The sequence below is a fragment of the Salmo salar genome, chromosome 02 (genome assembly GCF_965601325.2).
Source record: "Salmo salar chromosome 02, fSalSal1, whole genome shotgun sequence".
Classification (NCBI taxonomy): domain Eukaryota; kingdom Metazoa; phylum Chordata; class Actinopteri; order Salmoniformes; family Salmonidae; genus Salmo; species Salmo salar.
In genome coordinates this window covers 58,553,318-58,625,406 of record NC_138292.1, presented here as the reverse complement: position 1 = coordinate 58,625,406, position 72,089 = coordinate 58,553,318, and the positions used below count along the sequence as shown (strand labels likewise).

The 72,089-nt window shown below is 43.7% G+C and overlaps 1 protein-coding gene and 2 long non-coding RNA genes across 4 annotated transcripts; all 3 read right to left on the bottom strand.

Annotated features, from left to right (window-relative positions):
* Nucleotides 1–1,351: 1,351 nt before the first annotated feature.
* LOC106587333 (uncharacterized) lies at nucleotides 1,352–3,924 on the bottom strand. Its single transcript, XR_001324424.3, has 2 exons — nucleotides 3,791–3,924; nucleotides 1,352–1,873 (listed from the first exon to the last, which is right to left on the bottom strand). It is a non-coding gene; the product is annotated as an uncharacterized LOC106587333 (long non-coding RNA).
* A 19,455-nt stretch (nucleotides 3,925–23,379) lies between these two features.
* LOC145864334 (uncharacterized) lies at nucleotides 23,380–28,647 on the bottom strand. The gene is made up of 3 exons (XR_014382898.1): nucleotides 28,398–28,647; nucleotides 27,232–27,549; nucleotides 23,380–24,210 (listed from the first exon to the last, which is right to left on the bottom strand). It is a non-coding gene; the product is annotated as an uncharacterized LOC145864334 (long non-coding RNA).
* Nucleotides 28,648–28,962: 315 nt separating this feature from the next.
* On the bottom strand, nucleotides 28,963–70,230 carry LOC106587336 (rab11 family-interacting protein 4A). Of its 2 annotated transcripts, XM_014175665.3 has the most exons (14): nucleotides 69,810–70,230; nucleotides 46,552–46,793; nucleotides 46,078–46,263; nucleotides 44,427–44,561; nucleotides 41,757–41,792; nucleotides 39,027–39,126; nucleotides 38,600–38,703; nucleotides 38,318–38,458; nucleotides 37,586–37,667; nucleotides 36,074–36,211; nucleotides 35,609–35,767; nucleotides 34,278–34,364; nucleotides 33,566–33,709; nucleotides 28,963–33,218 (listed from the first exon to the last, which is right to left on the bottom strand). In XM_014175665.3, exons 1-14 carry the CDS (start codon nucleotides 69,888–69,890, stop codon nucleotides 33,099–33,101), a joined length of 1,755 nt encoding a protein of 584 aa, XP_014031140.1. In that variant the 5' UTR covers nucleotides 69,891–70,230; the 3' UTR covers nucleotides 28,963–33,098. The 2 variants fall into 2 exon arrangements, with proteins under 2 accessions (XP_014031140.1, XP_082821594.1); XM_082965468.1 differs by lacking the exon at nucleotides 34,278–34,364.
* Nucleotides 70,231–72,089: the final 1,859 nt, after the last annotated feature.

Below are 72,089 nucleotides of genomic sequence, written 5' to 3'. Positions count from 1 at the left end.
TCCTGACATTTAATCCTAGTAAAAACTCCCTGTCTTAGGTCAGTTAGGATCACCACATTATTTTAAGAATGTGAAATGTCAGAATAATAGTAGAGAGAATGATTTATTTCAGTTTGTATTTCTTTCATCACATTCCCAGTGGGTCAGAAGTTTACATACACTCAATTAGTATTAGGTAGCATTGCCTTTAAATTGTTTAACTTGGATCAAACGTTTCAGGTAGCGTTCCACAAGCTTCCCACAATAAGTTGGATGAATTTTGGCCCATTCCTCCTGACAGAGCTGGTGTAACTGAGTCAGGTTTCTAGGCCTCCTTGCTCGCACATGCCTTTTCAGTTCTGCCCACAAATTTTCTATGGGATTGAGGTCAGGGCTTTGTGAAGGCCACTCCAAAACCTTGACTTTGTTGTCCTTAAGTTATTTTGCCACAAGTTTGGAAGTATGCTTAGGGTCATTGTCCATTTGGAAGACCCATTTGCGACCAAGCTTTAACTTCCTGAATGATGTCTTGAGATGTTGCTTCAATATATCCACATAATTTTCCTACCTCATGATGCCATCCATTTTGTGAAGTGCACCAGTCCCTCCTGCAGCAAAGCACCCCCACAACATGATGCTGCCATCCCCGTGCTTCACGGTTGGGATGGTGTTCTTCGGCTTGCAAGCCTCCCCCCTTTTCCTCCAAACATAACAATGGTCATTATGGCCAAACTGTTCTATTTTTGTTTCATCAGACCAGAGGACATTTCTCCAAAAAGTACAATTTTTGTCCCCATGTGCAGTTGCAAACCGTAGTCTGGCTTTTTAATGGCGGTTTTGGAGCAGTGGCTTCTTCCTTGCTGAGCGGGGATGAACCAGACTTGGAGGTCTACATTTGTTTCTGAGGTCTTGGCTGATTTCTTTTGATTTTCCAATGATGTCAAGCAAAGAGTCACTGAGTTTGAAGGTAGGCCTTGAAATACATCCACAGGTACACCTCCAATTGACTCAAATGATGTCAATTAGCCTATCAGAAGCTTCTAAAGCCATGACGTCATTTTCTGGAATTTTCCAAGCTGTTTAAAGGCACAGTCAACTTAGTGTATATAAACTTCTGACCCACTGGAATTGTGATACAGTGAATTATAAGTGAAATAATCTTTCTGTAAACAACTGTTGGAAAAATTACTTGTGTCATGCACAAAGTAGATGTCCTAACCAACTTGCCAAAACTATAGTTTGTTAACAAGAAAGTTGTGGAGTGGTTAAAAAACAAGTTTTAATGACTCCAACCTACGTGTATGTGAACTTCCGACTTCAACTGTACATCCAATGACAGTTTGTGAGTAAGTAGACATTTAAACTAGGCCTGTCTAAATAGAATGACAATACAGATGTCTAGTTTAATGACTAAATAGATAGACATAAGTCCTGAAAGATCGACATATAGGAGCCCATACATATGGACTTATTAGTCAATATAAACATATCTGTAACAAAGACATGAGTTGGAGTCTCTGTCCCTCTGACTGTTTCACTGTCCCAATGTGAACGAGGTTTGGGAGTGAGACCGAAAAGTGATATGGGGGAGAAAACAATATGGCCGCCGTCTGGGAGTATTTGATGTTGGTCATCGGTGACTGTGTCATCTATGGTATGAACTATGAAGGGGATCAAAACTAGGTGGGATGCAAAGTGTGAGAGGAGGTATTGGGGTGTGTGTGTGTGTGTGTGTGTGTGTGTGTGAGGGAACGGGCTGAGACGGCTGCAGAACTGCCGTTTGATGAGAGGCTCAGTCGCAGACTTCAAACGAGCTGCTGCTCTCTCCCTCTCTCACACAGGGAGTTCCAGCAGCGGTGTGGCCGTCATATTAAACACCTCCATTCCTGCAGTGCTGCACGTACGTACACAAAGAGAGACAGACAAAACATCACACACACACACACACACACACACACACACACACACACACACACACACACACACACACACACACACACACACACACACACACACACACACACACACACACACACACACACTTAAATGTGTTGTCTTACAAGGTCAGCCATAGTCGTACAGCAGATCTGGAGCAAATTAGGGTTTAAGTGACTTGCTTAAGGGCATAGACAGATTTTTTAACTTTGTCGGCTCAGGTATTCGAACCAGCAACCTTTCAGTTACTGACCCAACTCTCTAACCGCTAGGCTACCTGCTGCAGACACCTGCCCAAACATTAGCACTCTGGCAGACATACACACACAAAAACATACTAGACTAGGACTGTCTTGGCTTGATGTTGTTCTTTCCTCAGTATAGTTGTCAAGATTTATCACTGTTATGCAGGCCATACATACAGTGCATTCAGAAAGTGTTCAGACCAGGGATGCAAACTAGTGAGGACCCCCCAAAAAAAGTTTTTTTTGTTGCACTGAAACATGCAATAAATCCCTGCTCGGGGGAAATGCAGGTTAACTAATTAAACAACAAAGAATATGATCTACCTAGTCAGTCTCTGTGTGTAAAATAAAAAGTGGTTAACGTGAACCTAACTTACAGCAACAAAAAAATGAAGATAGCAATCCAATGTTGTTGCCTAGACTTCACTGCAAATGACACTCAAGTCTGGAGAAAAAGCAATACACTAATATTGCAGTTAGCCATGACAGCCTTTATTATAGAACACCCGTGACCCCCCCTGCCCACACACATCTAAATATTGCACAAAACATTTTGAAGTCGAAAAAGAATGAAACAAAAACAGGCCTTCTATTTTTGCTCTATTATAATAGAAGACGTTGATCAGGTGCATAAGGCTACGTGTGCAAAAATAACGCTCACCGAGTAAACTTGTTACTAATCCCCCTTACTCACACACGTGTTACCGTCAAGTTCAACACAACAAAAACAATATTTTGTCTACACTGCACAGTATTACATTGTACACTTTCTGCCTGTAGACATCTGTTCTACAACGTGCCAGCAGAACATGAGACCTTTTGTTGGCATAGCTGATCTCTTTCAGGCAGAGTACACCCTTTTTATCCACTGTATTGAACAAGTGAGAAAGTGTGTGGTGTTCCTATAGTGGCATCCAGCTTAAGCCAAAACCAGGCCCAGCTCCAGCTCCACTTGATCCCTAAATCCACTTGTTTAACAAGCAACGACTCATGTCACCTAATGCTCTCATTCTGAAAATTAACCACATATAGTACTGTAGAGGGAAAACATTAGTTCACAGATAGTAGTTAGTTAGCATTTCACAGATTGCCAGGGTCAGTAAGCAACAAACTCGTTATAACGGCAAGGAGTCGTATACAAGTTAATACAATTTTTATTTTTTACTTAACCTTTATTTAACTAGGCAAGTCAGTTAAGAACAAATTCTTTTTTTAAATGACGGCCTAGGAACAGTGGGTTAACTGCCTTGTTCAGGGGCAGAACGAAAGATTTTTACCTTGTCAGCTCGGGGATTCAATCTAGCAACATTTCGGTTACTGGCCCAACGCTCTAACCACTGGGCTACCTGCCACCCCTATAGCGAATTGGTTAGGTTACTAACGTTAGTTCATCTGATGTAGCTGTCTGACTTTATTAGCCAGCTAATTTTCACACCATAAACTCAATTATTTCATCAGTTAAGTTGGCTAATGTTGCTCAACATTTCTCTGGCTAGCTAACGGAGAACTCGATCCAGCTAGCAAGATACTTAACGCTAACAATACTCGTTCCACCACACTTTCTTCCTCAACTCAAACTTTCCAAATGCCAGTTGTTTTTCAGTTAAAGCTCATGAAGTACGCTTCATCACCTTCTCACCCCCGTTTCCGTGGTCAGGCTTCTCACCTACCACCTCGTTATTGTCCAGGGGACGCGCAGATGTAGCTGGTAAACTGCCATTCCACTCTCCGCTCTTTCTAGAGGGCGTGCTGATACTGTAACTAGCAAATTGGTTGTCTCGTCTCTCTTCAGTCGCGTGCTGCATTCTGTTATGTGAACGATTGGCCCAAAATTTTCTCATCGGATCTACACGAATCACGTAGGTCACCTATTTTGGATTCAAAACGGCGAATTTCGACAAAAGGTGACAGGTTTGTATCCCTGATTCAGACCCTTTGACTTCTTCCACATTTTGTAAGCCTTATTTTAAAATGGATTCAATTAAAAATGTTCCTCAATCTACACACAATACCCCACAATGACAAAGCGTAAACAGGTTTTTAGAAATATTTGCAAATGTATTAAAAATAGAAAACAGAAATACCTTACTTACATAAGTATTCAGACCCTTTGCTATGAGACTCGAAATTGAGCTCAGGTGCATCCTGTTTTCATTGATTGGAGTCCACCTGTGGTAAATTCAATTGATTGGACATGATTTGGAAAGGCACACACCTGTCTATATAAAGGTCCCACAGTTGACAGTGCATGTCAGAGCAAAAACAAAGCCACGAGGTCGAAGGAATTGTCCGTAGAGCACAGGATTGTGTCGAGGCACAGATCTGGGGAAGGGTACCAAAACATTTCTGCAGCATTGAAGCATTGTTTTTCAGTGCCAGGGACTGGGAGACTAGTCAGGATCAAGGCAAAGATGAACGGAGCAAAGTACAAAGAGATCCTTGATGAAAACCTACTCTAGAGCGCTCAGGACCTCAGACTGGGGCGAAGGTTCACCTTCCAACAGGATAACGACCCGTAGCACAAGACAACACATGAGTGGCTTCGGGACAAGTCTCAATGTCCTTGAGTGGCCCAGACAGAGTATATTTCCTTTTTTTTTATACATTTGAAAATATTTCTAAAAACCTGTTTTTGCTTTGTCATTATGGGGTATTGTGTGTAGATTGAGGGGAAAAAAAAACAATTTAAATCATTTTTAGAATAAGGCTGTAACATACTTTCTGAATGCACTGTAGATATGGCCACTGTGTGTGTTGACACTATTGTTTATAACCATGGGAGGGATATGTGACATGAGGGATGATACCTCGGAACAGAAAACAAAGAGAATGCAATTCCACAAGAACATTGTTGGCCAGCATATTAGGCTTGACGGATCTCAACAAAGCCATCTTAAGGGAGTTAGCCAACTTCTACTACAGCCAATACATTAAACCCCACAGCCAAGAAACTTGACTGTTATCTTCCCATTTAGACCATCTGTGTGGAAGCAGTCGGTTGAGTTATGAGATTTATACCTACATTTGATGGTTCTGTCTAAATTTCTAATGAAAAACAAAAAGGCTTGAGTGTATTCTAAGAAAGAATGGTGCTGGCTTCTTAAAGCAACTCAGAAGAATCCTGAGTAGAGAGCGAGGAAGGGGTGGGTGGGAGACAGAGAAAAATAGGTTTAGAAGGAGAGAAAGTGATCCAGAGAGAGATTCAGAGAGAGCGAGCGAGACATTCAGAGAGAGCGAGCGAGAGATACAGAGAGAGCGAGCGAGAGATACAGACAGAGCGAGCGAGAGCTACAGAGAGAGCGAGCGAGAGCTACAGAGAGAGCGAGCGAGAGCTGCAGAGAGAGAGCGAGAGCTGCAGAGAGAGAGCGAGAGCTGCAGAGAGAGAGCGAGAGCTGCAGAGAGAGAGCGAGAGCTGCAGAGAGAGAGCGAGAGCTGCAGAGAGAGAGAGCTACAGAGAGCGAGGGCTACAGAGCGAGAGCGAGGGCTACAGAGCGAGAGCGAGGGCTACAGAGCGAGAGCTACAGAGAGAGAGCGAGAGCTACAGAGAGAGAGCGAGAGCTACAGAGAGAGAGCGAGAGCTACAGAGAGAGCGAGAGCTACAGAGAGAGAGCGAGAGCTACAGAGAGAGAGCGAGACCTACGGAGAGAGTGAGAGATAAGGAGAGAGCGAGAGATAAGGAGAGATACAGAGAAAGCAAGAGAGAGAGAGCGAGAGCTACAGAGAGAGCGAGAGCTACAGAGAGAGCGAGAGCTACAGCGAGAGATACAGAGAGAGCGAAAGCTACAGAGAGAGCGAAAGCTACAGAGAGAGCGAGAGATACAGAGAGAGCGAGAGATACAGAGAGATACAGAGCGAGAGAGCGAGAGATACAGAGCGAGAGATACAGAGCGAAAGCTACAGGGAGAGCGAGAGCTACAGAGAGAGAGAGAGAGAGAGAGAGAGAGAGAGAGCGAGAGATACAGAGATACAGAGAGAGCGAGAGCTACAGAGAGAGAGAGAGAGAGCGAGAGCTACAGAGAGAGAGAGAGAGAGAGAGAGCGAGAGCTACAGAGAGAGAGAGAGAGAGAGAGAGAGAGCGAGAGCTACAGAGAGAGAGAGAGAGTGAGAGCTACAGAGAGAGAGAGCTACAGAGAGAGAGAGAGAGAGCGAGAGCTACAGAGAGAGAGAGAGCGAGAGCTACAGAGAGAGAGAGAGCGAGAGCTACAGAGAGAGAGCGAGCGAGAGCTACAGAGAGAGAGCGACGAGAGCTACAGAGAGAGAGCGACGAGAGCTACAGAGAGAGAGAGAGAGCGAGAGCTACAGAGAGAGCGAGATACAAATGAATGGGGTGACAGTGTTGTCCATGGAGGCCAGCAGGAGTTGGAGAGGCTATCAAGCCAGAGATGCCAGGGCTAGCACTTTGACGTACTAGTGTAGATCCTTGGTCGTGTTCTGTAGGCTGAAAACGTTTTGAAATGGAGCTGAACTGACAATTTCATTTCTTTCATTTACAAATCGTTTTGCTACGCCGTGCTCAACTGAACACATTGGCATAGTAGTCCAGTGTAGCCCGGTTTGACCATGTAGACAAAAAAAATTGTCCATACAAGACAACCAATCCATTTCTGTATCCTTAATGGAAATGCAACCGCATTGGATTTAAAGTCACCCAACTGGCTCACATCCAAAGTACACAAAACATGGACAGACTCACTTGCCGTACCAAAGCTGCAAAGTAAACCCATTAGGGGGCTTTGAGGCTTCAGTACACCCAGTTACACATTTATGCTATTACTTATCATATCTGGTTATCTGAGAAAGCTTTAGGCCCTATAATCCTAGAAGATTCTACCAAGGAATTCTCCTGTCAAATTCAGTGTGTTTTCATCCTGCACAGTGCTTTGGCAGGCCGGCCTGCCGGGAGCCAAGCACATTTCTCTGAGTCATCAGAGAGAAGGGGAGGAGAGGAGGGGAGGACTGGAGTTCCCCTCTCTCTCTCTCTCTCTCTCCCTTTCTTTCCCTCTCACACACATGCAAACTCAACAAGTGCTACAACACACACACACACACACACACACACAGACACACACACACACACACAGACACACACACACACACACACACAGTTAAGCTAACTAAATAAGAGCTGCAACCGACAACAAAGCTAAGCAAGCCAAACCCTATTGTTCCGGACCTCCCGAAGAAGTAAGACTTCCTGAAATACCACAAACAGTCGTTTGTAGTGAGTAACTAGTGAGTACTCCCAACAGGAGGTTAGTAGGCTACCTCAAAAAGGTCAATGTTGGACCTGTTCATTGTTGGGGGGAATGGGGATACATACTGAAGGGCCTGGTCACATGACAATAAAACAATCAATAACAAAATACATTTGTGAAATGTCAGATACGGAAGTGATGGTATGGGGAAAATTGCATCGTTGTGTCCCAGTTAAAGCATAAGCCAGTAATTATGCAGACATTGAATGCTCTTTATCCTCCTTTTCTGGTGGTTCAAAGTAGTCACAGTTTCCTGGGGTAACACCATCCAGGTTCTTAGTCAGACCATGCTGACAGAACAGTGGTCATATGTTGAAACAGAAATATGGTCAAAGTGTAGGATGTTCTTCTGAAGATTGACGGTTAGTTCCAGGAAGTGCCTGCACAACTTCTTCCTTCTCCAAGAATCCAAAATGAACCCAGCAAATAAGAAAAAGCTGATCAAAAAGGGGGAGCTTTCAAATCCAAATCCTGAGAGCTCCAGCAAAAAGGTTACACTGGTCCCAGATCTGCTGTACCGTCTTGTCAACTCCTATGATCAATGTAACGCAAGAGCAAACAGATCTGGTACCAGGCTAGACTTTTCCTGATTCTCTCCATTGAAACCAATCTGGATGATGGGATCTCCTTCTTGGCATTCGCGTTCTTCTAGTTCAACGTTGAGTGAAGATTTATAGTGGCCGAGCTCTTAATGGTGTATAGCAGGGCATGATGTAAGAGAGAACTTAAGTCACAATGACAGACTTATCTTCTCACTGCATCGGATTGGTTCGGGTATTCCGTCAAAGCAGGGGGAAAAAAGATAACGAGCCAGGTTAAGTGAATCGTGAGACATACTGTAGTAGGAACCTCTCTTTGAAGTAAGTGACACTGTTTGTGGAACATTATTATTTTGACTATTCTTTAATTTTTTTAAATGGGGGGGGGACATTTTTGGACAGGGGACACTTGTCTATTTTCTCCACCTGGCTGGAAGCCGGAGGGAAGGTGGTGGGAGGTGGGGGGGGGGGGGGGGAACTCAAGACTGCGTTTCCTGCTTCCTGGAAACAGTAAAGCAAAGAGGTCCCCCTCCGGCCTGGTCTGTCCATCCATATACAGTCTTATTCTAAAATGTATTAAATTGTTTTCCCCCCTCAATCTACACACAATACCCCATAATGTTAAAGCAAAAACAGGTTGAGAAACTTTTGCAATAAAAATGAAATATCACATTTATGTAAGTATTCAGACCCTTTACTCTGTACTTTGTTGAAGCACCTTTGGCAGTGATTACAGCCTTGAGTCTTCCATTTAAGAATGATGGAGGCCACTGTGTTCTTGGGGATCTTCAATACTGCAGATACTTTTTGGTACCCTTCCCCAGATCTGTGCCATGACACAATTCTGTCTCTGAGCTTTACGGACAATTCCTTCGACATCATGGCTTGGTTTTTGCTCTGACATGCACTGTCAACTGTGGGACCTTATATAGACAGGTGTGTGCCTTTCCAAATCAAATGAATTTACCACAGGTGGACTCCAATCAAGTTGTAGAAACATCTCAAGGATGATCAATGGAAACAGGATGCACCTGAGCTCAATTTCAAGTCTCAAAGCAAAGGGTCTGAATACTTATGTAAATAAAGTTTCTGTTTTTAATACATTTGCATAATAAAAAGCACACCCAGAAAAATGTGTTTGTGTGAAGGTGCTGACGAACGACAGATGTATTTTGATCGTTTTTAATACATTTGCAAACATTTCTAAAAACCTGTTTTCACTTTGTCATTATGGGGTATTGTGTGTAGATTGCTGAGGAAATTGTTTTATTTAATAGATTTTAGAATAAGGCTGTAATGTAAGAAAATTTGGAAAAAGTCAAGGGGTCTGAATACTTTCCGAAGGCACTGTATCTATATCGAGAGAGACATTCAGAAGAGAGCGAGAGTGTGTTAGTGTCAGAAAAGGAGAGCCAGAGCACGAGTCGGTGAGATAGCCATAGCCCATGCCCACGGAGATCAGTTACCAGTGGCCCCGCTGACCTCTCGGATGATGAGGAGGTGTGAAGGCCAAACCTCTCAGGTGAACCTACGTTAAACAGTCACACTGACCACATTCCTCACAGCAACACATGAGACCTGGATTCAAATACTATTCAAAATCTTTGACATACTTCGAGCATTTGTTCTAGCCTGGACTATTCTGGGAAGAATCCAATTGGTCCACTAAGCCAGGCAAGCTCAAACGAGCACAAATAAAGTATTTGAAATGATTTTGAATAGTATTTGAACCCAGGTATGTAATTGATATGTGGGGTCTCAAAGGGCATCGGGAGAGAAAAGCATCCGGTGTGTTTCCCGAATACCCAAGTATCCCATGCTTAATCTCGCTAGTGACTTGATATCTCAGAATTAAGATGGAAGCAGTTATGTAAGGGCGGAGAGAAAGGGCTAGAATGTTCCTCAGATATCCTTACAAGCAGATGGTGTGAAGTAGTGTCAGACTGAACACTAACTCATGTACACTGCCACCAGCACATACACACGCAATGTGTGTAGATAAAACTCCCGGTAACGGAGGCCAGAAGGAGAGGAGTGTGGGAGTTTCACTGGTGGTGCCAGGACCTGATGATACAGGAGAGAGCGAGAGAGAGAGGGGTGGGGGTCAGTTGGTCAAGCAGACAGGGAGAGAGGAGACAGGAAAACATACACAGAGAAAGAGCTACATATAACTTCATCCCTTCCCAGTCAGTGAACATCCTTCCCTCCAACCAGCCTCCCATCTGGCCTTCATTGATGACGCTTCTCTCACACACACACACACACACACACACACACACACACACACACACACACACACACACACACACACACACACACACACACACACACACACACACACACACACACACACACACCACACACACACACACACACACACACACACACACACACAGTGCCTGCCTGGAAAAAGGCAAATACAGTACATTTCAGTGGAAGAAGAAGCCCTGCGATCCCGACTCAGATTTACACGCTGCTACGCACAAGGACTCCAACCAATTTAGGTCTGTCACGACTCCGTTTTATGTCTCAATGCAGTCATTGTGTGGCAGCCAGTTATGTACAAAGGTACTCTAGAGGGCTGAATGGCTGCTTCAAGATGAAATGGAAGTCAGAAATAAACACAGGGTGTTGCTTTCATGCTGGGCAGTGGGGCGATTGTCCACTCTTTTCAGAGGTGGTACAGTACTGGAGAGAAATCTGCCAATCTCTTGAAGTGTCTGACTGGGGTGAGGTAGTGTGTGTGTGTGTAGGCCAACAAAGTGTGTGTGCGTGTGTGAGAGAGAGCTAGTGTGTGTAAGTGTACCAGAGGGAGAGAGAAACTGGGACAGACACCAGTGATTTGAGCTCTTCCCTGCGTCTCCTGCCTTTCCTTTGTTGCAGATCAAGCGAACGAGGTCACCCACTCCTACGAGCACTCAATCAACCACCAGCGACCTTGCTCGTCCCGGATATACAAACACACACTTTACATTTTAGTCACTTAGCAGACGCTTGTATCCAGAGTGACTTACAGGAACAATTAGGGTTAAGTGCCTTGCTCAAAAGCACGCCGGCAGATTTTTCACCTATTCGGCTCAGGGATTCAAACCAGCGACCTTTCGGTTACGCTCTTAGACGCTAGGCTACCTGCCACACACACACGGCTCTATTGTAGCAAACCTATCGCAATGGTAAATTGAAGTGCAGGTGGTAGCGCCATAGGTTCAAGCTATTTTCACTATTACAATCATAGGCACTTACTGGCGTTGGCGCGAAAGGGGAGGGTCTTGATGAATAAACAAGTTGTGGGTGTGTCCAGGCTTGGCCCCTCACTGGCCAATCTGAATGTGTTCCATGGCCAAATATGTGGTTGCTTAAAGTTGTGTATTTATGGTCTGATGTATCGACTTGAAATCAACACCAATTCCAATGTTAGGCTGTTATAGTTGTTAAATGGTTTACAGAAACCAAATAACAAAATGTAGACCCATCTTTGCTAAATACATTCACTTGAACCCATTTGCAGTCCACATTGTTCCAAGTAATTGCGTGGCTTCAACAGCATTCACACTGATATAGGGGCTAGGCCTACTGTAAATTACATTATGGCTGAGCATGGACATGCCAAACATTGTCAATAATCAAGATTCAATTATTGATAAAGCTTAAGAGAACAAATAATTCTAAACAAAACAAAGCAAAAACTTGTTTTAAATAAGCTGTGTCACACTTACAGGCCCTAATTTCTCCCAGTGGGCATATAATATTAAAACACAGGCTATGGAGGGTTTTACGCACATCCAAACTTTTCACAGTAGCTGGACAAAGATCCAATATGAAGAGCAAGGGAGAATGTCCCCTCACCTTTATATTGCTCCCAAATAGACATATGTTTTATGAACAAAAATCCGAACCATCTTACAGATCAAATCGCATTCACACATCTCCAGAGGTTGCATTGCAAGCGTGCCCCAGACACTGCCACTATAAAACCAGGAAGGTGAATCACTCTAATAGGTTTGGTTGTATTAACATTAGCTGAATATAACTGATAAAAGTCACCTTGTCCGAGAGAGATTTACAAAATGTCCCACCAGGGTAAGCCTACACGAAAAACAGCCGTTATTTTAAGTGTTTCTAAAATCCCTTATGGGAAAAATGGTGGAAAAACGATTGGAACCATTTCCCTGTTTGACCACTAGGTTTTATGGGTATTATGACACATCGACTCTGGGACTCAATAACCAGCTGGGTTACCACTAAAACTAGCTTTTGGTTGGTCTTAAATATCCCTATCAGCGCTGCCTGAAATGACCACTTTGGATCATGTTTTTAAGGACACCTCCAATATTTCCACCCTGTCCATCTGAGCACAAGCGATCTGATATAAGACAGGTAAATTGCCGAACCTGGCGTTAGGGCTGGAAAATGCTAATGCGCCAGTTTTTACATAACTAATTTGCAAACGAACGTGCCTTAATGACAGCCAAATATAGAGCCTACAGCGTCAGACACACACTTGTGTGCATGCCAGGCTCGTGCAGTCAGTGTGTGCCAAATCACAACGCTACCGGCAAAGAGGTACCATTCTGCCTGCCTTGTGCCAACTTCGCTTCCAAAATCTGCGACTTCCAAAACCTGCCAAAGGCCAGGATGGAAGATACAGTGACACATGAAACGTCCATGTTTATGTTCGCTAGAGCACTGGTGTTCAATAGACTAGGTGACTTTACTACCAGTTCGCCCATTATTGTACTATACGTAGGGCAAGTCATTTTTCCTGGTCACAGTGTGTCAGAGTAGGAGTGCTGATCAAAAGTAACATTGAAAAATAGTCATCAATATTTAGAAAACACAGAATCCCAAACACCAAACATAACGGTCATAAATCTGAGTGTTGTGTGGTGTGATTTCGTCGTGACCTCCCTGTATGTGTACATTTCCTTCATCGTTTCAGGTCTCATTATTAATGAGAGGGGGCAAAACTGATCCTAGATCAGCAATCAATACGGGCACAGGTCACATAACCAGGCTAGGTAAAATTCCTAGCCCTGATTACAGTGGAATATATCAAAGTGAAAGCTAGGAGTTTTTCCAGACCACATGACCTAAGCAGGAAAAACTCTGGGCCCCGACTGACAACAGTCCATCTGTAAACTTCCGGCGCTGACAGAGATGGCTGCTTCGCATTCTTAGGAAACTACGCAGTATTTTTTTTAGGCATTATTTCTTACACTGTTACCTCAGGAAATCTTAAGTCTCATTACATACAGCCGGGAGGAACTATTGGATATAAAAGCAACGTCAACTTACCAACTTCACGACAGGGAATACGACTTTCCCGAAGCGGATACTCTGTTTGGTCCACCACCCAGAACAATGGATCAGATCCCAGCTGGCGACCCAAAACAACGGCGCTGCAGAAGGGGCAGATGTAGCGGTCTTCTGGTCAGGCTGCGTAGACGGGCACATCGCCCACCGCTCCCAAGTATACTACTAGTCAACGTCCAGTCTCTTGACAACAAGGTAGACGAAATCCAAGCAAGGGTTGCCTTCCAGAGAGACAGAGATTGTAACATTCTCTGTTTCACGGAAACATGGCTCACTCGGGATACGTTAGTCGGTACAGCCACCTGGTTTCTTCACGCATCGCACCGACAGACACAAACATCTCTCTTGTAAGAAGAAGGGCGGGGGTGTATGCCTTATGATTTACGAGACGTGGTGTGATCATAACAACATACAGGAACTCAAGTCCTTTTGTTCACCTGACCTAGAATTCCTTACGATCAAATGCCGACCGCATTATCTACCAAGAGAATTCTCTTTGATCATAATCACAGTCGTGTATATCCCCCCCCAAGCAGACACCTCGACGGCCCTGAAAGAACTTCATTGGACTCTATGTAAACTGGAAACCACATATCCTGAGGCTGCATTTATTGTAGCTGGGGATTTTAACAAGGCTAATCTGAAAACAAGGCTCCCTAAATTTTATCAGCATACTGAATGCGCGAACCAAGCTGGCAAAACTCTGGATCATTGTTACTCTAACTTCCGCGACGCATACAAAGCCCTCCCCCGCCCTCCTTTTGGTAAATCTGACCACGACTCCATTTTGTTGCTCCTAGCCTATAGACAGAAACTAAAACAGGAAACGCCCGTGCTCAGGTCTGTTCAACGCTGGTCCGACCAATCTGATACCACGCTTCAAGACTGCTTCGATCACGTGGACTGGGATATGTTCCGGATAGCGTCGGACAATAACATTGATGAATATGCTGATTTGGTGAGCGAGTTTATTAGCAAGTGCATCGGTGATGTTGTACCCACAGCGTCTATTAAAACATTCCCCAACCAGAAACTGTGGATTGATGGCAGCATTTGGGCAAAACTGAAAGCATGAACCACTGCTTTTAATCAGGGCAAGGTGACCTGAAACATGACCGAATACAAACAGTGTAGCTATTCCCTCTGCAAGGCAATCAAACAAGCTAAGCGTCAGTATAGAGACAAAGTAGAGCCGCAATTCAATGGCTCAGACACGAGAGGAAGGTGGCAGGGTCTACAGTCAATCACTGACTACAAAAAGAAAACCAGCCCCGTCGCAGACCACGATGTCTTGCTCCCAGACAAACTAAACAACTTCTTCGCTCGCTTTGAGGACAATACAGTGCCACCGACACGGCCCGCTACCAAAACCTGTGGACTCTCCTTCACCGCAGCCAATGTGAGTAAAACATTTAAACGTGTTAACCCTCGCAAGGCTGCTGGCCCAGACGGCATCCCTAGCCGCGTCCTCAGAGCATGCGCAGACCAGCTGGCTGGTGTGTTTACGGACATATTCAATCAATCCCTATCCCAGTCTGCTGTTCCCACATGCTTCAAGAGGGCCACCATTGTTCCTGTTCCCAAGAAAGCTAAGGTAACTGAGCTAAACAACTATCGCCCCGTAGCACTCACTTCCGTCATCATGAAGTGCTTTGAGATACTAGTCAAGGATCATATCACCTCCACCCTACCTGACACCCACTCCAATTTGCTTACCGCCCCAATAGGTCCACAGACGACACAATCGCAATCACACAGCACACTGCCCTAACCCATCTGGACAAGAGGAATACCTATGTAAGAATGCTGTTCATCGACTACAGCTCAGCATTTAACACCATAGTACCCTCCAAACTCGTCATTAAGCTTGAGACCCTGGGTCTCGACCCCGCCCTGTGCAACTGGATCCTGGACATTCTGACGGGCCGCTCCCAGGTGTTGAGGGTAGGAATCAACATCTCCACCCCGCTGATCCTCAACACTGGGGCCCCACAAGGGTAGTGAGGTTTGCACAACGCATCACCGGGGGCAAACTACCTGCCCTCCAAGACACCTACACCACTCAATGTCACAGGAAGGCCAAAAAGATCATCAAGGACAACAACCAACCAAGCCACTGCCTGTTCACCCCGCAATCATCCAGAAGGCGAGGTCAGTACAGGTACATCAAAGCTGGGACCAAGAGACTGAAAAACAGCTTCTATCTCAAGGCCATCAGACTGTTATACAGCCATCACTAACATTGAGTGGCTGCTGCCAACATAGTGACTCAACTCTAGCCACTTTAATAATTAAAAATTGGATGTAATAAATGTATCACTAGTCACTTTAAACAATGCCACTTTATATAATGTTTACATACCCTACATTACTCATCTCCTATGTATATACTGTACTCTATACCATCTACTGCATCTTGCCTATGCCGTTTGGCCATCGCTCGTCCATATATTTATATGTACATATTCTTATTCATTCCTTTACACTTTGTGTATAAGGTAGTTGTGAAATTGTTAGTTATTACTGCATGGTCGGAACTAGAAGCACAGGCAGTTCGCAAAACTCGCATTAACATCTGCTAACCATGTGTATGTGACGAATAAAATTTGATTTGGTTTGAGTAGTGATTGAGGAAACAGCAAACAGCCAAGCCTCCGCCTGCCAGTGGCCCAGTGCTGACCTGATGATTAACAAAGACTCGTGGCCACAGACATCTCACTGGGCTATGACATGTAACATACCAGAGTTGTGTGCTGTTTAAATCTCTATGGAGAAGGTCGGCCTAATGAATTCGTAAGCAGCTGTACAGAAGTTAGCTACTCACACATTGTTTCCGCTGACCACAAGAACTGGGCCGTGTTCATGAGGTACCAAACGGAAGTAAACCGACAAACACGGAGGGACAGCCTGGACTTGCCCAATAAGAAATGTGCATTTTCATGTTTTAGAACACTTTCTGTTGCGTGCCCTAATGAACACGACCCCAGCCAACCCAAGGCCAGTGGATGATCAAACAAACTCCAGAACAAGAGAAGAAACGAGGGAGGAAAGTGACAGAGCTACGGGGTTAAGAGAACCGGAGGAAGTTTCTTTAAAAATGGCCTGAGAAACCTTGGTGAGGGTCTATCAGTGCCTGTGATAAAGACGACCATAATTCTTGTAAAAGGCACATTCCTGGTGTTGTGATGTAGAGAGGGTGTGGGAGTCAGGCGGGCCGGCTGGCATGCTTATCACAACTCAGAGTAATGCACAGAATGAGGATGCGTGGTTCTGCATTGCGATCAAAGGTTTAAAGACCATGAGACTTGGAGTATCGAGCTGTACGGCTAACACAGCAGATAACAGGAGTGGAGCAGAGGAGGCTGGTGGGGGGAGCTATAGGAGGACAGGCTCATTGTAATGGCTGGAATGGAGGCAAATGTGTGGTTTCCATATGTTTGAGGTGTTTGATACCGTTCAATTTATTCCATTCCAGCCAATTACAATGAGCCCATTCTCCTATAGCTCCTCCCACCAGCCTCCTCTGGAGTGGAGATATTATAGAGATACCATAGCCACATTAGGAAAAGTCCAATAGGATGAGAACAATAGGTTGCACTACATTTGTTAAATATCTACCCTGGATTATCAGCTTCATACTAGTCAGTCTCATATGTGATACAAATGCTGCTAAAACAGACAGAAACATCAGACATTCATCATGATACAATCCTCATAGATTCACAGTCCTGCTACTTTGGACTAAAAGTACCAATATGTAACAGCATTAAATAAATATGAAATTAATCCAACAGCTCAACTGAGTGCAAGTAACTTGCTTATCCTAGGTGCTTCCTATAGCATCTCTCTCCCCCCTCTCGAAGTTGACTCTTCAAGGGCTTTGTTTTAGCAGCACCTTGACCCAGACACCACACGGCTGCAGACAAAGACAGGGAGGCATCACAGGACAGTGCACAGCACAGAAACAGCAGTATAGCAGCCAGCCAGCCAGGCTACAGCCTACCAGCTATGAGCCCTGCATCCAAACATGCCAGAGGGCACCACCACCACTGATAGACTGACACACAGCTACACTGCCCCCTTCTGGGCCAGGGCTGGTACTGCAGGCCAGGGGACAGGAGCGGATTGAGAGAGCGGATTGGTTTTGCATGCATTTCGAGTATAGTATTAGCAGGCTAAGGCCGACACGTTGCAATGTGAGGCACCTATTGAATAACAAACCTTGAAAAAAAAGGAAACTTCTAAAGTTGATTGTAGGAGTGTTGCTAAAATCAATGCTATGTCTAACTCTATGAGTTACTCCATTTTGAACTTTACTGTTGTTTCACACTCAAAAACACAGAAGAATTTCAAATGGAAGTGACTCAGCAAAACATGTCCACCAGATGTTGGTGGTGACCTTTTAATTCATCAATACATTTTTTTTTAAACCACCATTAAACAAACACATTACTTACGCAATGACCACAGCGATTAGCTTTGAAACCTGAAAAATCGAAGGGGTTTGTAAATGTACAGAGCTGGCCCACTTGGAAGCCCTCATGGCCAGTGTGTCTGTCCTGTCGCATTGCACCATTTCACTGTCCCACGTGGACGTTAGGAAACATCTAATGTCTGTTTGGTCATCGGGTCAGCAATGTGCATGGAGACCTTTGCCAGCTATTTCCACAGACGAAGTAGACACGGAAGCCTAGAGTCAGTCAGTGCACTGTCACCCCAAACCCTGGAATGGATGATGGTATCCCACTGGGTCAAATCACATTGAATTAAAACCAAACCACCAGGTTTCTTAGGCAGCTCAATTCTGATATTTGTTTCACTAATTGGTCTTTTGATCAATCAGACCAGCTCTAAAACAAAATACCAATTAGTGGAAAAACGATTAGAATTGGTTTGCCTGTGTAAACACAGCCTTGGACCTCTACATAAGAAAGTGGTATCTAGTAAATATACTAGTCCCATGTGGCAACTAAACAAGAAAAACTATACAAGGTCTAATGAAGTAAGACCCCACTGAACAAGACTCTAGGAAGACTAGCCCTTTGGTGGGTTAAGAGACCCCTGCTAAGAGCAATTAACACAATTTTAAGGACCTCAACATAATGTTCTAGTATCATAAATCCACGTGGCACATCAACACTTGCCTGCTCCTGCAAAGCATGAATCACCCCGAGAATCTCACTGCCAATACGTACACAGTGGGAGGCCGCTCCTTCTCTTGCTAGAAGAAAAAGCGGTACCTGCTGCATTCCGACCCGGTAACGACAATATTCTACTTGTAAAATCGCATAGCTCATCAGTGGTCAGGGGCAGAAATTCCGGGGGGGACGGGGGGGACACGACCCCCCCATCCTGGGAAAAATATGATTTGTCCCCCCCAATATATCACTGAAACATAACTATGTAATTTAAATAATATTAATAATACGCAATGAAAGCAATTGTGCTGATTATAGACACTTAATAGCACGTTTTTAAGTTTCAAAAGATTCAAAAGACCCTTTTCCTCACAATGGTTTGATCCACTGGCAAGGTAACAGAGGGGTCGTAGCCACTGTCTGAAAGGCACTCAATGAACGTAACTGACGTGAGGTTAATCCAGTCAATCGCGCACACACACTAGCTGAATATGCAGAGCTAGCGCGCAAATATTAACTATTAAGCTAGCTAGTACCTATTCCATTTATGTGGCCTCGTCAAAGATGGAATCTTTGCTATTGTCAATTTATTCCGAGATCAGCATGCAGATGATGTAAGTTAGTGCTTCAAAGTCCCTGTGATAAGGTTAGTGATAAACTGAAGTCCAAACTGAACAGAACTACACTCTCTTCTACCATTGTCTTAAATATATTTAATGGTCTCGTTGCAAAAGCTAAATTGTCGCAAGGGAACTTTTATTTATTTATTTTATTTAACCCGGGTAGCAAACACCACTGAAACTGAATTGGTGCTCGCTAGCTTTGCAAATTCAGCTATTGTTGGAAGCCAGCCAATATGAAACAAACTATTAAAATTACAAAAGGTTGCAGCATATGTTGTGTAAATGGTGAACTCATACAGCTGTCAACTCTTGTCATTTTAATCCGTTTCACATTTGCTAGCTACCTTTTAGATCGAAGCACAAATAGAATGATAAAAGATAAGACGATAGAAGCCCATCTCCTACTGTAAATAACCTACACACTGTGTGTGTGTGTAGCCAGCCAGCCAGGTAGAAAAATGGCAGAAAAATAAAAGACGGACATCAGAGTATTTTTCAGTACACCAAAATGCAAAGTAAGAACCCTAGTAGCCTAATATCTCAAAGACTAGTTGATAAAATGTTCATAAGAAAGAAATGAAATTCTAATGGAAATGTTTCACAATGATGTCATTAGGCAGAGCAGGCAACAGATGGCACACAGACAGCAGAGTTGGGGACAGACTGGCAGAGACAGGGAGTCTCAGGTAAGTTTGTTGAGTCTTTGTTTGACAACATTATGAAAGGTTCTCCATTTTTTTTACTTGTAAAATAGGAACATAATTGGAAAATGCCATGGATACCCCCACTCTCAACTTAAACTGGTGACTGAACTAAGATTTGTTAAAGGCAATGGTATTGCTGTTGTGAGTAGTTGTGTAGTTTTGGGTACCGGTAGTTAGGAGTACGGCAAACACCTTATTTCTTTGGTTCCTCAATATACATTTACCATATTACAATGTAGGCTATGTGTTACAGCACTACTTTTGGTGTCCCCCTCAGGAATTGCTCTTGAGAAAATGTCATGTAATTGTCCCCCCCAAAGTTGATATCAGATTTTCGCCCCTGTCAGTGGTCAACAATTTTGAGCCAATCAGAGATCGCAAACTCCCACGTGGGGTAGCCAAAGGGAGTGACAACAAAAAGGGGAAAAAAATAGGGCATTTTCTCCACACATCCACGGTTAAATGTCATGAGCCACTCACACTTGATATGCAATGTAGGCTATGGGATGGTAGCTAGCTAAGTGCACAGATGCAATGCACACAACACTAAATACTTCCTCCAAGCCAGCTAACCACTGACATGGATGTTATAATTAAATAACAATGGATTAGTTTCCGTGAAACAGCTGCCTGTGTTAGTACAATGTCCTTAGCTAGCTAGCGAATATGTTAACGTTAGCTAGGTAAATATTTGGCTATGGACTGGCACTGGCAGTAGTTTCAAGTTAATGTCACATGCACAGTGAAATGCCTTTCTTGCCAACTCAAATGGGATTATGGAGAGTGAATTATGTTGTTTCTTCATCTTTCTAGGTAGTCATCTAGCTGTGTCCATCTGGCTAGTATCAACAAGGGCTTTCTACAATCTAGCTAGCTAACCAACATTGGAATCTAGACCATAAACTAAGCAACACACACCAACATGCATTGCCAAACAACGCTACTGCCACCTCCAGGTTTGGAGTATTTTAACAAGGCTGAGTGGTTGACGACTTCAAGGTCTTTGCTGTGTGAACACAAAAGAGATTGACTGCCGCCATTTTGTTCAGAGGTGTTGTGTGTCTAAGCTATAAGCGTACAGAGGGAGCAGTTTGCTGTAGGTCTGTTCTGGTCAGCTCTAGTTGCAGCTAGCTAACAACAGCCTCTTCCTGTTCTGTGCTACAGCCTAAACGTGGCTATTAATACCTGATCAACCACCAGGGAGATCACACGGCTATGGCTGCTGAGTCACACAGTAGAAATGATGTGGAGCTGGTGCTGGTTATGTTGTGCCTACCTAGTCACTGATCTCGGTCTTTAAGTTTTCCACTCCTACTAGTTATGGATTGGGTTTGCGGTGGGTAAACTAATCCTAGATCTGTGGTTATAACCAGATTAATTACCGGACTAAATGACTGGACACTTTGGATGGAGATCACAAAGCAATGGCTGCTGAGTCACAGAGGAGAAATATGGATCTGCCGGAGTCTGATCCAGAAGAGTAGGAGTAGGTTGTCACTAGAAGCTGATCTGGGGTCTGTTTTGTGTTTTCCTGTCATAATGGTCAAGAAAAGGATTTGGAAGGTTAAACTGATCCTAGATCTGTGGCTAGGGTTGATCAACCACCCACCATTGGAAACGCCTTCATAATGTAAAATGTGGTATATGTCTTCTGGGAAAAGGGGTATTAATCATTCTTCCACATAATTGGAGCTGACATCTGACAATAGACATGGGTCTCAACAATGCATTCAGTGCTGTTAATACAACGCACAGCAAGCATCCATCTACCATCTAGTCTATGGGGGTGCTTGCACAGACCTGGATTGAGCCTACCAGGGGAAAATGTCATTTTCATGCTTAACTCCTTTAAAGCTATATTCCCATAGGGTATTGAAAACCTTTTACACTTTGCTTTTTATATAGCAGTTGGAGATATAGCCTGTTGAATATCCCCATTCACAATCATGACAAGAGAGATGTTGTTCTCTTGAAAGAAGACAATCACCAGTGAGAACTGGCCTTCTGTGCAGCATCCCACACTGACTGTCTGACACTGCACTTGGAGCAACAAAGTTCTCACAGATGATTATAGAAGCACATCAAAACGCAAGTGGTCTGCTTTGATGGCGATTGATCCAATCTTAAATAATTCACTTTAAAAAGACGGAGGAGACTCCTTTTAAATTCACCTACAGCAGCTACTGGCACAGAGCAGAGAATTTCAAAGCATTTTATCATCCCTTTATCTTCTAACACCTAGTATCTGAGGACAAAGCATGCCACTAAGTCATGTTAGATTACATGAATCAGATTGGTTACAATAAATAATTGAATTTTTAGCTCATCCAAAAAACTGTCTTTGTGAATGATACTAGGGAAAGTCATGTTAATTGGCAAGTGAATTGGCCCTTGTACTCATACTTTAGAAATGCGTCCTTCCTTCCTTGTTTCCTTGAGGTAAAAGACAGATTTATTAGAAATTGGATAGGTCTGGACCCGGTTTCCATGATAGCAATATCATTTAGGCTTAGAAGTGTTTTAACGATGCATCTTTCTTACAAAACGGCCGAAGATGTAAAAAAACACCACGCAGAGAGAACGTTCTCTAAGTGCGTCGTTGGCGCATGCATCGTTACTGATTGGATCGAAAGGGAGCCCTGCTCTCGGATCAGCTTTTCTCCATTAAAATCTTAACTGAACATTATAATTATTTCACAATGCTGACGACGGCTCAGCTCCTAGAGATATTACCAACTACGGCTGCAATATTGAGGCGGCTTATTCTAAAGCTTACCCAATAAACAGGCAAAAAAAATACACCGATTTGTCACATCGTTGCGCACGTTAGTCTAATTAGCATAATAACAACATCCCCATCAGAATCTGTCAGTTTAAACTAGGGATATGTTTTTTTTGTTGCATTGGATACGTCTCAATCCACCACATCCGCCGACGTCCACATCTGCGGTGAAAGGTGGCAGAGCTAGAGCCGTGTGTCAGGCCATGGGACATCCCGAATATCCCGTCTGTAGTGTCTGAACGGTTTGGCCTACAAAACTATTATGATCCCTCTGTGGAACGATGACTCTCACGAACACGATGGTGTTCTTCGTTTTGCTCTACGACCCCCACAAGCGTATTGGGACTCGTCTGAAGTCGGTACAGCCAACTTCTGTAGCGTCCGAACAGTTTGGGCTACACACCAACAATACATTTAAGTGTTTTATGAGTGGTCTAAGGCAGGCGTTAAGATTACAAGCATTTTCAAGTTCAACGTTAATAACAAATAGTTTTGGTGAACAGCTCAGAGATTTAACAATGCTCCTACGAAGGTACTAACGATGAACTTAAGGTTAAGATGGTTTAGGGAAACCGGGCCCACAGCAAGGTTAGCTCCTTCTTGTTTTCACCAATTCAGATCTGTGATTACTTTCAAGAAAGGCAGAAAGGAAGGATGGATGCATTTTTTTTGTATTTGAACGGGGCCTATGAACTGAATGAACCCACTATATAAACCCAGAGCTGCATGGAAAGAATTCAGCGCAATGGAGGTGAATGTAATATTTAACCAACACTGCCACCTAGTGGGCATCTAATGCTACAATTCTCTCTTCTGAACTACTACCACTACAAGAAAAACAGTGGGAATGAAGCATCAGTGTAGAGTTTTGTTGTTAAAATGCATGGTTTATTTGCATTAAAGATATCTTGGATCTCAAAAGCTGAATTTCATTCCCACTGGGCGCACACTGGTTGAATCAACATTATTTCCACACCATTTCAATGAAATTACATTGAACCAACTTGGAATAGACGTTGAATTGACATCTGTGCCCAGTGGGTTGTGTCTTACAAGGTGCTGTAGTCATGGCAACCTGACCTCTTGCTCTCCATGGGCTCAGAATCAGTCCAATCAGGTAAGTCCATTTGAGAATACATCCAAACATACTTATTATTGCACTGTGCCCTCTCCATTTTAACAAATTAGATTTTAAAGGGAGAGCGACACTTGAACACATGGGCCTATACCAGTTGATTGTTTTTAAAACAAAAGTATTTAAAGATAAAAACTACAATCTCTCTTTTAGTTAAGAGAGTTAGACTAGACATCTATTGAAATTATTCACAAAAAAAATCATGAAGTGTTAACATGTAACCCAACTGTCACCTAGGCTACAAATACGACATCCTAATTCATTAACAACAAACCAAGGAACAAGTAGAACTTAAACACCTGAGAAACCAACTAAAATCATTCCTAAGAGCTTACGATTAAACAGTTACACTTTTTTTGTTTGCTATCGGGACACACCGGACCTCAAGCCTCTGCGTCGACAAACTGCTCCTCCACAATACGGATGATGTGGCGGACCCATTTGACGGGGGCTTGGTGGTGGGTGGCAGGGCTGTAGTCGGTTGCTGTCTGGGGGTGGGAAGGACAGGGGGTCTGGTTCAGGGTCAACCCCTGTAGGGCCACTCTATCCACATCCTCTGGGCCTGAAAAGACAAACAGAAGGTTCCAGGTTCATGGCAATTCTGGCTCGTGTTCAGTTGGGCAAACTGTAGCAAAAACATACTGAAACGGAAATCTGTGTTCTCATTGAGGTATTCCCTCCCAGTTTCATTCAGCTCAAAAACATTTTCTCACTACTGAACACAGTCCTGGGTCATGTTCTGGAGGAGCAACACTCTGAATGCTGCAGATATGTGTTGTGTTAGAGCGGACATTATTCCCTATTCAGCATGGCAGAAAAGCAGAAAAGCATTTATATCTAAATGTTCAGTAGTGAGCAGCCCATTGAAAATCTTCAGTAGTTCAAGATATAGCAAAATAGGAAACAAACAAAACATGTCTTACTGAAGAAGTCCTCTAGCACCTGTTTCAGCAAAATGTGTTCTCCAGTTTGGTATCACTGAGTACCACTCTACATGAAAAAGTCCTGAGTAGAGAAATTATATTATATTATATATATATATATATATAAATAAAAAGTTGCACTGTTAGTGCTGCCAAAACTTTAATGTGTCAACATTTCTATACAAACCAAGAGAACAAGACAAGACTTGATATTCGGTCTGAAATAAATAATGGTCCCTTCCTTGCACTACCAATTGTCTAGTAATATGGATACATTGTTATTGACCTGGGAGTAATGCAGTAAATTACATACAGTATAGTGTCCAATATTTGAGTCTAACTTGTCCTAGACCAGTGGTCACTAACCTTTTCAGAGCTGAGATCACTTTGAGTCAAAATGCAGGCCGAGATCTACTGCTCAGATATTATTGATAATTGATTTTTTTTTAAAACATGACTTAAACGTAAGCCTATGCTACATTAACCTATGGAGGTTTGTGCAGTAGGCTATAGCCCAATACATTATCACAGCATATTGGCTATGCTTGAATTGCCCTGCCAATGGCATTACAATGTTGTAATTCTCAGACAATTGTATTATGTTTCAAAACTTGAGGTATATGATCACACTGGTAATATTAGATCATTTGTTGTATTACTTGTTATGCACAGCACCGCTGAGTGAGCATAAATTGAAATAATTAGCTTAATAAAAATATATTTTACTGGATTGATGGTACCTGCATATTACCGGTTTTCAGCCGATGGCAAAACTCGAGTCTCACTTCATTCTTTCTGCCTCATCCACCAATTCATGTTGTTACTCGTATGACCAGAGAACGTTAAATATTACTCGATTTGAAAAAAAGACAAGCCGCTAATAATAACAATGTGAGCTTATCGATACACTCTGTAGTGCGAGTGGATAGGGAGAAGCGCGTTTTGTGAGTACTGACGAAAGTGTGGAGTAATGAAAGCAGGGAAGACGAGGTTGCTGGACCCTGTAGCAAAATAAAACACGAGTCGTTGCTAAAACACAACTTCAGCCAAAAGCACATCAATTGCTGGGTAAAATACGTCGAGGAAAGATCTGCAGCAAAATCATAGCTACGTTTAGTTACCAGGCTGCGGTATGTGACAGAAAGCTGGTCACAGGCAGAGCTAACTGAGCTGGAGATTACATTTTTATTTACACTTAAATACAATACAGGTAATGTCAAGTCACCAATACATGTTTGCTATCGCACTGTTGAATACAACAAATTCTGTTTTGAACATTACATTTGTTAGTCCAAAACAAAATGACCTATGTAAATAGGTTTGCTGTTGCACTTTTGAATACAGTTATTAAAAGTATATATATTTTTTTAAATTGTAATGTCTTTCCCACTCTCAAGTGATGCGTTCTACATCAAGGTAACAACTGATGACAATAAAGAATGATAGGACAGCCATTAGTCTGGTTCTCCTTACTTTTTGAAGTTAGGAGCACCAGTGCTACAAATAAGACGGAACTTCTGCTTTTGGACGTTAACAAGGCAACACCGCATTTTAAATCCTCCTCCACATTTACTGGATTAGTTGTGCAGAAGAGAACCTCCCCAGACAGTATTTTATTTTTCTCTTCAGAACCAGAAAGAAACGCTTCTCTGTGGTCTCATGGAAACTGCACGGTGATCTGAGTTCTGATTGGCCTGCTGTAGGCCAATATATGTGCACTTGATAGGGGTCGCTGGGTAGGCAGAGTTTGTACCTTCAAAACACATGAAATGGTTAAAAATGGGAATACGTCGACTTCCCGGCACACAGGGTACCTGAATTAAGTGCACCTACTACAAACAGCCTGAAACTAATTTTAATTTTTTAAAATACAGGAACGCAAGGCGATCGATTAGGAATTCCTTGGAGATCGGGATCGACCGGTTGGTGACCACTGTCCTAGACGGTAGTCCTTGATGTACTATATAAACAGACAAATGAGGAAATGCACAACAGTGGTGGGTTTGGCCATAGAAAGAAGAATGTATATGCAAAAAATACCTCATCCCTACTGTAAAATAATGGTGGTGGATCTTTGATGTTATGGGACTATTTTGCTTTCACTGGTCCTGGGGGATCTTGTACCAAATATCATGACATTTTAGCCAAAAACCTGGTTGCCTCTGCCAGGAGGCTGAAACTTGCCAGCAAATGGATCTTCCAGCAAGACAATAACTTCAAGCACACATCAAAATCCATGGTTAATTGACCACAGAATCATAATTTGCAATGGCCAGATCAGTCTCTGGACTTGAACCTCATTGAAAACATGTGGTGTGAATGGAAGAGGGAAGTCCATAAGCACAGACAAAGGATATGAAATATCTGGAAATGTTCTGTATAGAGGAATGGTCTAAGTTCCCTCCCAATGTGTTCTCCAATCTCATAAACCATTTTAGAAAAATGCTCAGTTTCCTTATCCTCAAAAAGGGAGGTTGCTGCGGATACAATAATTTTGACCCCTATCACCCCATTCTCTGAGCAATTGTATTAGTATAAAATAATATTTTCATACAATATAGCTCAGTATTTGTGTTTTTTATTTTAAACCGTATTTTTTGCTCATTTTTATCAAGGGGTGCAATAATTCCAAACCCCACTGTATCTCTCCCCCTCCTTACCATATGGAGCAAATCCATAAGGAATCTTTGAGACAATCTCCTCCTCCCAGTTTTCTTCCTCATATGGTGGCAGAGGTGGGGCTGGTGGCAATGGCGGCGTTTTTTTTTTTTTTGACTTCTTCCTCCATTTCCACCTATACCTGAAAGGATAGGCCTGCTTGTACCTAGACCCTGGAGCAGGGTCCAGTATACCATTGCATGAATATATCTGCTTTCTCTCTGGAATGGTTTTGGCACCAATGCACAAGCCCGGGGGGTTACTCGTTGTCTGGGGCATCGTCCACTGTCACAGGTCTCCCTCAAGAGTTTACTGTAGGCCTGCAGAGAAAAGCATGAACACAGAGAAATGTTGTCATATCAGCTAACAAGCAGCGCTTGACTTGGGCAGGAGATCGCCAGAGCCGAGTACCTGCACCTCAAATGTTCTACTGTTTGAGCTCCTGTACCTCTTATAGAATATATGTTTAAAAGTATTGTGGAGCACCTAAATATAAAACAGTACCGGAACCCATTTCGGTCCAAGTCAAGCACTACTAATAACGTTTGCAAAAGGAAAATGGTCATCAAACAGTGATCAAGCCTATAGATAGCAACACATTCAAGTAGTATGTGCTGTGGAAGTTGTCACTGTAATGTCATCTCCCTCCAAAAAAAAAGGATTGATTGGCGTCGGCCGTTGAACATTTACTTACTTCGAATATGATAAAATTCAAATTTCAATAATAAAAACTAAAGATAACTTCATTTTTGTTAACAGCGTCATTCTACAAAATCCCAGCCGTTATAGAGAAAGCTTGCACTATCTCTCTATCGATATCACCTTGCTGCCACACATTTTGACGAGGCAAGTCCTCCTTCACTAATAATTAAACCGACAACATGGATTATAGCAATAGGCTACATTTGACAAAATACTGCATACGTTACTAAATTAACAGTCTTCCGGTTGCTAATATATTGATTGCTCGATAGTTAGCGAACGTCGCTTGTTAGCTTGCAAGCTCACTTTATTCCAGCATCAATTAACATATAATTTTTTCCCCTTTCATGTAAACTCAATAGCTCAATTTAACTACATAAACTTGGGTTTCAGAAAGGGCAATTATAAAAAGAAAATCAAGGTAAGGTAAATTGCTAGCTAATTAACCAATTCCTCGTACACTTACCTCCCGTGGGATTCGAATGCAGTGTATGACATCAGGCACATGGTGGAGTCGCCTCTGTTTTGACATCCACGTGGTTTACTGCTTGGTTTATTATTTTGTACTGATTCGTTTTTTTCCTTCAGTCCAACCCTATTCATTCTCTGTAGAACAACTTATTGAAACATGCATATAATAAAGGTTTTAGTGCCCCATTCCACCATCATAATCTTGAATCAATTGACACAGTATGAATCAGGGGTTTAATGTATGTGTTGAAGTACACTGATCTAGATCATTTCTAGCTCTTTGAGAATTCTCTGGGTCCCACAAATTAAATCTCAGGGCTGTGAGATTTAGGTCAGCATAGATAGAAGATCCACATCAGGCACACTGCAGCTAGAGAGTTGTCTATACAGGAAATCTCACATTAGGACCACATTTTATCAATTGTAGCAAACCTGTTTTTCTGCATTTGGAGTGTTTGAATCAATGGCAAACATTATTATTCCAAAAACAGGACAGAGTATTCCTTTGATCATACTGTAAGAAGTTGACATTTTCATTTATGAAATTAGCATTCATCAGGTTGTAATCATGCCAGGGAAAATCTCTTTATTTACAGCTTAAAGTTGTTTGTACATCACAATTGCAGATAAGACCTCATATCATAAGTAGTAGCCTACTTACAGCCACATACAGTACAGTGCTTCAATGTATGAGTAATAATGGTATGTGGTAGAGAATTAGGACAACAGAAACAAGGTAACAGAAAATAACAAGATATCACAAGCCCAAGCCATTCTTATTGCCACAATGCCACACCTTGTGCACATTAAAATCCAACCTCTCACTATCTTGAAGAATAGGAGACTACATCTTTCACACGTTTGAGTTTATTTAAAATGTTGCAAGTGAAACTTTGTGACAGTGCTCAACAGGTGATTGGCTGTTGTACTGTCTGAAATGGGATGCCATTGGTCAACATCTCCTCAAACGATAGGAGGGCTTCTACATGAGGATGAGGTCAACGCTCAATTTGAAGACATTTCTCAATGTATCTCAATTTCATTTCAATTTGTGTGAAGTGAATCTATCAAGGTTGTAGAAGTAAACCTTGTTGTGCTAGCTTGGTATAGAGAAAAGTAATATTGCTCACCAGTTTATTTAGTGTATAGGAAGACAGGGGGAAACCATATCAACATACTTTGAAAGGATGCAGAAACCAAAGCGATCTGAAAAGCAATGGACACCGCATTCATAGATAGGTTACCGCAGAAACAGAAAAAAACGAAATATTCCCCCAATGCTCATCTGTTTTTAAATAAAAAACCTTGTGCTGTGCCTCCCGAGTGGCGCAACAGTCTAAGGCACTGCATCGCAGTGCTTGAGGCATCACTACAGACCCGGGTTCCATCCCAGTCGCCAGTTGTACCGTGTTTCCTGAAACACATTGGTGCGGTTGGCTTCCGGGTTAAGCGAGCACTGTGTCAAGAAGCAGTGCGGCTTGGCAGGGTCGTTTTTTGGAGGACTGGCTGTCAACCTTCACCTCTCCCGAGTCCGTACAGGAGTTACAGCAATGGGACAAGACTGTAACTACCAACTGGATATCACACAATTGGGGAGAAAAAAAATAAAAAATAAACTTGTGCTGTAACAGTTTTATAAACTAGAGTTGATTACCTGGCCATTTCCTGATAGAACTGTATAAAATAGTATTTTTGTGGTCTCATCTGTAAAAGTGTGGTGAGTGGCACAATACAAATCCTAACTAAAGTATCTCTGTACAACATTTACAAGTCATGAACAACTTTCAGACATTTTTTTTTTTAAAGCAACAGTAAAAATATTCATTATTAAGTTGTCTAAACAACATAACTATATTAAGAAAAAGAAAAATAGATAAGTGTTTTAAAGGCACGAATACCAGAAAAGGTGAAAACATGCAAAAATAAGAAAAAACAACATCTTTTTGTGCAAGGAAGCAAAACATACGTTTAGAGCAATTTAATTTACAGCAGTTTATCCCCTTTGCCTATGAACGTCCTCTCGAATACAGTAGTACAGCAAAGGCCTACTGTATGACATTTGAAAACTGTCTCAACAAAATGTAGATTTGTACACAAAAACCCATTAGGTTTTAACAGAGAGAATGTTAGCTACGTGAGACATTGATGATATTTACAGTATACTAGCCAATGGGCAAACACTACCCATATACTCTATATAAACCCAGTATGATTGCTATTCCAGTCTTATTAGTACCAAATTCTAGTCTACAGTAAGTGACCTTCTGATGAATATACTGCAGTATACTACAGTATCTTATATAGAGATGATAGGGATGATTCAATGAGCCACACTGACATGGCTTAACACCCAGAGGAAATTCATAAAACACATTGAGATGTGGAATAACATAGAGATAAATACTGCATCTATCTCTATGCAGAATGCATTAAGCATTCTGTACATTCACATCCATAGGGTTACATTCGTGTGCTTGTACATTGTTATGCTGTTGACTTGACAGCCATGTATGCTGGCAGGGTTTGTCTCTAGTTCAGTGTGGATATAGGGAGAGTGGAGTGGCAGTGTCCGACATATAAATATAAAGCATATAGGCTAATGGGCTAATACCCACATAAAAAAATACTACAGTATACTATAAAATAATAAAGTACCTACTATAGAATTCTATAGTAAACTGTAGTATACTATACTACACACTGTAGTATTCCTTGATCATGTGTACAGTAGTACTTACTATAGAATGTTATAGTATACTGTAGAAACTATAGTAAATACTATAGTATTAGCCACAAAAAAATACTGTTGTAAATACTACAGTATCTTAACTGCATATACCCTGCCCATTCCCCATCCCCCATATCGCAATTTGCGCCACCCACAAGTCAGAAAACGACATGCCAAGTATAGACCATGTATTGTGTTCTCTACAGGTTATAGAAAAGAGCAGAAGCTCTGAACAATCTGTTTAGACCCCAGTCCTACCTACAGGTTATGGAAAATCTGCTCTTTTTGTTTTTCTCCAGTAGGTTTCCTGAAGGAGAAAGCCTCCATTTCTATGTCAAAGATAATAAAACTAAAACAATGTCGTAAATACTACAGTAATGTCTGCAAAAACCCTACAGTAAATACTACATTCCACAAAAACAATACATTATTACTATAGTATATACTACAGTTTTCGATTGTTACAGTATTTATACTATAGTTAACTGTAAATACTACAGTATAATACAGTATACCACAGTAAATACTACAATAAATACTACAGTATAATACAGAATACTACAGTAAATACTACAATAAATACTACAGTATTCACTGCAGTGTTTTTGCGGACTCCGTAAGTCAGAAAAAAAGTCAACAAAACACTACAGTGAATACTATAGTATTTTTTTTATGTGGGTAGCTATAGCAGCTCTATGCAATGGGACATTCTTCATAGCAGATATCCCAGGTCTAACCAATTTATTTAGACAGACTTACCACAAAAAGTCTGAGTAGAAAATAATGATGATTAAGAGGAATTGGCATCCGGAAATTCTCAACCAGCCAATTAACAACTCACTGTGTGAGTTAAGAATTTACTATATGGATTTATCATACAGTCTTACTCTACACAGATCACACTGTACCGTCATCTCAGAGTTCCCTAGGAAGGCATTCTTCTCTTATCTTCCCCTGTACTGTACCGACCGATACACTTCACCTGTTCCTTCTTTGACTTCACTAAGCCATTCCATCCTCCTGAAAGCATTCCATCACACCAAGTTCTGCTGCCTCTCATTATCACTTCACATGACTGATATCTTCTTGAGTCAAAGCCAATATCTTTTGACATGGAGATGCTTGTACAATACTTTCTCTCGCCTTCTCTCCCTCCTTTCATCTCTTTCTGTCACTCTTCTTACGCACAGAAACACGTGCTGCTTTACTTTCTTCATCAACATGCCTCTGCCCACATACCGATCTTCAGCGATCAAACACAGATCAACTTTAAGGAAACAGTGGGGATAGGGTTGTCTGGAAGCTAAAGATCTCTGTTTGTCTATCTGCCAGTCTCTCTCTGTTCCTGTCTTCCCCTATGGCTACAACACACGCTGTTGAAGAGCAATAGGTTTGTGTTCACATTGTTTCTATACACACCACTAGAGTACGTATATCCAGTGTTCAACAACCAGTAATGCCCTACATATTCAAAGCACCTGCCCAGTATAATTATTTTTCCCAGTAATAATTCATCTCGATTGTGTTTAAGACTAAAGATGAGGCTGTGAGAAAAAAATAGAGAACAAAGAAGAAAGTGCATGAAGGAGACATGAGGGAGATACCAACATCTGTTGATGAGTCACAGAATAGAACAGTATGATGGTGAAGTACCAAAACTTTAGAAGTCAACACAGAAAATCCCCTATAGCTCCAGTTGTATATTCAGTAGACCACACCGTAGCAAAACGTTTAGCAACGGAACACAAAAACTAGTTTTTCTAATTGGACAAGTCCAGGTAGTACCTCCCAATTTGTCTGTTTTCTTCTGTTTTGTGCCTAATGAATACTCCCAAGTTCACAGTTTCACTCCTGGGGCAGCAGGGGGCAATGATGTCCAGCTGTCCCAGGCCCCAGCATGGCTAGTCTTCCTTTCCCTTTCCCCATTCCCGGAGGGGGTTCTAGTAGTGGGTTTCTAGTTGGGGGTTTCTAGTTGGTCTTGATCTCCAAGATGGAGGGGTTGTGGTCCAGGATAGACAAAATGATCTTGTCCATGTACTGCCGCAAACGGAAGTTGATCTCCTCCTGCTCCTTGAGGGCCTCCATCAACTGTGGAGAAATATCAAATTAATGTTATGTTACCATCAGATATGGTGGTGCCATTATCTGGTTATACCAGCTAACCCTGATGTCATGCAGAATGCAACTCTTCAGGTCTTAGGCAAGGTTACTCATCAGACAAGCGTGGTCCCCCGTACAATCAGAACGGTTACACCAGCAATACACTATTTTATGATAGTAATGTAACCTACTGCATGCCTAAGAACCTGATCACATACATGCCTACTGTCTAAATGCCATGTGTACTATGACCTTAATCAATGGGGTTACTCTTGCAGGGTTACTCCGAAATGATCAAATCATCAAATGATTAGCATTATGAATGAAAAACTCACGTCGTCTCGTGAGGCGTTGTCTATCTCGGCAGCCAGCGACTGGGCCTTGGTCTGGGTGGCGAACAGGTTCTTAGCCTCATACAGACTCAGACTGAGGATCTGACCATTCAGGTCGTCGTTTTGTTCCCTCAGTTTCAGGTTCTCCTGTTGGGTGGTGTGGGGAGTGAAGGAGGGAGGAAGGGACAAAGAGGGGAGGGTGGGAGTTTGAGAGAGAGAAGAGGGAGGGGGAAGTAGAGGGAGAGAGGAGGGAAGGAAAGAGAGAGCGAGAGAGAGAGCGATGAGTGTCATAGTTTGATTTGGCAGACTGAAGCGATGGGTTTAGAGGGGGTCCACAGCGATGGGTTTAGAGTGATGGGTTTAGAGGGGGTCCACAGCTTGATGAGATTCATCTCAATTCTCCAAGCGCCCCACTTCATCCATACTGTGTCAGTAGGCAAGGCCTGTTAGATTAGACTACTGAAGCCTCACACAACTACACCCACGACAAACCATCTCTCGATTTCAACAGCAGCCGACACAGAACACTACATCTACAGTAACACCTACAGGACAGGACACGGGTTATTATGTTTATTACGGTGTTATGGCACAAACTGTGCCCTGTGTCGACGGGGTGAAGCTCTATAGGCGCTGTATGGTGGTGATATTAGCTGTGGTTAATGGGAGGGGTCAAAGGTTAAAGCTCACAAGAAACAACAGTGGGTTTGTTTACCATCTGACCGTGACGGAGGCGTGCCCCAGCGGATACTACAAGGTGGCGGAGGTCAGAGGTCAGAGGAAAGTCCTGTGAGACAAACCGCTGGACACACAGAGGAGGAGCAAAGAGGAGCACAGGGAGACATGAGAGGGAAGAGACTCATTCATCCCTGTTTGGAATACTATCACATCAGCTAGCTGATCTGCATTCTCTTTTGAACCCTTTCTCAAATATGAAACAGTACTATTATAAAATAACAGATTATAAATAGTAACCTATGAGTGTTTTAAATAAGGAGTTTCAGATAAACACCATTTCATCTAAAAGTGTTGAGAAAAGAGAAAAAGGGCATCACATATCTGCCTGACACCAATTAGAGACAGAAGTAATGTTTGTCTTCCAGCCTTGTAGTCACAGGTTTCTAATCAAAGCCTGTGACTGCAGAAAATAGTCTGGGTACCAGTCTTTTTAGCTAACATTCCACCCCTTGCCACTCTTGTCATTTGCCAAATGTAACAGCTGAGCAGAGACGGCAACCAGGCTAGTGTGAGAGAGAGAAAAAAAAGAGAGCGAGAGAGAGAGAGAGAGCAAGACAGATCCAGATGAAAGCTGCAGGCAAGGCGAGGCGAGGCACTGTGATTACTCTCCTAGCGTTACTGTCAGTTTGACAGTGTGTACTGACCGAAGGCAAGAAAGATGCCTACAGTAGAATATCAAATCTTTACACATGAAGATACCGCAACACTGTATGTCTCAGCATTAGAGCATTAGAGCCTCTTGCCTGCGTTTGCCTCAAGGCTTTGTGGTTTAGTATCATAACGTCTGCCTTGTCTGAGAGGACATCTTAGAAACACTTTCATCTTCTCTTATCTCTTATCTCATGTTTATACTAGGTCCGATGCTCCTAACAAGGATGGGGAACAATAACAATGTAATTTCACTGCCCTTGACAGACAGATATCAATGGTTTTCACTGCCTAGAAATGGCACACTATCTAGAAGTCGAAAGGACAACACCGACAGTAGATAAGACACACTGTAGATAGATATTACTAGTGTATGCCACTCTCTATATTGAGACTGTACTCACAGCATTAGACTATCACTCGAAACACTGTTAACTCGCACACCAGTATATAGTGGTGGCATATACAAACACATACAGTATACTAAGAGGTGGAATTGAGGGGGGACGTGTGTAAAAAAAAAAAAACACTGTAAATGATTGTTTTTGAGCCCCGCCTGCTTAAGTGTCTTGCCCAATTAAATCTTAGCAAATACCCCAAAAGAGGAAGTAACAATGCATTCATATAGAGTTAGCATCAGCCACTAGCTCTCAAGCTCACCTGTTTGAGTCTCTTGACCTCGTGCTCCAGCTCCATTTCTCTGGTCTTGGCGTTGAACTCCGTCAGCCCAGAGGAGGAGCTGCGGCCACGGCCAGGCTTCTCTGTCTCCAGCTTGAACAGCTGCAGGTGCTCCAGCTCCCGACGAAGGTCCTCAATCAACTGCAGGAGAGGGACACAACCAGGGACGATATGTGGTAGCTGTCGTGAAGACTGTTTAGTATAAAGAGTACCTGGGATAGCCACGTAGACCAGTCTGATGCAGTGGGCAGACTGGTTTATGTGCAAACGTATTCTATACAAACATTCAGCTACTAGAGAGTTCAGAGGAGTGGGAGAGGCATCATGAGCTTTCGTTTCACACTACATGTAAAAGTGTGTATAAGTGTGTGTACACGCATGTGTGTGTGTGTGTGTTTGTGTGGGTGTGCGCGTGTGTCCCTGTGTGTGTGTTATCCCTCCTCCCACCTCCTGCATGGCCTCCCTCTCCTTCTGGAACTCGTGTCTGTTCTGCCTCAGCTTGTCCATCATCTTCCTGTAGAGGTCCATCTCATCCTTCAGCCTCAGACTGGTGTCCTCCAGCTTGTATGTCATACGCTGCTTCTCCTGACAACACACACATATAGACACATTCAAATACATGTGATCATGCACACAGAATGAAGCATGGATCGTTTTCAAACGTATGCCTGATTCACATTACAGGCCAAAGCCAAGGCAATCTGTTCTGGGCTGGACTGGTTACACATCCACTATAGTTGCTGGAACCGTGCTGGGAAGGACAATGTGAATAGAAAAGCCCCAAGCCAGCACAGTGCAGTTTGGGGCGGCCCTATAAGCCAAGTACAATAACTTAGGGAGAGGCAAAATAATACAACAAGCTAGAGAGGGTGGAGTCACTCAATCTCAAAACTGACCCCTGATTACCCAATAACCTCTGCTCTACCCCCAACCTCCAGAGTAGCTCATCAAAATAAAAGTCACATGGTGTTCACACAATAAAGGTCCCACAGTATGAATAAGGCATTAGGTTGTTAGGATGTATGCGGTAATCAAGAACACAGTCAGTCTAATAATGCACAGTGAATAGTCCTGTAAGAAGAAACATTAAAGACACATACCTTAAAATTAACTATCATTATCATGAATTTACAGTACTCTATGCATAGTGCAAATACTGCAAAAACAGCTATTCATAAAAATATTCTCTACAGCTGGCAATGAAATGTTGCCTGGCTACCCAAACGAATTTCTCCCTCCAAACGCTATGTCACGCCCACTGACATTAGTTTCTTCTCCGCAATGATTCTGGATCTGAGTCCCTCCCCGACGATTGTTAGAATGGAACAACATTCTAGCCACTCTGATTGGTTCCAGAAACCAATGGGTTGGGCCAGAGACAGAATAGACGTGGGTAAAGCGGCGGTTTGAAAATCCGTCATTGGCTTTGATACAATCAAATTGCTGATGACTTTGTTTTGTACAACACCCCTCATTTTGACGTCACCACAGACGACTTCAACGATGGCAGTCTCAGACTGAAGTATGTAGTGAAATAATTCAGTTTGAGTCGTCAGGAAACCTGACGTGTATAGCATAGCAATTAGTTAGTTAGTGTGACTCTCTGTCAGGAGTTCACACAATCACACAATCAAATGATCATGCCAACTGCCTTGCATGTTTTCACCAGGCAGGCTGGAAATAGAGGTGTTGATATGAGCCCAGCTGTAGCCTTCACACCTCCAAACGTGTGTGTGTGTGTGTGTGTGTGTGTGTGTGTGTGTGTGTGTGTGTGTGTGTGTGTGTGTGTGTGTGTGTGTGTGTGTGTGTGTGTGTGACTGTGGCAATTGGTCACGTGCTGTTGATGGGTGGGTGTTGATGTTTTTGTAACCAGTTATCGAGGTCTCTGTCTGTGTAGAGATAGTAGTACTGGAGCCTACTGTGTCTCTGAGGATGATATGTAAGCAAGCACGCACATACCTCGTCCAGTTTCTCTGTCTGAGACTTCAGTCTGCACATGTTCACCGATATATCCCCGTTCTCCTCCTCTAGCTGTTGGACTCTGTAGGGGAAGAAGAGGAAACACATTATGATAACTCATCATGTTTAACATATGTCAGGGTTATTCAAAACAAGGCCACTAACAAAGAGAAGTGGAAATTAGCAGGACGGCAGAGCTCAAGGTCTGGATTTGGTATCTAGCTCAAGGCCTAATCTATGCTATCTACCTAGCTCTATGGACTACACTCTTAGAAGAAAGGCTTCCAAAAGGGTTCTTTGGCTGTCCCCATAGGAGAACCCTTTTTGATTCCAGGTAAAACCCTTTTAGGTTTCAGGTAGAACCCTTTTGGGTTCCATGTAAAACCCTGTGTGGAAATAATTCTACATGGAACCCAAAAGGGTTTTACCTGGAACCCCAAATGTTTTTTCAAAGGGTTATGCTATGGGGACAGCCAAAGAACCCTTTTAGGTTTCAGGTAGAAACCTTTTGGGTTCCATGTAAAACCCTGTGTGGAAATAATTCTACATGGAACCCAAAAGGGTTTTACCTGGAACCCAAAATGTTTTTTTCAAAGGGTTATGCTATGGGGACAGCCAAAGAACCCTTTTAGGTTCTAGATAGCACCTTTGTGTACACGCATAGATGTAAATATAAGTATCTACGATGCAGTGTATAAATGATTGAAGTAAGTGTGTTTGTGTGTGTGTTACCGGTTGTGTAGCAGCTCTAGCTCAGTGTTCTTGTCTCTCTCCATCTTGCTGTAGGCCTCACGGTGTCGTCTCTGCTCCTCCTCTGTGTTCTGCTCCGCCCGCGCCTCCTGGTCCTTCAACTGCTCCTCCAACTCGTGGACCCTGTGAGCGACACACACACACGCACACACACAAGCATGCACACACACACATAAACAAACATAAGCATAAATGAGATATGCAAAAACATGCTCACACACATGGGTGGGTGGGCATGAATGTGTGTGTGTGTAAACCTCCTACCTGTGAACCAGCTGTGTGTTCTCCTGCTTCAGCTTAGACTTGAGATCTCCGTTCATCAGCGTGTCATTCTCCAACTCTGCTACCTTCTTCTCTAGGTAACTCACCTGTGTGTGGGAGAGAGACAGAGAGAGGAGGGGGGGAGAGAGAGCGAGAGGTTAAGAGATGTTATATCATGCGTTCATCCAATGTCCTTACTTCAGCCAGCACAATCAGCAACAAGCTCTGCCAGAGCCATTCATCTTGATTCACAGCAGAACACAGCTTGACAGTAGCAGCCAATGCAATCAATTTCACAATTGGTATCCTATCAATTTTCACCTTAATAGAATGGAGTGCAGGCAGTGGAACGGTCACAGACAGAGACAGACACAATAAATGGCGGTCCCTTCCATAGAATTAAACAGAACACAATGTATCTCTACGGTACCTTCTCAGTGATGTCGATGTCACAGGAGTCGATGCTGTCTCGGAACAGGTCCTCTGTGCTGCCGTTGCTGCTGCTGAAGTTACTGGTGTGGAGGAGCTGCCTGCAGACAGAGAGAGAGGAAGAGAGAGGAAGAGGCTGTTATACAAGACTTGAAGAAAAAAACAATAAAATCTCTCCCAACTGTGGTAGTCCTAGAGCTATCCTTTTTTAGCTTCACCCCATAGGGCATCAATCTGAGCTTTACTGCTGAACCATAATGCCACTGTGTGTCCACTCTTGCAGAGAGAATGCTGCAGGATAGGATGTAAAAGGGACTATAAGCAAAAAGGCTGTGCCAGTGGGGGAGCTGATCATATTGCATGGAGTGCAGACACACACATCACACACTATTACACTACAAAGACACACAGGCATGCATGCCCATATGTACGCACGCACGCACGCACACACACACACACACACACACACACACACACACACACACACACACACACACACACACACACACACACACACACACACACACACACCACACACACACACACACACACACACACACACACACACACACCACACACACACCCCCCCGTGACATTCAAACTGCCGCCACAACAGCTGGCCCCACTCTAACTAATGGAATGCCTTCACACCAGCCTCCATTACAGAGTATATTCATCAATAAGAGGAGGAGGAGAAAGGGAGGAAAAGAGTAGGGGAGGAGAGGAGGAGAAGTAGAGAGTAGGGAAGGAAAGAGAGAGGGGAGAGGAGGAGAGGTGGAAAGGAAAGGAAAAGGAGAAAAGAGAGGAGAGGTAGGGAGGAAAGGGAGAGAGGCGAGGAGGAGAGGTAGAGAGGAAAGGAAAGGGAGAGAGGAGGAGGGGTAGAGTAGAAGAGAGGAGAAAGTAGAGAGGGAGAGAGTAGAGGAGAGTAGAGTAGAGAGTAGAAAGGGAGAGAGTAGTAGAGAGGGAGAGCGAGAAGAGCGGGTGAGAGTAGAAGATAGGAAGAGAGTAGAAGAGTGGGAGAGAGGAGAGTAGAAGAGAAGGAGAGAGTAGAAGAGAGGGAGAGAGTAGAGAGAGACAAGAGAGTAGAGAGAGGAGAGAGTAGAAGAGAGGGAGAGAGTAGAAGAGAGCCAGAGAGTAGAAGAGAGAAGATAGTAGAAGATAGGGAGAGAGTAGAAGAGAGGGAGAGAGTAGAAGAGAGGAGAGAGTAGGGTGGAGGAAGAGAGTAGAAGATGGAGAGGAGTAGAAGAGAGGGAGAGAGTAGAAGAGAGGAAGAGAGTAGAAGGAGGGAGAGAGTAGAAGAGGGAGAGAGTAGAAGAGAGGGAGAGAGTAGAGGAGAGGAGAGAGTAGAAGAGAGGGAGAGAGTAGAAGAGAGGGAGAGAGTAGAAGAGAGGGAGAGAGTAGAAGAGAGGGAGAGAGTAGAAGAGAAGGAGAGAGTAGAAGAGAGGAGAGAGTAGAAGAGAGGGAGAGAGTAGAAGAGGGAGAGAGTAGAAGAGAGGGAGAGAGTAGAAGAGAGGGAGAGAGTAGAAGAGAGGGAGAGAGTAGAAGAGAGGGAGAGAGTAGAGAAGAGGAGAGAGTATAAGAGAGGAGAGAGTAGAGGACAAGAGAAAGGAAAAGAGTAGAGAGGAGAGAGTAGAGGAGAAGAGAAAGGAAAAGAGTAGAGAGGAGAGAGTAGAGGACAAGAGAAAGGAAAAGAGTAGAGAGGAGAGAGTAGAGGACAAGAGAAAGGAAAAGAGTAGAGAGGAGAGAGTAGAGGACAAGAGAAAGGAAAAGAGTAGAGAGGAGAGAGTAGAGGACAAGAGAAAGGAAAAGAGTAGAGAGGAGAGAGTAGAGGACAAGAGAAAGGAAAAGAGTAGAGGTTGAGAGAGTAGAGGACAAGAGAAAGGAAAAGAGTAGAGAGGAGAGAGTAGAGGACAAGAGAAAGGAAAAGAGTAGAGGTTGGGGAAAACACTATACACATAGATCAGTGCTGGCAGGCCAAATCTCTCTTGTCAGTTTAATTCACAGGCTAGAGGAGGGAAGTAGGAAAAAGCCCTAGACACTGACCACAATGAAAGGATATTCATATGATAGGCAAGCTATACAAAACCTTGAAAATCAACCAATCCTCCATTGTTAACACAATGGAAAACTTGAATGCTTTATTATCTAAATGTTGAAAGTGTGTGGGCAATGGAGAGAAACAAGATGGTGCAGTTTGAGGCCATATGGTGGAGAGTGATGCGGGCGCTTGCGATGGGGGTGTCAGCATGTGGGTCTGGGCAGGTGTGATGTAGTTGATGTTGTGTGATGTTGTCGTTGGTATGTGTATTGTAAAATAATCTATAATAATGCCTCCACTGCATTGTATACAGGTACACTTGTATGTTGAACACAGTGCCCTTGCGTCTATGTGTACAGTACAAACAAGCATCTTAATTTGATCACCCTGTTCATCAATTTCCTTCATTTGCCCATATTTCCCGTTGCTGCAGGTTTATTTCCCTGCTGTGAGAAACTGGTCAAATTAATATCTGTACACAGTTGTAACTGTAGTAGTAAAGTGAACACAGAAGAGGTAGATAGGTTCAGTATACTAAAACCATTACCGTATTACTTAGGAAGAATTACTTAGATAGTGGCTAACACTGGCTAACATAATGATCACATGACTAACGGACAGGATCAACAAGGAAATGGCCAACATACAAAAACAAACACAGTAACCACACAAACATATGGAGATGTGACCGACCTGCCAAAGGCTGTGCTGGAGATTTTCCTATTGGGGCTGGAGAAAAAGAATCAGAAAACATCCCAGTTAGTCTTACCCTTGTCAGATGTCATGGATATATTTGTTTATTAGTTATAACAATGAATTATAGGTAGAAAAGTTAATTGCTGTTTGATTGGTATTAAGGTAGTATTGTTAATCAGTATTTGTACAAGAGGAGAAAAAGTGTGTGTTCCAAATGGCACCAAGTTCCCTTTATAGTGCACTACTTTTGACCAGAGCCCTACAGACCCTGGGCAATAGTAGAGCCCTATAGACCCTGGTCAATAGTAGAGCCCTACAGACCCTGGGCAATAGTAGAGCCCTATAGACCCTGGTCAATAGTAGAGCCCTACAGACCCTGGGCAATAGTAGAGCCCTATAGACCCTGGTCAATAGTAGAGCCCTATAGACCCTGGTCAATAGTTGAGCCCTATAGACCCTGGTCAATAGTAGAGCCCTATAGACCCTGGTCAATAGTAGAGCCCTATAGACCCTGGTCAATAGTAGAGCCCTATAGACCCTGGTCAATAGTAGAGCCCTATAGACCCTGGTCAATAGTAGAGCCCTATAGACCCTGGGAAATAGTAGAGCCCTATAGACCCTGGTCAATAGTAGAGCCCTATAGACCCTGGTCAATAGTAGAGCCCTATAGACCCTGGTCAATAGTAGAGCCCTATAGACCCTGGTCAATAGTAGAGCCCTATAGACCCTGGTCAATAGTAGAGCCCTATAGACCCTGGTCAATAGTAGAGCCCTACAGACCCTGGTCAATAGTAGAGCCCTATAGACCCTGGTCAATAGTAGAGCCCTATAGACCCTGGTCAATAGTAGAGCCCTATAGACCCTGGTCAATAGTAGAGCCCTATAGACCCTGGTCAATAGTAGAGCCCTATAGACCCTGGTCAATAGTAGAGCCCTACAGACCCTGGTCAATAGTAGAGCCCTATAGACCCTGGTCAATAGTAGAGCCCTATAGACCCTGGTCAATAGTAGAGCCCTATAAAGGGAAAAGGGTGCCATTTACGACACAACCAGAGAGTAGGGCATGAAGGGGATGTCAATGTTAATGAAATAATGTTCCCTGAGGATGCCTATAGGAACAGTAGTTTTGCGGGCTCAGCAATAGTTATGTCTCAAAGCTTTGTGTCTGCTTCACCATTAAATCAAAGCGAGAAATCTCTCTCACACACACAGGTGTAAGAGTATGCACACACACAAATGCACGTGCGCACGCACACACACACACACACACACACACACACACACACACACACACACACACACACACACACACACACACACACACACACACACACACACACACACACACACACACACACACACACACACACACACACACACACACACACACATTTATGCAATTTCAAGCATCTCCCCAGACTGACTGCATGCTGACAAGACGTCTTCAATCATCCATCTCTCCATCCCTCTTTTTCTGTCTCCTCCTGTCCCTCCTTCAAGGATTGATCTTGTGAAGTTTTCCATCGCTCTGCCAGCAACACTTCACTCTCAGCGACTCTGCATCATCCATCTTTGCTTTAATTTATCCTTCTCCTACAATCCCTCTCTTTGTCGCTTTTTCCTTCTCTGCATGCCCATTCAACTATTTATCATCCCACGTTCTCTAACCTCCCTCCTTTCTCTCTCCCTTCTCACTTTCTCTCTCCCACTCCCATTCCCCCTTTCCCCTCCCCATCCTCTCTCCCTCTCCTCCCTTTACTACTCCCCCTGTCTTTACTTGCTCTCCTGCAGAAGGTAGGGGTCTGACTAATTACTGTAAGCCCAGGTATTCATCTTAGTAGAGAATAATCTTTTCAGACAGAAGAACTGCAGAGTCAGCAGAGACAGAGCAGCAGTTGAAGGGAAGACAAAACGATTCCAGAGTCCTCACCACTTCATTACATTCATTACCGAGTTATCCAGCCTAGGGCCACTACTGCTATAGCTTACATATAATAGGACTGCAGGTGTGTGTGTGTGTGTGTATGTGTCTGTGTGTCTGTGTACAAGAGAGCGCAAGTCTATATAAGTAAGTTCTATGTGAGATGTGAGTCTCAGTCAGTGTGTGTCCATCAAAGCAGTGTGTGTGTGTGTGTCTGTTTGATTACAGAGGAAGGGATTAAATCCATAAAGATCACAAAGGATAACATGTCTGAAAATAGACCGCCTACACCTCTCGCTGTACACACGCTGATGATGTGGGTTGATGAATGGTGGCCACCCATTCTGACATTTGGGGATTTACGTAACAAGTTGTGTATGTGTGCGTGTGTGTGTGTGCGTGTGTGTGCGTGTATGCGTGTATGGGCGTGGACAAGACGTTTAAGCCCTTTGTGACATCACCAAAATAAACAGCAGGTCACTATGACAGTATTATCTAACCTATCTTACCTACAGTACAATAGTCAGTCAGGGTAAACATAGTGGACAATAGAAGTGTGTCATTTCCCTGAAATAATGACCAGCTTCATTTTCTGTGAAAACACATCTCATTCTCAGAGCCAGGAGTTTAACTGTCCACGTGATCTGACATGAAAAAACTCCTGCGTCAGTTCTAGATCCAGTCAGTCAGCCGGGCTCTAGGCCCGTATGTGTAATGGTGTCGGTGGGTGTCCTATCCTGTGTTACCTGTTGGCTTTGAGGTTCTTCAGCCTGGCCTCCAGGTCGTTGAGTAGGTTGACCTTCTTACAGCACTGGGAACAGTACACGTCCATCATCTCATTGTTGTACAGGTGGCGTGTCTTCCTGGGGGTCTGGCCAGCACTACACACACAGATAAAGATAAAAGCGTTAGAGACAGAATACACACACACACACACACACACACACACACACACACACACACACACACACACACACACACACACACACACACACACACACACACACACACACACACACACACACACACAGTAAGCAGTAAAATCAGATAAAAAACAGGCACAGGCACACACATATACACACACGATAACAAACGCACTATACACTAACATACACATGGATTTTGTGTTGTACATATGTGGTAGTAGAGTAGTGGCACGAGTGAATACACTTAATGTGTTGTGAAATCTGTTGTGTAATGTAATGTAAATGTTAATTGTGTATAACTGCCTTAATTTTTCTGTACCCCAGGAAGAGTAGCATCTGCCTTAGCAGGAATTACTGGGATCATCATAAATACAAATACAGTAGACACACAAACACATTACATGCACGTGCAAACACACAGTACATTGTATTCACACTACACCCATCCCCGCCCGCCCGCCTGACCACACACACAAAACACATTACATGCACGTGCAAACACACAGTTCACTGTATTCACCCCCCACGCTGCTGTCTGGGTCTACAAATATCATAAAGCACTAATCTAAACTCAACTTAGAAGTAGGACAAACAAAAGAAAAGTCCATAGTAATGAGTTTAGGTACTTGATATTCGGAGCAGTACCAAGAAAGCTGAATAATGTTGGGAGTAAATCCTCCTTCAAAACAGCTCTATAGATGAATATTAATCAAGAGAGGCCCTGGGGGCCATATAGGCTACGTCTCCAATGGCACCCTATTCCCTTTATGGTGCACTACTTTTGACCAGGGCCAATAGGTCTCTGTTCAAAAGTAGTGCAATATGTAGGTAATAGGGTACATTGGGACACCATCATACTCAGTTCCAGTCAAGAGTAAAAACGAATGAGTTTGGTAAGAGAAGCTCTGAGAGAGGAGAGAAGCAGCCTGAAGTGGTTACACATTCATATTAACATGCACACATACAAACACACACACACACACACACACACACACACACACACACACACACACACACACACACACACTGGGAGATTAAGAGGGTAACAGACTTATAGGACAGGGGGTATGAGACTTGACAGTGGGTGTTTTGTGAAAATATAACATTATGCTCTGTGGGGTACAGTAAGTCATCACCACAGGGATCTGAAATCCTTCAAACTCTTAGCTCTGTGTGTTTGTATTTCTGGGTTGGGTGATGCTGTGCATGTATTTGTCATATTTTTGTTGCACAGTGTTATGCAGATTTCTCTAGTTTATCAGTTTGCCTTTCTGGGTCACATGATGTTTGACAGGTAATGAATCATCTTCGTGTTTGTGTTTCTGTCTCATATCATTTCTCACAGTTTTGGTCACGTATACGTTTGTATTTGTCGTTGCATATGGTGTTCCCCAACTTTCTGTGGATGTTGTAATAATGATACTCTATGTAATAGTGTGTCTGTGTATTAGTCTGTCAGGGCCCCCCCTACCTGGAGGGTACAGAGGAGCCTAGGTCAGAGTAGCCGTTGGTACGCGTCTCGTCTTCGGGGCAGGGGCTGCTGGGAGTGTAGTCCACGTCCTCTCCCTCTCCGTAGTCCTCAAACTGCTCCTCGTTCAGAGAGGCAGAGGAACGTGTCGACAGGTCTGAAGTCACTGATGGGTTTAGCTGACTGCACCTGCAAAAACAGGAAGTAGACTTTCAGGAAGTAACATTCAATAAGTTTAAAGTGTCGTAATGAAAAAATACATTCATTTTTCAATTTTAAGGGTGACCATTCAGATTCTGACAGTGCAGATTTTTTTTATAAGATTGCAAATGATATATTTCACATGAGGTAGATGAGTTACATTACATGTACATTAACAAGTCTAATCTCTACAGTTTTTTAATAAAGAGAGTTCACTTATGAAGACACCATATGTTCAACACCACACAAAGATTAACAACTAAAAGAGGTACTCACTTGTCTCCAGGAAAGAAAAGTCCCCCAGGTCCATCCTCCTTGTCTCCTCCGCTCCTCTCCCCTTCAGAGACATCTGATCCCGGGTTGCTCTCCACAGCACTGTCCATGTCTAACTCTGCCCTCTCTCTGCCCTCCACCTTTCCTTCCTCCTCTTCTTCTGGGAATAGATGGCACCCAGGCTCGGGGTTAAAGGACACCCGCGTACACATGATGACCGGATGTGCAAGGGCTTTGTCACCACGCTGTAGAGCGAGAGAGATTTGATTTATTAGGATCGCCATTAGCCGACACCAATGGCGCCAGCTAGTCTTACTGGGGTCCGAAACAAATAACGAAAAATACATTACAGACAAAATACTTTAACATTTACATACAGAGGGGGAGAGGTAAGCAGGGGGGTACACACACACACACTCATCTTTGTACAGTCAACAGATCTACAGGACTATGCAAATAGTACTCTGACTTTCAGTCAAAATATTGATAGCGTCTAACAATGATAGACACGTTTTTAGAGTTTCAGCAAAGGTCATTACATGTTGGTTATCAGTGAACAGTGAGCTCAGACCTAAAATCCAAGTGCTAGAACAAGTGCTCAAATGAGGTCTTAACTCATACAAGGTGTTAAGTAAAACACTAAAGGGATTTAAATCAGGCTTGTGGGGGGGTCACAGGAGGTCATGGAGGCTATTGACCGATAATCAGCCGAGTCGATATATCGGACCAATATTGGCCTTTTCTAGTCTATCGGCCCTTCTCTATCGGCTTAGCCGATAGTCCCTATACATAACAAAGCGCTGAAATGGATGAATTGACACACTGACCAAAATCAAACTCCTGTTGCAAATATTAGTTTAGTTATGCACGCAATAAGCTAAGTAGATAGCTATGTGACCTTTTAGCAAATATTTTGAAAAATAACCATTTCATCTGTGGTGTTATCTAGCTAGATATATTAGCTACTATGCTGGCTAGATAAACAAGGTGCTAAGATATCAGATAGGAGCTAATAGCCAACGTAGAGCTCGTTATCATTTTGAACATGAACCCTTTTCAGCAACGAGCCATATCTGACTTGCGGAGTAAGGCTTTGATCACACCGACAGTGTTTTGCATTTTGGCACACCAGAATTACATTCATTTGCAATGAAACGCTGCGTTTGCCTTGCAGCATTGCTTTGCAGTGTGTTCGGTGTGAAACATACATTGGATTTATCGAACGTATGCGTCAAACTGTATGCGTAAACGGCTTGACAGAAATGGTGGCAGAAGGTTAATGTTGAACTTTTGTTGCATGCATATCCAGATGATTATGCGTGCTATTTTGCGCAAACCTCTATCGGTGTGTTCGAAGCGTAACGTTAGCTATTTACAGGTGTGCTGATCTGACCAGCCGCAATCGGACATGTGAAAGGGAGCGGAGCTACAGCCAGTGTTGCCAACTAATTTTCAGGGCAAGTTGATTTGTTGCTAAAAGTTGCTAAATGACGTTGTGATGCCATTGGGTGATAACGTAAAACTGCGTCAATACGTAGACTACACAATAACGTTACTCAAATTGACTGACCATCTCGGCAAAAACTGCATGTTACTGTTAATAATAAAAATACATTAAACTAATTAAATTAAAAATCTCGGCAAAAACTATGATTTGACATTTGTTCAGGTATAGACTTCCACTCTATTCTGTACTTCTGGCTGTACAATTTTGATTGAGACATGTTGATTGACGTTGTAAGTTTGTTCAAGATCAAACATTCGTGACCAACTATATTCGTTGGGTTTGGCTCGTCGAACACGTACTACTGCTGCAGTCAGCCAACAATGATTTGCAATTTGCTGAAATTGCTGCTGGCCTGCTGCTGACGTCACTCACAATGCACTTTTGCAGCCAGACACGTGTGTTGTGATTGAGTGTGTGACAGAGAAAATCGTTTTTGTGTCATTTAGAGGGAAAATGCGTGCATGTTAGCGTTTGAGTGACTTTTCAAAAGTTGCTAAAAGTTCCAAATAAATTTTTAAAAGTAGCTAAATTTGTTGCTAGGTGCTGTTTGAAAAAAAAGTTGCCAGGGTGGTCTGAAAAGTTGCTCTATCTAGCAACAAAATTGCTAAATTGGCATCACTGGCTACAGCCTCACTCTATCCAATCATAGCAGTGGGATAAAGTTACAAACCACCCATTTGTTGACAGATAGCTGAACAAGCCAATTGAGTTGTTTTGAATTTCATCCTGGCAGCTGAGTTTATTTTTATTTATCCATTATTTTACCAGGTAAGTTGACTGCGAACACATTCTCATTTACAGCAACAACCTGGGGAATAGTTACAGGGGAGAGGAGATGAATGAGCCAATTGTAAATTGGGGATTATTAGGTGAGTTTGAGGGCCAGATTGAGTATTTAGCCAGGACACCAGGGTTAACACCCCTACTCTTAAGATAAGTTCCATGGGATCTTTAATGACCTCAGAGAGTCAGGACACCTGTTTAACATCCCATCTGAAAGACAGCACCCTACACTGCCCTGGGGCATTTTTTTAGACCAGAGGAAAGAGTACCTCCTACTGGCCCTCCAACACCACTTCCAGCAGCATCTGGTCTCCGATCCAAGGACTGACCAGGACCAACCCTGTTTAGCTTCAGAAACAAGCCAGCAGTGGCATGCAGGGTGGTATGCTGCTGACTGAAGTTGTTTAGAAATGTTTATTGACAGATAGAAGGAAAACATTCAGATCACGGAAAATTACAAAATATACTAGTTTGATAAGCATCCGTGATCACAAATCACGTTAAATTGGACCCATTTGCATTGAATAGATGTTCTTTTATATTCTCAAACTAACAGCAGTGCCTACATGATGTCTTTCCATACAGGCGTGACATGCTGGAGTGATGTTTCAATGCAAATGTTGTTGATCAGTAGGCTAATATAAGTCCCAAATGGAAGGCAAACAGATTGTCATCTGTAGCACCATAGACTCCACTGATCAGCCAAAACAAGCTCAATAACTCAATGCATGCACACACTCCTATTGAATATGCATTCACCAGTATTGTGAGTAGGTCAATGCCTTCTTAATGTGCCCAGTTTATCAAGAGTTTACCATACCAGAGAGAGAGAGAGAGGGGGGGTGAGAGAGAGACAGGTGGGGAGGGAGAGAGAGAGGGAGAGAGAGAGGGGTGGGGAGGTACAGAGGGCAGCCCAATAACACACATGTATATCATCCCACACTGAGCATTAGAGGCTAATAAAGGCATAATTCTCTCTCTCGCTCCCTGTTGGGCTCCCGAGTGGTGCAGCTGTCTAAGGCACTGCATCTCAGTGCAAGAGGTGTCCCTGGTTCAAATCCAGGCTGCATCACATCTGGCTGTGATTGGGAGTCCCATAGGGTGGTGCACAATTGGTCCAGGTTTGGCCGGGGTAGGCCGTCATTGTAAATAAGAATGTGTTCTTAACTGACTTGCCTAGTTAAATAAAGGTTACATTTATTTAATTCCTAACATCACTAGAGCTCTGTTGGAGCCTGTCTGCCTCCCAGAACACATACACACTCACTATCTGGAAAGCGTGCAGACTACAGGACAACACAAGTAGTACTGTCAGCCTTATTAACATCACCAGTCAAAACACTGATAGCGTGAAACACTGACAGATACATTCTTAGGCTTTCAGTAAAGGTGTTGGTTGAACAGTGATCAGTGAACACAAACCTAAAATGCAAGTTCTAAAACAAGTGCTCAAACGTGGTCTTAACTCAAACATGGTCGTAAGTGAAACACTAAAGGAATTTCAATTAGGCTAGTGGAATCTGTCACTGTGAGAAGACCCAAGAGGTCACGGAGTGTATTGAGGTGGGGGGGGGGGGGTTAAAGGTTAAAGATCATGAGACACTTGTCATTCATTCAGTGTCGCTCCAACAGCTCTAATCCAGTCTAATGCTAATAGAGGAACCTTACTTTATCTCTTCATGCCTGAGAAGTAGGAGGGAGGGAGAGAGAGAGAGAGAGTGAGAGAGAGAGAGAGAGACGAGAAAGAGAGACAAGAAAGAGGGAGGTACAGAGAGCAGCCCAATTACACACAGGTACATCCCACACAGAGCATTCGACAGCTTTAGAGGATAGTAAAGGCAATATCACTCAAGGGCTCTCACCTCTAACTGATCTCTCTCTCTCAATACTGGTTGAACTGCTAACGGACGAAAACTCAGGGCTGGAAGCCAAAAGCACTATTCCTAAATTCACTAAAGCGCTGTTGGAGCCTGTCTGCCTCCCAGAATACACACCCAACCCTTGATCGCACATACACACATAAACACACAAACACACACACCCGCCCTTCGATTGCGCACACTTGCACATACACACATACATGCACACAATCTGTAGGCACACACAGGGTGGGCCAGGGGCAATACAAGGAGAAAGAGCCTGTTTAGTATTCCATAGAGGACCAGGAGGGGGTCTTCACATCTCCATGCCCCAAGGAATGCCACCCAGCATGGGGTAGAGGAAATAAACTAGGCCCCATCGCACCTCTCGGGATGGAAATATTAGACTGCAAGAAAAAAGTAGCAGTAGTGGAGGCAGAGAGTGAAGAGTTACAGGAAACACACAAAGAAAAACACACAGTAGGAAGAACTGGTACGATTTTAGGTGAATGGTGTCGATTAACCCGACTTGACACCTGTTGCCGAAGAACTATTTGGGCGTGAGGAAGCCGTTTTGCATAGCCAGTGTGTACAGCGTAGGATCTGCGCTGCTGTGTTAGGTGCCGTATGGTGAGCATGGCTAAGAATGGTTAAAGTACCGTTCAGTATGTAGAAGTTGAGCAACTTCCAAAGGTCTTCTCCCTCAAGACATGAGACTCAGATAGGGCCTCCATTAAGTCTGAATTAAAGTTCAGTTGAGCGCAGATGGACGGACAGAAAGAAAGACAAACAAAATGAAGACACACACACAACCCTTCTGCACACACACACTCACACACACACACACATACTCTCACTCACACACGCACGCACGCACGCACACACACACACCGACAGCCAGACAGCGTCACCCCAGCCCTGGTAGTTCAGTACAATAGAGACTGGGACAGTTTGGTCAGGGTGGGTGAATACCTTTATGCCAGTAAGCAGTTGGTGGCTTAGGTCAGAAGAGACAGGGTAGAGAAGGATGGGGTAGTGGTTTGTTTTGGATGGGGTTCAGCTGGCACTTCTCCAGTCACTCCTTAGCCTTTCTGACAACAGTGGGAACAGGGTGATCAATGGGAGGGGCCGAGGGTGTGTGTGTGTGTGTGTAGCACTGTGTGTATGGAGACCGGCTTCTCAACCGGATCCTTGCACAACAAACTACTCCTGAAAAGCCTGCCGGCCATAACAGTTGAATACCTAGGCTACCTCAGGCTAACACATCACTGTGTTCCCAAAAGTGCACCAGGATGCTGTCAGAGCCATATATACAGTCTGTGGAGGTTGCCAAATGACCTCACAGCAGCCAGTGGGTGTTACCTGAATGCCAGAGGGTGTTGCACTTTAATGATGCCATGTGCCATGTTAGTACAAGATTTATGAGCATCAGATAGGTTACAGTTGATCATCACCTCCCAGGATATGCCCATTCTTGCTCTTCTCTAACATTGATAGCTCTAGATCACTTACTGGAGTTCTCTGTCTCTCTCTAACTCTCTCCCTCTTTCTCTCTATAACTCTCCCTCTCGCTCTCTCTCTCTCTCTGGTTTCCCATTCAAGATCAAGTGAGAGATGGGAAGCCCCCAACACCCTCAGAGACCAAGACCCAGGAGAGACCAAGACCCAGGGGCTCTGGCCTGATTTCCTTATATCCAGGCCAACACCCATTCCTCCCTCTCTCTCCTCCTCTTCTGCTTCCACACATCCCAGTTGACGTCAGGGGCTGGAGGGTGTGAGGAGAGGTAGAGGGGATGAGGTGATGGAGTGGAAAAAGGCTTTTCTATTCCCTAACTTTGTCCTAATGCCACCAATTAAGTTGTGTTGGTATGTGTGTGTGCGTACGTGTGTGCGTAAGCGCGTGTGTGTTTGTGTGCGTGCGTGCAGAAGTGTGTGCGTGTGGGAAGCAGGCAGGTCAAGGAAGGGCAATACCAGCTTCTCTACCTGATCCTCGCGCAACAAACAAACTGATCCTGGAAAGCCTGGCGGCCATAACAACTGAATATCTAGGCTGCGTCTCAAATGGCACCTTGTTCCCTATGTAGTACACTATATGGGAGTCATTTGGCACATATCCCTAGGATACCTACAGTACACATCACTATGTGCACCAGGATGCTGTCAGATCCTTATATATAGATGTCTGTTGAGGTTGCCAAATGGGCCAAATGGCCACAGAGCAGCCACTTGGTGTTGCCTGAATGCCAGAGGGGGTTGCACTCTTCTCTATGATGCCAGGTTAGCACAGGGTTTATGAGCTGGGGGTAGTGAGCTGGGCGTAGTCTCTCTCTCTCTCTCGCTCAATGTCTTCCTCTCTCTCTGGTCTCTTTCTCACTCTCTCTCAATCTCTTTCTCTCTCTCTAACCTACAATCAAAGATTAGGTGGGAGATGGGAAGCCCCCAACCACCTGAGAGAGACCCAAGACCCAGGGGTTCTGGTCTGGTTTCCTTATATCCAGGCCATCACTCATTCCACCCTCTCCCTCTCTCTCTTCCTCCACTTCCACACATCCCAGGTGAGATCAGGGGCTGGAAGATGTGAAGAGAGGGAGAGGGGAGAGGTGATGGAGTAGAAGAAGGCTTTTCTATTGCCAAAGGGTCCTTGGTATGTCACCAGGCTGTTAGTCAAATCAAATCAAATTTTATTAGTCACATGCGCCGAATACAACAGGTGTAGACCTTACAGTGAAATGCTTACTTACGAGCCCCTAACCAACAATGCAATTTAAAAAAAATACGGATAAGAATAAGAGATAAAAGTAACAAGTAATTAAAGAGCCGCAGTGAAGTGTGCGTGTGTGTTTGTGTACATACGCATATGTGACACGTTTCAGGAAACTAGGCGTATGTCGCAGGTCACTACTTCACAGGAGAGCCATTTGAACTTAAACGTTCATTTTGTGGCAGAAATGCCTTCCGGAACATGTGAACTTTCATGTGCCTTAATAACAAACTTGTATTCCATCTGTAAATACAAATAAAATTGTTAAATTACGAGCCTAGTTGGTTAAATCATACTACACCGGCTCCGACGCTCGTTGGACGTGGCAGGGCTTGCAAACTATTACAGACTACAAAGGGAAGCACAGCCGTGAGCTGCCCAGCGACACAAGCCTACCAGACGAGCTAAATCACTTCTATGCTCTTCGAGGCAAGCAACACTGAGCCATGCATGAGAGCATCAGCTGTTCCGGACGACTGTGTGATCACGCTCTCCGTAGCCGACGTAAGACCTTTAAACAGGTCAACATACACAAAGCTGCGGGGCCAGACGGATTACCAGGACATGTGCACCGGGCATGTGCTGACCAACTGGCAGGTGTCTTCACTAGCATTTTCAACATGTCCCTGATTGAGTCTGTACTACCAACATGCTTCAAGCAGACCACCATAGTCCCTGTGCCCAAGAACACAAAGGCAACCTGCCTAAATGACTACAGACCCGTAGCACTGACGTCCATAGCCATGAAGTGCTTTGAAAGGCTGGTAATGGCTCACATCAACACCATTATCCCAGAAACCCTAGACCCACACCAATTTGCATACAGCCCAAACAGATCCACAGATGATGCAATCTCTATTGCACTCCACACTGCCCTTTCCCACCTGGACAAAAGGAACAGAGAATGCTATTCATTGACTACAGCTCAGCGTTCAACACCATAGTACCCTCAAAGATCATCACTATGCTAAGAAACCTGCGACTAAACACCTCCCTCTGCAACTGGATCCTGGACTTCCTGACGGGCCGCCCCCAGGTGGTGAGGGTAGGTAGCAACACATCTGCCACGCTGATCCTCAACACTGGAGCTCCCCAGGGGTGCGTGCTCAGTCCCCTCCTGTACTCCCTGTTCACCCACGACTGCATGGCCAGGCACGACTCCAACACCATCATTAAGTTTGCAGATGACACAACAGTGGTAGGCCTGATCACCGACAACGACGAGACAGCCTATAGGGAGGAGGTCAGAGACCTGGCCAGGTGGTGCCAGAATAACAACCTATCCCTCAACGTAACCAAGACTAAGGAGATGATTGTGGACTACAGGAAAAAGAGCACCGAGCACGTCCCCATTCTCATCGACGGGGCTGTAGTGGAGCAGGTTGAGAGCTTCAAATTCCTTGGTGTCCACATCAACAACAAACTAGAATGGTCCAAACACACCAAGACAGTCGTGAAGAGGGCACGACAAAGACTATTCCCCCTCAGGAAACTAAAAAGATTTGGCATGGGTCCTGAGATCCTCAAAAGGTTCTACAGCTGCAACATCGAGAGCATCCTGACCGGTTGCATCACTGCCTGGTACCGCAATTGCTCGGCCTCCGACTGCAAGGCACTTCAGAGGGTAGTGCGTACGGCCCAGTACATCACTGGGGCAAAGCTGCCTGCCATCCAGGACCTCTACCCCAGCCACCCCAGTCATAGACTGTTCTCTCTACTACCGCATGGCAAGCGGTACCGGAGTGCCAAGTCTAGGACAAAAAGGCTTCTCAACAGTTTTTACCTCCAAGCCATAAGACTCCTGAACAGGTAACCAAATGGTTACCCGGACTATTTGCATTGTGTGCCCCCCCCCTCCCAGTAGCTGCTGCTACTCTCTGTATCTTACAGTGGGGGAAAAAAGTATTTGATCCCCTGCTGATTTTGTACGTTTGCCCACTGACAAAGAAAGGATCAATCTATAATTTTAATGGTAGGTTTATTTCAACAGTGAGAGACAGAATAACAACAAAGATATCCAGAAAAACGCATGTCAAAAATGTTATAAACTGATTTGCATTTTAATGAGGGAAATAAGTATTTGACCCCCTCTCAATCAGAAAGATTTCTGGCTCCCAGGTGTCTTTTATACAGGTAACGAGCTGAGATTAGGAGCACACTCTTAAAGGGAGTGCTCCTAACCGCAGCTTGTTACCTGTAAAAAAGACAACTGTCCACAGAAGCAATCAATCAATCAGATTCCAAACTCTCCACCATGGCCAAGACCAAAGAGCTCTCCAAGGATGTCAGGGACAAGATTGTAGACCTACACAAGGCTGGAATGGGCTACAAGACCATCGCCAAGCAGCTTGGTGAGAAGGTGACAACAGTTGGTGCGATTATTCGCAAATGGAAGAAACACAAAAGAATTGTCAATATCCCTCGGCCTGGGGCTCCATGCAAGATCTCACCTCGTGGAGTTGCAATGATCATGAGAACGGTGAGGAATCAGCCCAGAACTACATGGGAGGATCTTGTCAATGATCTCAAGGCAGCTGGGACCATAGTCACCAAGAAAACAATTGGTAACACACTACGCCGTGAAGAACTGAAATCCTGCAGCACCCGCAAGGTCCCCCTGCTCAAGAATACATATACAGGCACATCTGAAGTCTGCCAATGAACATCTGAATGACTCAGAGGACAACTGGTGAAAGTGTTGTGGTCAGATGAGACCAAAATGGAGCTCTTTGACATCAACTCAACACGCCGTGTTTGGAGGAGGAGGAATGCTGCCTATGACCCCAAGAACACCATCCCCACCGTCAAACATGGAGGTGGAAACATTATGCTTTGGAGGTGTTTTTATGCTAAGGGGACATGTACCGTCAAATCTTGGGTGAGAACCTCCTTCCCTCAGCCAGGGCATTGAAAATGGGTCGTGGATGGGTATTCCAGCATGACAATGACCCAAAACACACGGCCAAGGCAACAAAGGAGTGGCTCAAGAAGAAGCACATTAAGGTCCTGGAGTGGCCTAACCTGTCTCCAGACCTTAATCCCATAGAAAATCTGTGGAGGGAGCTGAATGTTTGAGTTGCCAAACGTCAGCCTCGAAACCTTAATGACTTGGAGAAGATCTGCAAAGAGGAGTGGGACAAAATCCCTCCTGAGATGTGTGCAAACCTGGTGGCCAACTACAAGAAACGTCTGACCTCTGTGATTGCCAACAAGGGTTTTGCCACCAAGTACTAAGTCATGTTTTGCAGAGGGGTCAAATACTTATTTCCCTCATTAAAATGCAAATAATTTTATAACATTTTTGACATGCGTTTTCTGGATTTTTTTGTTGTTATTCTGTCTCTCACTGTTCAAATAAACCTACTATTAAAATTATAGACTGATCATTTCTTTGTAAGTGGGCAAACGTACAAAATCAGCAGGGGATCAAATACTTTCCCCCCCCACTGTATATGTATAGTCACTTTAACTATACATTCATGTACATACTACCTCAATTGGCCCGACCAACCAGTGCTCACGCACAGTGGCTAATCGGGCTATCTGCATTTGTCCCACCACCAACCAACCCCTCTTTTTACGCTACTGCTGCTCTCTGTTCACCATATATGCATAGCCACTTTAACCATACCTATATGTACATACTACCTCAATAAGCCTGACTAACCGGTGTCTGTATATAGCCTTGCTACTCTTATTTTCAAATGTCTTTTTACTGTTGTTCTATTTCTTTACTTACCTACACACACACACACACACACACACACACACACACACACACACACACCTTTTTTTCGCACTATTGGTTAGAGCCTGTAAGTAAGCATTTCACTGTAAGGTCTACACCTGTTGTATTCGGTGCACGTGACAAATAAACTTTGATTTGATTTGATTTAGCCACAGAAAAAGCCAGCAACCTTCCCGCTAGCCATGATTGGCTGAGATAATGAGTGGGCTGGACACGCCGAGAGATGAGTTCGGATTGGTCTGCAGATAGCCAGGTTAGCCACTGTGTCTATTTGAGCTGGTCAGTATGTGTAGGTAATCCTGTCTAACGCAGCTTTAAAAAAGATATATTGCATAGTAGAACTGCATAAGTGTTGCTCTCCACCTTCTGGAGGACCGAGTTTTGAAATCAGTGGAATTAAATTATGATAGCTAAGGAGATGGAGAAAACACCTGTCTCCGGATTACATCTTCAAACTAACGGCATCCATGACAGGGAGAGGAGTCCATCCATGATGTATATGGGTAAGATAGTCTAGCTAGCTACATTTTCAGATATTACATGTTTCTAATTTTGACAGAAAGCAGTTTTCATTTCAAGTTAAAGTGTACTGTTAACTAGCTAGCTAACGTTAGCTGGCTGCCTCGCTAGCTAACGTTACGTGTATGATCTTATTATTCGTATCTCAGAGCCATTTGCTTTCCTAGTTATAGCCTAATGTTAGCTAGCTAACATTGAACCTGGTTGGTGAGCTACCTGCAGATTCATGCAGGGTAGTAACGTCATGAGTTGGGATTATGGTTCATTGTTTACCTAGCTAGCCATCTAGATGTCTTAACAAAAGACTCCACTATGCAAGTAACCATTCTAATAATGTCACTGCGACAACTGTCGATAGACTTAGTTGCAAAATTCGCTCTGGCTATCTACTCTGATTTCAGAGCACTCTCGTCTGAATGTGCCAGAACGCAGAATAACTGACGAATTTACGAAAGCTGCATATTGCCGGTGTCAGTAAACGTTGGCAAAAAAAATAAATGTGTTGCCAGCTGCACAGTTGCATGTCTATAACGCTCTGGATAACATAAAAACAGCCTAACCAGCTCTGATAGGGCGAGTAAAATAGTCAGTGACCTGTTCTCTCATTTGTGTCTGGAAGTAGCTAGCAAGCTAGCCAACGTTAGACAGTTAGTTTGGGTGCTTGATTGCTGTTGTTAGAACAGTATGCTCGGATCAACCGTTACAGAGATGGGTGGGGCTAAAGCTTAACCTCTATGGGCAAGCGTCCCACCTACTCAACAGCCAGTGTAATCCCGTGGTGCGTTATTCAAATTCCTCAAAAATGCAAAAACGTCAATTTTTCAAACATATGACTATTTTACACCATTTTAAAGATAAGACTCTCGTTAATCTAACCACACTGTCCAATTTCAAAAAGGCTTTACAACGAAAGCAAAACATTAGATTATGTCAGCAGAGTACCCAGCCAGAAATAATCAGACACCCATTTTTCAAGCTAGCATATAATGTCACATAAACCCAAACCACAGCTAAATGCAGCACTAACCTTTGATGATCTTCATCAGATGACAACCCTAGGACATTATGTTATACAATACATGCATGTTTTGTTCAATCAAGTTCATATTTATATCAAAAACCAGCTTTTTACATTAGCATGTGACTAGCATGTGACTAGCATTCCCACCAAACACTGCCGGTGAATTTACTAAATTACTCACGATAAACGTTCACAAAAAGCATAACAATTATTTTAAGAATTATAGATACAGAACTCCTCTATGCACTCGATAAGTCCGATTTTAAAATAGCTTTTCGGTGAAAGCACATTTTGCAATATTCTCAGTAGATAGCCCGGCATCACAGGGCTAGCTATTTAGACACCCAGCAAGTTTAGCACTCATCAAAGTCAGATTTACTATAAGAAAAATGTTATTACCTTTGCTGTCTTCGTCAGAATGCACTCCCAGGACTTCTACTTCAATAACAAATGTTGGTTTGGTTCAAAATAATCCATAGTTATATCCAAACAGCGGCGTTTTGTTCGTGCGTTCAAGACACTATCCGAAAGGGTAAATAAGGGTGACGAGCATGGCGCAATTCGTGACAAAAAATGTGTAAATATTCCATTACCGTACTTCGAAGCATGTCAACCGCTGTTTAAAATCAATTTTTATGCAATTTTTCTCATAAAAAGCGATAATATTCTGACCGGGAATCTGCGTTTAGGTAAACAGACGAAAGAAAATAAAGCATTCGGTCGACTCGGGCACACACCTAAGCCCATAGTACTCTGATCGGCCACTTGCCAAAAGCGATAATGTGTTTCAGCCAGAGCCTGCCTCGATATCGTTCAGCTTTTTCCCGGGCTCTGAGAGCCTATGGGAGCCGTAGGAAGTGTCACGTTATTGCAAAGATCCTCAGTCTTCAATAAAAAGAGCCAAGATGAAACACAATTTGTCAGACAGGCCACTTCCTGCATGGAATCTTCTCAGGTTTTGGCCTGCCATATGAGTTCTGTTATACTCACAGACACCATTCAAACAGTTTTAGAAACTTTAGGGTGTTTTCTATCCAAAGCCAATAATTATATGCATATTCTAGTTACTGGGCGAGTAGTAGTAACCAGATTAAATCGGGTACGTTTTTTATCCGGCTGTGTCAATACTGCCCCCTAGCCCTAACAGGTTAAGAGGGTGTGAATGATGCTGAATGGGTGTAGACAAAGAGCTCTCCAGTAGGTACCAAAACATTCAAAGGCCATTTTCTCAAAGTGAGAAACAAGTCCCATTGTTCCTCAAATGCTGTGTATGATATACCATTTTGTAGCTCTGTGTCTCTGCTTTTATTCAATGTAAAGAAAACACCATTTAATTTTGCTACATAAGACCAAATCAAGGCGGTCGGTCACATATGTGAACTCGGGTGTGTTCATGTTAAAGACTGTACTCAGCCCTTTCCCCCGTCCTTGTATTTATGATGCCAGATAGTCTCCCATCTCTCCTCTCCCATCTCTCCTCTCTCCCATCTCTACTCTCCTCTCTCTCATTTCTCCTCACACCCTCAGTCATCGGCCGACCCAGCCTGCCGGACGTCTTTATTGGGCTCATTATGGCCTGCTCACTCAGTGGAGAGAGAAAAGCCCAGCAGTAAAATCACTCATTGATGCTCTGCTACACACAGTAGAGTAGAGCGGCTCCAGCTCTGGGCGATGCAATGCTGTTTTTGTGTCTAAAGACCAAAGAAAGGATGATTCAGATGGACGCATCTCAATAGTTTAAGCTGTCTTCCTCTCCTCGTCTCCTCACCTTCATCTACACTACAGACATGGAAGCAATTATATTTAAAGGGATGCATATCAATAGTCTAAGATGTCTTCCTCTCCTCATCCCCTGTTCTTTATCTACACTAATATAAAAACACTAGAGGCTCCTACAGACGTGGGATTGTGTGTCACAGGGACAATAGGTACTAAGGTGAGGTCAGTGTCAGTTGCTGTCATATTGCAGGTAGAGGAGAATAAGAGTTACTGAGAGATGATTGCCAGGTGGGTGATAGCACTGCACAAAAAGAGAGAATGAGAAATGGCTCCACATCGGTGGTGCAAGCACTGAGTTACAATATAAAGTGCTTTGGACAGCAGAGAAGCGCTAGATACAGTCATGCCAAATCATTACTATTAACCAGAAGATGCTCCTGCAGACATTGGGTTTGTGTGCTGCAGTCTGAGAGAGAGAGAGAGAGAGAGAGAGAGAGAGAGAGAGAGAGAGAGAGAGAGAGAGAGAGAGAGAGAGAACAGCACGGATCTCTGAGAGGAGGATCAGTAGAGCCATCTATTATTCACATCCAGCACACTAGAGGAGAGGACGTGAGAGAGGGAAAAGACAGGGAGAGAGAAAGGAAGAGGAGAGAAAGAAAGGAACTGCTCCTCCCCTCCAGTCACACACTCACTGAGGGAGAACAGAGTGGAGAGATCACAGAGCTGGACAGAGGGATGAGAGAAAGAGGGAGAGAGAGGGAGGGAGAGTCAGAGAGAAGGGGGGAGAAACTGAGATAGAGGCATGTGGCTTGACACCTGCTTCACCAGCCACGGGATTGATTTAGACAATGAACAGAAACTTAGAGTGAGGGAGGAAGGGGAAATAGGGTGTCAGTCTAATGACCGTGGGATGTTTAACCTACACTGTGTGGTAATATGGTGTGTCATACCATAGCTCTTGGGTAATGCTGTGGGTGGTATCGGACATGGTGAAACGCAAAACAAAAAACATACATCATTCATTTGTTATGGCTTCAAGTTTGAACAATAAAGTTGCTGGGCAGACACACTTGCTGGAGCACCTTAACAACAATTACCACTAAGCAACAAGCATCTACAGTGCATGTACAAGGTGTGTTTGTGTTATTCAACAGTATATCTCTAAAACATTACAGAATCCATCTCAACTAACTTAATGTATGATATTAGTTCCTGTACTAATATCAGTTTATCAGTTACGCAAGAGCATTAGCATCCACATATTCCTAGCTGGACCCACAGTCAAATTATACTCATGCAAATACATGCAAACACTTCTATGCTATTTCGAACATGTTGTCACACAAACCTCCAGAGTTTTTCTTGGAAAAACACTGATGAATAGTTTGGTCACGTCAGCAAGTTGATGTTAGTGGGAAAATTACATTTACATTTTAAAGCACCATCTGTTCAGAGTATGGCGAGATAACATGAATATATTAATACACATATGGAATGAATCTAGATGAGAATCATCTGGCTCAAACAGATTTGGGAAGATGTAGCGACTACTTTCACACATGATATCCCACTGGGCCCACACAATGAAATTATGTTGAACCAACGTGGAGAAAGAAAGAAATAAGAGAGAGAGAGAGAGAGAGAGAAGGGGAAAAAACTGAGATAGAGTGAGAGTATGAAAGATGAAAAATGCCAATTGAGGCATGAGGCTTGACACCAGCTTCACCAACCATGGGAATGACTAAGACTCACGATTCCCTAAGTTCCATCTGGCCAACAGAAACTTAGAGGGAGGGAGGGGAATCTGGAGACAAGTTTACTTTCGTGTTGACGCTCCTCTTACTACAGTATGACTATGGTGTAATTGTAATAACTATAGAGTACTGTGTAATATGGATGCCATACTAGCTCTTGGGTAATGTTTGGTGTGTGGTATTCGACATGGTGAAACGCAAAAAGACAAAACATTCATCATACATTTGTTATGGGTTCTAGTTTTAACAATAAAGTTTGCTAGGGATAGTCTAAGTTACTGGAGCACATTATGTACAATTGAGAGCACCCTGTCGGGCTGTATCACTGCCTGGTACGGAAACTGCACCGCCCCCAACCGCAGGGCTCTCCAGAGGGTGGTGCGGTCTGCCCAATGTACTGCCTGCCCTCAAGGACACCTACAGCACCCGATGTCACAGGAAGGCCAAAAAGATCATCAAGGACATCAACCACCCGAGCCACGGCCTGTTCACACCGGTATCATCCAGAAGGCGAGGTCAGTACAGGTGCATGAAAGCTGGGACCAAGAGACTGAAAAATAGCTTCTATCTCAAGGCCATCAGACTGTTAAATAGCCATCACTAGCCGGCTACCACCCGGTTACTCAAACCTGCACCTTAGAGGCTGCTGCCCTATGTACATAGACATGGAATCACTGGTCACTTTAATAATGGAACACTAGTCACTTTAATAATGTTAACATACTGTTTTACTCATTTCATACGTAGAGTGCATTCGGAAATATTCAGACCCCTTGACTTTTTCACACATTTTGTTACGTTACAGCCTTATTCTAAAACAGACTAAATAAATAAAAATCCTCATCAATCTAAACCCAATATCCATAATGACAAAGCGAAAACAGCGAAAACATTTAGAAATGTTAGCAAATATATTAAAAATAAAAAACAGAAATACTTTACTTACATAAATATTCAGACCCTTTGCTATGAGACTCGAAATTGAGTTTAGTTGCATCCTGTTTCCATTGATCATCCTTGAGATGTTTCTACAACTTGGTTGGAGTCCACCTGTGGTAAATTCAATTGATTGGACATGATTTGTAAAGGCACACACCTGTCTATATCATGTCCCACAGTTGACAATGCATGTCAGAGCAAAAACCAAGCCTTGAGGTCGAAGGAATTGTCCGTAGATCTCTGAGACAGGTTTGTGTCGGGGCACAGATCTGGGGAAGGGTACCAAAAATGTCTGCAGCATTGAAAGTCCCCAAGAACACAGTGGCCTCCATCATTCTTAAATGGAAGAAGTTTGAAACCACCAAGACTATTCCTAGAGCTGGCCATCCGGCAAAACTGAGCAATCGGGGGAGACGGGCTTGGTCAGGGAGGTGACCAAGAACCCAATGGTTACAATTAATGGACATTTTTTTAGGGGTTGACACATTTTTTTTTGTTTGGATAAGTCAAGTCTGACATTTTAAAGTGGAAATTACTAACTTTAGACGCCTTCTTAAAACTTGATTACACTACAACTTGCATTTCCTGCTGCGACAGTGATCAATGAAGATAGTACACCTGTACTGTACATGTATGTGTTATACAACAGTAAAGTACACCTCTATAACACTTCAGATGTCACAGGGGTCGTGGAATGGAGACCAAGACGCAGCGTGGATAATAATGCTCATTCTTAATCTTTAATGAAGACACTTTAACCAAAAAACAACAAAAACGACCAACAGTCCCGTCAGGTACAACGACTAAAACGGAAAACAACTACCCACAACCCCAAAGGAAAAACAGGCTGCCTAAGTATGGCCTCCAATCAGAGACAACGAAAGACACCTGCCTCTGATTGGAAACCATACCCGGCCAAACATGAAAACCAACACATAGAAATAGATAACTAGAACAAACCCACATAGAAACAGAAAACCCAAAATACATACAAAACAAACCCCCCTGCCACGCCCTGACCATTCTACTATGGCAAATGACCTCTTTCACTGGTCAGGACGTGACATCAGAATCATCTCAACTTTAGTTCCCAGTATATTGCAGCATGATATTCAATGATATTCATGCAAATACGTAGTCAAACATGTCCAAGATATCTACAGCATGTTAGCACACAAACCTTGGAAAAAACATTGATAATAGTTTGGTTAATTCAGCAAGTTAGTGGAAAAGAGACATTTCCATTTTAAAGCACCATCAATTCAGAGTATGGTGAGATAACATGAATATGTTAACACACACATGGGATGAATATGGGCTACATTCATCCTGCTCAAACAGAAAGTTGTAGTCTCTACTTTCACACATCTTTCTCTCTCACTCTATCTCTCTCGCAAATGTCATGTAACATTAACAATATTGGAAAAGCCTTAAAGCACCTCTGATCGACAACTACCTCTTTCCCAGGTCTAAGCTCCTTTTAAGTGGAGAGACAACACTGTTCCTACGACTCTAATGAATAAAATGGACTACTCCCTCTCTGATCCCATGTGGTGCTGAAGGTCAATAACATTTGAACGCTGGACAGTAGGCAATCATCTGGATGACCATGCAGTTCACACTACTATTAACTGAGGATGAAGAGGATGGAAGATGGTTTAAGAAGCTGCTTCATCATGACTGAACAGTGAGCATGATGCAGGCCAACATCTCACCATAACAACAAGGTATATATGCTATAATATACTTAAGGCCTAAGGACAAGTTTTCCACTGGTAATGTTCCCACTCTCTCTTCTCCTTCTATTTAGCCTAAGAGAAAGAGACAAAAAGCCTGTGTCCATCTATTCTTTCCCATGCGTCGTAATACCTCCTTTCAACTTCCGCATGGGAAATCTGAAAGGATAATTTAGCTATACCATGTATTCTAGCCTGGATCCTATCATTTTACCACCATCTGCATCTCTCTCTCCCGCTGATCAGAGATGGGAAATATTCAGATAGACTGGATAATTATTCCCTGGATTAAAGTCTGGATGATCTTTTATGGATATTGGGTATGTTGGAGATGAGAGACGGAGAGAGCGAGAGCGAGAGAAAGCGAGCGAGAGAAAGAGAGCGAGTGAGAGTGAGAGAGAGCAGCAGGTATGAGCAGCCAACCACTGGGACAGACATTGATTGGCGAAATTCAAAAGAGGAGGCTTTGATTTTGTGTGTGTCAGCAGAAACAGGAGTGGGGGAAAGAGAGAGAGACCAAGAGGGAGGGAAAGAAAGATAGACTGGGAGAGGGATAGACAGTGAGAGAAAGAAGGAAAGAGAGAGAGAGATGCATACTGTGGCCTTGCTGGTGTTTCTCTGACTGTGCTTGCGAAGATAAGAACCAAATCCAATCTCATACTGTTGACGCAATGCAGAGCGCTTTTCAGTCTCTTTATCTCTGTCTTTCACTCTAACTCAGCAGCCGGCATTCAATTCAAGTGCTCTCTCCAACACAATGGAGTCTACCTGTGCACTCACTAAACAATATTCCTTTTTAAGTCTATTTTACTGTCCTTTACCAGTAGGCCTATGTGTTAACTGTTTAGTCAGTATGTTTCCTTCTCTGAGTACAGCTGAGGTTATTTCCAGTGTTTCCTATGTGTGTGTTTTGGATCTTTATGATTCAACCTCTTGCAGCAATGGAGAGACTCTCAGCCCACACAGTCACAGACGGAGTAAAAAAAACCTGAGAGTCAAAAGAGAACAGGAACTGATGACTCATAATCCAGCAGCATTCTGTGAAGTAATCACTAGAAGCACTTCAATCTCTATAAACACTTCAGGTTTCGGCTACTGAGACACACACACAGACACAAACAGAAATGCATGAGGCGCGTGCTGACACAAACTATAGACAAACACAAACACTTAGAAATGGACACACACCCTCATACACACAACCTCATAACTGACAGCCGCTCCTGTATACTTGTTCTAGGACACCTGTACAGTAGTAGGTCCTCAAGTCTCTCTGTGGACTCAGCTTCTCCAAACCACCATTCATTATGTGCCATTGATCTGTCACGTTTTCAGGGTGTGTGTTTCAAACAAACACACACTTTATCTTCGACGATAGGAAGGACCCATTTCACACACCCACACCCACCCCAGAGTGTTTCCTGTCCTGTGTTTTCCAGTGTCCCTGTATCCCTGTATCAACCCAATTGGCTGTATTGGGTTTTCCATTCCTAGTAACCTAATCAGCTACCTGTTCCCTGAAGAGCCAGGTGGGAACAAACATGTGTTTGTGTCTCTGTGCCACGCTGGCTGGACGGCCCTGTGGTGACATTTCCCTCAGCTGTTTTTTCTTTCCTCAAGGCAGGACTAGGATTGGGCTGGGGGGGTGAGGTTTCAAGTTTTATACTTGGGAGTTTCAGGGGTTATGTTGAGTAGGGTATATGTATGTGTGTGTGTTGTTTTTGTGTGTTTTTGTGTATGTATGTATGTATGTATGTATGTGTGTGTGTGTGTGTGTTTCTGTCTGTGTGTGTGTGTGTGCCTGTGTGCGTGCATGTGTGTGTGTGTGTGTTTCTGTCTGTGTGTGTGTGTGCCTGTGTGTGTGTGTGTGTGTGTGTGTGTGTGTGTGGGGCGTGTGTGTGTGTGCTTGCGTGCGTGCGTGCGTGCCTGCGTGTCAGATAGATAAAAGGTATCCTTGGTGAGGGGGAATGGGTGTTAAGACGCTCGCAGAGGAATCAGTCCGGTCATCCTGACTATCTGAAAGAGTATTTCAGGAACGCATACTCAAGACAGATAAAGAGAGGGTGAGAGAGCCAATGTAGTCTGTGTAATATTCCCTAGTATTGGTATTAGTGCCCTAGGAGTCATATTACAGTGTCATCAACATGTTGGTCATCCATTTGTCCTCATGGTGTTAAACCTGTTGCCATTGAGCAACAAGTGTTGAGCAACTGGGCCCTGGTCATGTTCAAACGAACCAGTTAGAGCCAGCTGTTTCATATCAAAACAAAACCAACCCCAACTACCAGAATAAAGCTCTGATATAGACACCATAATGGAGACAGGCCATATCAGGGTTCAGAAAAGCTGTGCTAAAAATGCCCTTGGAACGGAGAGTGGAAAGTGATAGAGAGGTGCCATGTCTTTAATATAATATTACTTTGGTGCCATGAACTTTAGATAATAAAGTCCATTGTTTTTCTGTGGAGAGAGTGTGTTACCTTCTGTCAGTATTGGCTAGTTCTCCATACTATCCAGACTCTCCTCTACATCTAAGGGAAGTGTGGCTTACATCATTTAATAGTATTTAATAGGACAGCACTAACACACAGCAGGTATCCCTGACCCAGCCCCTCTCAGCTCCCTTCTATCAGCCTGGTAACACATTCAACTCTCAGCCGTTAGGACGACCCCCCACCAGCAGACACACATACGGACACACAAAAAGAAAATGCATGCACGCACACACACATACACACATGAACTGTTTAAAGTTCAAGAGGAATTATTGTTTTGAGTGGATTATAGACCATTCATCCTGGGTCAGTGACTATAATCTATACTGAACAAAAATATAAACGCAACATGCAACAATTTCAAAGATTTTACTGAGTTATAGTTCATATAAGGAAATCAGTCAATTGGAATACATTTATTAGACCCAAATCTATGGATTTCACATGACTGGGAATACAGATATGCATCTGTTGGTCACATATACCTTAAAAAAATGTAGGCGCGTGGATCAGAAAACCAGTCAGTATCTGGTGTGACCACCATTTGTCTCATGCAGCACAACGCATCTCCTTTGTATAGAGTTGATCAGGCTGTTGATTGTGGCCTGTGGAATGTTGTCCCACTCCTCTTCAATGGCTTGTAAAGTTGCTGGATATTGGCAGGACCTGGAACCCGCTGTCGTAACGTTGATCTAGAGCATCCCAAACATGCTCAATGGGTGACGTGTCTGGTGAGTATGCAGGCCATGGAAGAACTGGGACATTTTCACCTTCCAGGAATTGTGTATACAGATCCTTGCGACATGGGGCCGTGTATTATCATGCTGAAACATGAGGTGATGGCAGTGGATGAATGGCACGACAATGGGCCTCAGGATCTCGTCACGGTATCTTTGTGCATTCAAATTGCCATCGATTAAATGCAATTGTGTTTATTGTCTGTAGCTTATGCATACCCATACCATAACCCTACTGCCACCATGGGGCAATCTGTTCACAATGTTGACATCAGCAAACCGCTCGCCCACACGTGGTCTACGGTTGGACTTACTGCCAAATTCTCAAAAAACGACGTTGGAGGCGGCTCATGGTAGAGAACATTTAATTCTCTGGCAACAGCTCTGGCGGACATTCCTGCAGTCAGCATGCCAATTGCACGCTCTCTCAACTTGAGACATCTGTGGTATTGTGTTGTGTGACAAAACTGCACATTTTAGAGTGGCCTTTTATTGTCCCCAGCACAAGGTGCACCTTTGTAATAAGCATGCTGTTTAATCAGCTTCTTGATATGACACACCTGTCAGGTGGATTAATTATCTTGGCAAAGGAGAAATGCTCACTAACAGGGAGGTAAATAAATTTGTTCACAACATTTGGGAGAAATAAGCTTTTTGTGCATAAGGAACATTTCTGGGATCTTTTATTTCAGCTCTTGACACATAGTACCAACACTTTACATGCTGCGTTTATATTTTTGTTTAGTGTAGTTATTCCTGCCCAGATCAAAATACAGTATTAGACAGGTAGATCTGGTTTGGACCAAAACAATATAGCTTAGGCCTATCAGCTATCAGAAGAAGAGGACACATCTCATTACGTAATGTTTTGTTACAGAACATGAGCCGTCTTATTCAAACAGATATGGCTAGCCATGTCACATGTCACTGTGAGAGAAACTAGCTACCATATGATAAACAGACAACTTTCCTCTTTTCTGTGGAACTGAGACCACAATTACAACATGTCGGTAATTATATTGACAAAGTCACAGGTACTGATCAAGGAAACTCAAATATTGTGAAACTCTATCACCCATCCCGACAGTTTGAATGTAGACTTCCTTTTTTGACACATTGTTGTGTGGGATAAACTTTTCCTTTCTCACTGAACCATAGGCGAAGTTACACAGCCGGAATAGACAACATTAAGCTTCAGCCTATACTGTACTGTACACTAAAAACCCACAATGTTTAGGTCTCTCTCTCTCTCTCTCTCTGTGTGTGTACAGCCAGTGGCTGGGTGCTGTCTCGGTTCACCCCTCCTCTGATTGTAATGGGATTAATTGAAATCTGGGGCTGGCTGGTCAGAGAGAAAGGGAGAGAGAGAGGGGTGATTAATTGTATTTTTTTAAGAGAGATAGACGGTAGCCTACAGACTGTCAGTGGAAGAAAGAGCAAAAGAAACTAACGTCTGAAAAAGACAGAGTGACAGAAAGAGAGTGAGAGAGAGAAAGGGTCAAACGCAGACACACACACACAAAACACACACTCTCCGTCACTCACACATCCCACTGGAACAATGGACTTTGGACCCTCCCAGATCCCCCAACCCCTAACCTCCGCCCCAGATCCTTCTCTCTTATCCTTCTACCCCTCTGTCCCCCTACCCCCGTCCCGTAGCAAAGAGGCTCTGTCTCTTACCCCATCCATTATTTGAGGGGAGCCATGGTGGTCCCCCTGGCCCAACACTCCACCGGCCAAGCCCTCATCCGCAGAAGTCATCCAACTCGCCCCTCAAACCAAGGGCTAAGTCCTCTGCCTTTCGTCTTACACACACAGGTGAAGCCGGGTCAGTACAGAAAGTGCCAGGTGTTTAGATAGTCCAAATGGCAGTCTTTTGAATCAGTGTCGTCCAGAAAAAGAGGGAGAGAAAAGGAGGAGAGGAGAGAGTGCTCTTTCAGAGCCTCTAAAACTGTGCTGGCTGGCTTAGCTCCTCTGTGAGAGCACGACTCACACACACTGCAACTACCTCACTCTCTCACACACATGCAGAGATGCAGCAACTCTCTCACACACACTCATTTGGTTGTTCGCTCTCCGGCTGGCTCACATTCACACAGAGGGAGCTCAGTTCTGGCAACAGTTGTTGAGATTAGGCCACTCCCCCCTCCTCCCTGGGTTGTTGCTGGGCAACTGGCTTCAGCTGGGCTGGCCGAGAGAGCGAGAGAGAGAGAGAGAGAGAGAGAGAGAGTCACATTGCTGCAAACTCTTTCTTGGCCGCCGCCCCCTCAAGCTGCATTTGCATATCAAGCCCTGCCTCTCTTCCATAGAACAGAGCGGCTTTACGAGAGGGGGGAAGTGACATGCTATCTCCACTCAAACAGTCTCATCCAATGACACGGCACATTTATCTACAGGTTCAAAATCTGAAAAGTGGAGTGATGTTCTTCTGTGTGGGTTTGAGGATTTGAGAGAGTGTCAGGTGTCCCAGTCAGGTGTATAAAAAGTTGTTTGCATATTTGAGCTTCTGTGTGGGTATATGAGCGGAGAGAGAGAGAGAGAGAGAGAGAGAGAGAGAGATGAGGGGAAGAGTGAATGGCGAGAAATTGTATTTCAGACCGAGGAAGATAGATGGTAGGCTACAGACTGTCAGTGGAAGAAAGAGCAAAAGAAACTAACGTCTGAAAAAAGAGAGTGAGAGAGAGAGAGAGAAAGGGTCAAACGCAGACGCACACACAAAACACACACTCTCTCCGTCACTCACACACCCCACTGGAACAATGGACTTTGAGATCTGGTGATGAACTCTCCACCCCACCAACCTCCCCAGATCCCCCAACCCCTAAGAGAGGGGAAGGCTGAGGCTTCTCTCCTCCTTCCCTTCCTGATAGCCTGGGGCTCCCGAGTGGTGCAGTGGTCTAAGGCACTGCATCTCAGTACTTGAGGCGTCCCTACAGACCCTGGTTCGATTCCAGGCTGTATCACAACCGGCGGTGATTGGGAGTCCCTTGGGTGGTGCACAATTGGCCTTGCGTCGTCTGGGTTTGGCCGGTTTAGTAAACAAGTTTTTGTTCTTAACTGACTTGCCTAGTTAAATAAAAGTAATAAAATAAATTAACAAATTAATATTTGAGTATATTTAAGTCAACAACAGTGGATCCCAAAAGGCCAGCATCACAACACAGCTACACCCTTAACACCTCCCTTTCGCATTATCACCTCCCCCTCTCCCTCTCCCAGGGCCCAGCAGCTTAATGTTAAACCCACACAGTCTGAGCCTGCTGAGCCCAACTGTCTCACAACATAATAAGTTGACTTTGGCAGGGGCAGTAGAAGGATAGAGTCAGGCTGTGTCCCAGGGGGGTAGAAGCTATTGGCCAGTCAGTTTTCACCATGATACTCCAGTAGTGCCCGTGTCTGAGTGTTGGAAGCGTGGAGAACAGGCCATGGCTCAGGTCCTTGATGATCTTCTTGGCCTTCCTGCAACACCTGGTGTTGTAGGTGTCCTGGAGGGCAGACTGTGTGCACCCAATGGTGCGTTCAGCTGTGCGTACCACCCTCTGCAGTGCCTTGCGGTCAGCATATGGAATTTGATGAATCAGCGTTATCATTTAGATGTGCGGTACACTTCGTAGGACTCTTTTACCTATACAGCAGCCTCTCTGTTGCACCTGTGCAAACTATGCCATGTAAATCTCCCTGTTCTTCCTAGCTCCAACCGATAGCATCTCACTGTGGTAGCACTAGTACCTGTCTGTGGTAATGCTGTTGTCACTATGGTGGCTCGTGCATCTACCTGCCTGTTGTCATTACTGTGGTGTTAATGGAGGAATGGAAAGGGAAGGGAAAGGGGGTATCTAGTCAGTTGCACAACTGAATGCATTCAACCAAAATTTGTCTTCCGCTTTTAGCCCGACCAATCAGAGAGGTGCGGAGAGGGGGGGGGGGCTGCCTTAATTGACGTCCACGTCATTGGTGCGA

Excerpts from the sequence above, each read along its gene's own strand:
- LOC106587336 (XM_014175665.3), bottom strand. The coding sequence starts at position 69,890 with ATGACTTCTGCGGATGAGGGCTTGGCCGGTGGAGTGTTGGGCCAGGGG. Across the intron at positions 38,704-39,026 it reads ACATCGACATCACTGAGAAG|GTGAGTTACCTAGAGAAGAA; the intron begins GTACCGTAGAGA and ends TCCCACACACAG. Across the intron at positions 37,668-38,317 it reads CTAGAGCTGCTACACAACCG|AGTCCAACAGCTAGAGGAGG; the intron begins GTAACACACACA and ends CTTCCCCTACAG.